Source organism: Maylandia zebra, linkage group LG1, assembly GCF_041146795.1.
Source record: "Maylandia zebra isolate NMK-2024a linkage group LG1, Mzebra_GT3a, whole genome shotgun sequence".
NCBI classification, from domain to species: Eukaryota; Metazoa; Chordata; class Actinopteri; order Cichliformes; family Cichlidae; genus Maylandia; species Maylandia zebra.
The window spans coordinates 44,509,051-44,581,139 of record NC_135167.1 but is presented as its reverse complement, the minus strand read 5'-3'; the positions used below and the strand labels follow the sequence as shown (position 1 = coordinate 44,581,139).

The following is a 72,089-nucleotide window of genomic DNA, read 5'->3' as shown; positions in this document are numbered from 1 at the left end:
CAGAGGTACAGGAAACTGTTGAAACACTACCTCGATTGAGAATTAATTCTCAGGTCATGAGAGTAAAATTGAAGAGACGCTTGTCTTACAAAGGTCATCAGCTGTTTCAGACTGTAAGCTGGTCTAAACTTGTGCAAGCACTGCATAAACTCAAGCAGATTCACCCACAGTATAAGGATGTGAGCATCAGAGATGATGCTGAGCTGTGTGATCCAACTCTTCCTGATGAAGATGATGAGGATGATGATGATGAAAACATGAATGAGGACGATTATGATGAGGCTGATTTAATGGAAATTGACAGCTGTGAGAAAAATGCACTGAGTGAAGCACAAAATATAAATGAACAGGACATTGACATGTTACCCTGTGATGGTGAACAATCGCATGAACAGATGAGAGATGATTCAGAGCAAGCAGATGGACTGACTAATGGTGGTTTTGCACTCGAGTCCTGTTTGCAGCCCCCTGATGTGGCTGAGGAGATATTATGTTTCAGTGAAGGAATCTACTCTGTTGCTCCTGCAGAGAGAAACAATCCAATAAGTTTTTTCAAAACACCTAAACTGGAGGCCATGGCCTTCCCTGTGCAGTTTCCTACAGGCCAAAACACACTTGATGAAAGAAGGCTGATCAAAGTATCCCCCAGTGGGTATTTCAAATCAAGACTTTTCTGCATTGATGATCGTTTTGCCAAAGACACAAACTATTTATTCTTTGCACAGTTTGTGACTGAAATACACTTGGCTACATCCAGCATGACAGTACAGTTAAGGAGGGCAAAGCCTCTGACCAGAGATGGTAGAAAAATAACCTCAGGCATGTTACAAGATAAACATGAGGTGGAGAAACTGGTGCGAAATAAAGATGCAGTGAGATTCATGCAGCCTCTGAGAGGAACCCCAGCCTATTGGGAGAAAACAACAAGAGATCTTTTTGCCATGATCAGACAGTTGGGAACTCCCACGTTCTTTTGCACATTTTCAGCTGCTGAAATGCGCTGGCCTGAAGTGATCGAGGCAATAACAAGGCAGCAAGGTGAACAAGTGAATTTTGAAGGACTCGACTGGTCAGCAAAGTGTGACATCCTGAGAAGCAATCCTGTCACAACAATGCGCATGTTTGACAAGAGAGTTGAAGCATTATTCAGAGATTTACTCTTATCTCCCGCAGAGCCACTTGGCAAAGTCATTGACTACTTTTACAGAGTTGAGTTTCAGCACAGAGGAAGCCCACACATACACTGCCTCCTGTGGGTAGAAGGTGCTCCTGTGTTTGAGGAGGATGATGAGCAAACTGTTCTTGATTTTATAAACAAATACATCACAGCTCAGCTGCCTGATCCACATAAACAACCTGAACTGTACAAAAAAGTAACAGAAGTGCAAAAACACAGTAAGAACCACACAAAGACGTGCTTTAGGAGTTTAAGCTCCGGGTGCCGTTTTGGTTTTCCCAAACCACCCTGCAATGAGACAATGATCACAAGACCCAGTGAGGATGATGCACTGGAAGTAGAAACGGCAAAGAACAAGCTCAGACCACTGAACCAGCTGCTGAATGAACCTGAAACTGCTTCCATGAGTTTAGAGCAGCTCTTGGAAAGATGCAAGTTGACACATGCAGAATATGAGAGATACCTGAATAAAATGAACATGAGGAGTACGATCATACTAAAGCGTGATCCAAAAGACTCTTGGATAAACGGCTATAATCCACATCTGCTTGAAGCCTGGAACAGTAATATCGACATAAGCTTTGTTTTAGATGCTTTTGGTGCTGCAAATTATTTAATGAAATATATATCAAAAAAAGAGGGCGGGCTATCTGAGTACCTGAAAACTGTCATTGAGAACTCCCATAAGGACAGTGTAAATGAGTGCGATGAAATGAGAGCCGTCATGCAGGCATATTCAAAGAAGCGAGAGATCAGTGCACAGGAGTGTGTTGCTCGTGCATGTGGTCTTCACATGAAGCAATGCTCACGTGCTGTAATATTCATTCCAACTGATGATAATCCTGTGAAAATGAGTCGTCCCCTGTCAGTTCTGGACAACACAACACCTGAGTCTTCCAATGTTTGGATGACATCTTTGAATGACAAATACAAAGCCAGACCTGAAACACCAGAGTATGAGGAGATGTGCATGGCAGACTTTGCTGCTACTTGCAGGATTGTCTATGGCCAACAGAAAAAAGGTAAAGATGTTTTGCCCCTTCTCAATGAGATGGGGTTTGTGCAAAGGCGCAAAAACAATAAGCCTGCTATCATCAGATTTCACCGCTGCTCACAAGAAAAACATCCAGAGCAATATTACGGAAGACTGCTTAAACTGTACCTTCCTCATCGTTCAGACCACGAACTGAAAACACCATCGTTGCCAACCTATCAGGCTTTCTATGGTGCTGGCTGTGTACAGCTACCAGGTACTGACCATCTTGAGTACGTGCAACACATTGTCAAAAGAAACAGAGAAAAATATGAGAAAAACAGTGAGGAGATCGAGAGCGCTGTTGAGGAATATGAGCAGAACAGAGGTGTGACTGACGAATGGTGTAATCTGGCACCTGAATCAGATCTCGTAAGGTTGCCACTTGTTGAACAAGAAAGAGAGCGAGACAATGAAAATGAACAGGAAGATGTGCCCGACTACAGCCGTCAGGCTGATGCTTCAACAGAAGTCAGAGCCATCAGGGAACCCCCTGCTATTGATCCCACATTGTTACGTCAGATGTTTCAGAATCTGAACAAGAAGCAAGCCTGCATATTTTATGCAGTTAGAGACTGGTGCATTAAAAGAGTCTGTGCTCTAAATCCAGAGCAGTTTTTCTTTTATATTAATGGTGGTGCTGGAACAGGAAAATCACATCTTATCAAATGCATCTACTCAGAAGCATCTAAGATACTGAGCAAAGTGCCCAGATATGCAGACGACGTTGACATATCAAAACCCACTGTCCTGTTAACTGCTTTCACTGGGACTGCAGCTTTTAACATTTCTGGAACAACACTGCATTCTCTTCTCAAGCTGCCTAGAAGCTTAAAACCTCCCATTCAGGGACTTGGCAATCAGCTGGATGAAGTCAGATCAGAACTTTTGAATGCTGAAATAATCGTCATTGACGAAGTGTCTATGGTGTCAAGACATCTGTTTGCATATGTAGATGCAAGACTCAAACAGATCAAAGGGACTCGGAGACCCTTTGGAGGCATGTCAGTCATTGCTGTCGGAGACTTCTATCAGCTACCCCCAGTGCGACAGTCTAAACCTCTCTGTGTGCACGACCCGTCTGAGATCGACCTGTGGCGGGAGCATTTTCAGATGATCACTCTGACTGAGATTATGCGTCAGAAAGATGATGTTGTCTTTGCAGAGATGCTGAACAGAATTCGTGTGAAAGGAAAGTTGGATGAGCTTTGCGAAGCAGATAGAAATTTGTTGTCACAGGCCATAACTGAACCAGCCCTTTGTCCAACTGATGCGTTGCACATTTTTGCAACTAATAAAGAAGTGGATGCACACAACTCTGCAACACTGGCTCTGCTCCACACTCATATCATTGACATCCATGCAGATGATTATAGAAAAGATCCTAGAACTGGCAGAATGGCACTTCAAGACAGACCATTGAAAGGAGGTAAAAACGAGTTACCAGACACACTGAAAGTTGCAGAAGGAGCTCGTGTCATGCTCACCAGAAACATTGACATACAAAATGGTTTGGTTAATGGAGCTTTTGGAATACTACTTAGAGTAGTTCACTCTGAAAACGACCAACACATCATCAAGCTTGGACTTAAAATGGATAATGAGACATCTGGAAAGAATAACCGCACACCAGCAGACGACATGGTGTACATTGAGAGAGCAGAGGAGAATCTGAAGCAGAAAGGAGTGGTACGAAGACAGTTCCCAGTGAAGCTGGCCTTTGCATGTACAATACATAAGGTACAGGGTATGACAACTACATCAGCTGTTGTCTCTCTTAAGAGCATTTTTGAGCCCGGCATGGCCTACGTAGCTGTCAGTAGAGTGACGTCTCTCAGTGGACTGTATCTTCTTGATATGGAAGAGAAAAAAATATTCACCAACCCAGAAATCACTGCAGCGCTTGAGAACATGAGACAAGCCAACCTTGATGACATGATGCCTCTTCTACACGTGAGGCAAACACTGAGCAGGTCAGAGGTTTTCACCATTGTTCATCATAATACAGAGGGACTGCCAGCTCACATTAATGACATCAAAAGTCACCATGAATTGTGTCTAGCAGATGTTTTGTGCCTAACAGAAACACACCTGCGGGGCTCTTTTGTCGCAGAGAGTCTCCACTTGGAAAATTACAATTTGTTCAAACGCAACAGACACCTGTCCTACACAAACTTTCCCCAGATGGCAAACAGAAGTGGTGGTGGAGTTGCTGTTTATGTGAAAAGTGACATTCAAGTGCATGAAAAACAGTACATCCATAATGTAACTGACCTTGAATTTCTGGCTTTAAAGGTTGAAGCACCAGTCAGTGCTCTGATTGCAGTTGTATACAGACCTCCAGACTACACTCTGAGGCCATTCCTGAAAAACCTGGTAAGCCTATTAGACTCATTGGAGATCATGGACTGTCATCCCATCATAGTTTGTGGTGATTTTAATGAGAATGTTTTATCCAGTGCAAACAAACCAATCCTGGAGCTGTTTGAGTCTAGGGGATACGCACAGGTCATCACTGCCCCTACCACAGAGAAGAACACACTGCTTGACCTAATTTTCATTTCTCAGTCAGATCGATGTCTCCATTCTGGAGTCATGAAGACATACCATAGTTACCATGACCCAGTATACTGTGTATTGTCCTGTGATGATTCATGATCTAGATCTTTGAATACAGTAAGTAATATCTATATTTTTGAATGACTTAAGAAAGTAGAGCGATGCTTGAACTCCAGAAAGAAGTCCAGACGCTTTTCTTTGCAAGCTCCTTTGACTACGATGACCTGGATGACTGAGAACCTTCACAGACATAAAGTAGAGCGATATTTAAAAGTTGACGCCCTGCATTGCAGTATAATGTTTGAATTGTTTACATAAAATACAATTACATGAATTAAGTAATGATATCAGTAAAAGATGACAATTTTATTTATTACAGAAAATCTAAAATTCACTAACAGTAACCTATAAATGTCAGAAAAATCAAATATAGCAGTTTAAAACGAACAGTGTAGGCATATCCTCTCCGCAGCCAGGCTTCAACATCCTGCCAGGCTGCCCCAGTCTCACTGTGGCTGGGAGGGAGGGAGGGTGGACCAGAGGATTGCCTACACAACACATAAATGTTCAACAGCTTCTTCATTGTTTCTGAGAGAACAATAATGACTAAAGGTTGCTTTTTAAAAAAACAAACAAACAAACAAACAAACCTAATTACAGCAATAATGACAGTTAAGCCACTTTATGTGTGCCTCTATTTTGAAATACTATTTACAAAAATGTTATTATTTTGGTTTGTTATAAACTTTAAACTTTTTCAAAAGTATACGATTATATTTTTGGACCAATTTTACTATGAAACATAAATTTTTATGAGCTTTTATCATGTTTCTGGCCAGTGCAATCATCAGGGTGGGTCTGGGTTGATAACTGCACATTTCTGGCCAGAAATGTTTCAGCAGTGTTACATATGTAGTGCATATGTTACACTTGCTTTCTGTTACCAGCTGATACCCTACATTTGTATAGACATTGGATGGTGTGAGGTTGGGGAGTTGAGTGGGAGGGGGAGGGTACGGTGGGAGTTGAGGGGGGGGGGGGGGGGTTTCCTTTCCTGTTAGGTTTCCTTTTTTTTTCTTTTTTTTTTTTTAAGCAAGACACAGTCCTCCTGTGTCTTCTCCAAGCTTCACATGTAAAATCCAACAATGTGAAGCACATAGCAGCCAGAAACTGTAATGCCACAGATCAGAGAAACTTCATCATCACCATCTTCATCGCCATACAATCAGAGCGTGAGACTTCACATCTGGAGCACAGGAGAGATTCTGTGATAAGTCCTCCTTCTAGCTTGTCCCACAAGCAGCCGGTGAGATTTACTCACAACAAAAAGGGTTAATGACATAATTTCCATGAAAACATGTGTTCATTCTTTGTGAAGTGTTTAAATTGTGTTTTCACTTGACCTTAGGAGTGTTAGAGTGTATTGTAATGTCTGTACTCAGGTGTTTCCCTCTGTGATCCATCCCCTTCAGAGCTGAGACACTCAGGACTGAACAGACGGCACAGTTTCTGTGACTGAGCCTCCAAAACACCTTCTTTGAAACCACTCATGATAGAAGGGCTTCATATTTGCAGCAGCACTACTACAGGTATTCAGTTTATTACAGGATGTGTTTGTTTCTTAGGACCAGCTCTGAGTGCACACTACCTAACATATACACCTTTCTGTTCATTACAAACCCACTACTCTGGATCATATGGCCAGTTGGCAGGAATGTTGCTGCAGGAAAACATCCCTGGAGATCACCATCATTGTCAGACTGACTGTGCCTCCTCTGTGCAGTGTCAAGATCCTCCCTAAATGAGTGTGTAAGTTAACATTTTCATTATTTTATTCCCTTTGACAAGACAAGTATCACTGATATTTACATTTACAACTACATATTCCTGTTTTCTGCTCTTCTTTTAAAGTCCTCAGCTATCCTGCTTCTGTGCTGCTTGCCACACATCAAACACTGGCCGGATGACAGGGAGGATCCACTCTGAAGTCACTGGACATGATGAGGATCATATGGGACTTTATAGTTTCACAGAAACGATGTGCTCTGTGATTACAGGTTTTAAATGGACATAATGACTGCCTCTCTCTGATCAACAGGCTAAAGGATTGTTGTCATTGTTAGTGCTCTGTACAATGTATGCTTATTTAGTATTTCATCACAGAGCAAACCTTTTTTTCTTTAACATATTTTTATTTTTTTATTTGTGGGGATAGGTTAATTGATTAATCCAAATTGTCACTAGGTGTGAATGTGCGAGTGAATGTGAGTGTGAATGGTTGTCTGTCCCTGTGTGTTGGCCCTGTGACAGACTGGCGACCTGTCCAGGGTGTACCCCGCCTTTCGCCCTATGACAGCTGGGATAGGCTCCAGCGCCCCCCGCGACCCTGGAAAGGATAAGCGGAAGCGAATGGATGGATGGATGGATGGATATTTTTATTTTGTTCTAATGTTGAATTAACTGTGGGGATTTTTTTTAAGTGGGCACTCGGGATGTCATATGACCAGAAATGTGGTAACTGGAATTCAACAGTATGGAAGAAAAAATCTGCTAAGAACAAAACACACACAAAACCCCCCAAGAAAATTCAAATTCATTCCATGTAATCCAATCTAAAACATTTTAAACTGCTGAACAGCAACACAAACAGCGTTAAAAAACAGTGTTAACAGAATGATTATGATGATTTTGTACCAAAGTTTCAGGTCACATGGCACACCTAGTGTGTAGTGTGGGGTATCAGCTGGTAAGTATAGGTTTTTTTTTCATATTTGTGTCCTTAGAGTTCAGATAGATAAAGCCTTGTGTATAATAATTAGTCATAACCACAACTCAAAGTCAGGGACTAACTAATTTTGGGACTTTGTGTCTGAGCCCAGGTTAAAACAATGTGTAAAAAAGCATTTAGTGGCATGGCTGAACAATGCTGTATTGATACTTATTTATCCATGTTCACAAAAAGGACTAATGTGTTTATTTGATTATTTGCATGTGTTAAACTGTGTCACCACCTTACGCTTTCATTTGACTTTACTCAAAAATCTCTATACAGTTCTCTTTTACCACTGTGTGGACTCTGTTTACATTAAAACATAAAGAAGAATGAGTAATAAAAAGATGTGTAGACAGATTAAGTAGGACGATAGAAACAGCTGTTCAGCCATGTTCTAAGAAACCAACACAATTTAAAGGTTCAGGATTGTGGTTTTAAAAGTTGAATTTTCATGTATTTCATATCTTGCTTATTATTTTTATTTACTTATTTAATTTAGTTATTTTTATTTATTCTACTAGTCCTTTTCAGAAAGAAGCTGTAAAATATGACTTAAGATTTTTATGTTATTTTCTATGACATACAAAACAAATTGATGTATGTAATACTATTAAACATGATATACACATGTGTATATGTCTGAAAAACATTATGCTGTATATTAAAGTTTGTATTTTCTCCAGAATTTTTGTTCATCTTTTAAGTTCATTTCAATTAGAAGAATTTGAACTTTTAATATTCATTCAGAGGTTTTCTGACTCTAAATTTTCTTTTGTCATTACTCATCTTTTTATTATTTACATTTTAAACATGTTTAGCTTTTTTCCAACTTCTTCTGTGTGAACATCAGCTTTCAAAAGTTCTGCACTTTTGTTTTCAGGTGAAAATTTCTGTATTTTCCAGCTCATTCAGAATTTTTAACTTAACATTCAGCAATTAATTCATTTCAGTGCATACATTCAGATTCAAGCATTCACACTGCAGTTTCTTCAGAAAATGCACTTTCTAGTTAGTGTGAATGCTTGAAAAGCATTCACAGTATTGTTCTTCTAATCTTTATTATTCTATTTTATTATTATCTATTCCGTACGTTTTTTGAAAGCCTACTCCTTCAAAACCGTTCAACTTAGAAAAACCATTCAAACACCATTAGATTCCTATTCTTTTGGACACTGTTGCTTGTATTTTTCTCATTTTTAACATTTATATTTTTAATTTTATTCAACTTTATTCAACAAAAATTTCCCATGTATTTCAATGGGGAGACCCTTCAAATTCTCATTCAACTTACTCATTTTTAAACTCTTACTACTTCAACATACGTTGACATAGAGCCACCATTCAAACTTTAAAACGAAGACAAGACATTCAACTATTCAACTTGTATTTATCTTTTCAATATCTATTATACTTTTTCTTCAGTTCCAGTTTAAGTTTCATGATGTTTTTTCACCCGTTTCAGAGTTTATAATGGGTGTGTATGGGACGGAATGTTGGGGCTAGAGTGAGGCAGCTCAACTGCTAGAGTGAGAGGAGCAAAAAAAATAATCTTAAAATCTTTTTTAAAACTGCTGCTGTGTCCGCAGCGTTTGCTCTACAGGTATGATTTTACCCTCAAAACGTAGCCATGGCTGTCCTCTTTCATCCAATGTGTTTACTATTGTACTAGGTGTTATGGTTCTTTCGTAAATGTCACCAATGCACAGCCTCCTCCCTCCAACTCTTCCATAGACTCTAATGTTAAAATGGCTCAGAAGGTTCGTTTGAAAATCAGAAGAGCATGGTGTCTTTCCACTGTCACCACGTCCATATAATAAACTCCACAGACATGAAAACTGAGAATTCAGTAGACTAGACATTGCTGTCGCTCACGGTGAAAGAATTTTGTCAATACGACTTTTACTTTTCATTTGGGAACGATTTGTTTCGGCCTGACTTTTCTGTTCATTTTAAGCAGCAAAAGTGAGGCGCATGTCTGTGTACGTGTGTATGGAGCCATTGGGTGCGGTCACTATAGCAACCAGGCTCACACCTGCCTGCTTAACGAGCTCTGCCTGCCACTGTACCAAGATTCATCTTAAGCACTTCTCTTTCAACTGCTGCTGTGTCCACAGTGTTACAGCCATCATTTTACCCTCAAATTGTCGCCATTATTGTTCTCTTTCCAACACCGTGTCTTTCAAAGCTCAGGCATTAAAACTTTTTAAACTGTGTGGATCAAAGTGGAGGGATCACATTTGAGTCATTCAGTGATTCAAAGAATATGACCTTTTAAAATTCATTCAGATGTTTTCTGACTCTAAATGTTCTTTTCTCATTTCTTAGGGTTTTCTAATTTACATTTAAAACATTTTCAGTTTTTTTCCAACTTCTTCTTCTGTGTAACCTTCAGCTTTTAGCAGTTCAGCACTTTTGTTTTCAGGTTAAATTCGGACTTTCTTTTTTATCTCATTCAAAATTTTTAACTCAAAATTCAGCAATTAATTCATTTCAGTGCATACATTCAGATTCAAGCATTCACACTGCAGTTTCTTCAGAAAATGCACTTTCTAGTTATTATATTTTATCTATTCCGTACGTTTTTTGAAAGCCTACTCCTTCAAAACCGTTCAACTTAGAAAAACCATTCAAACACCATTAGATTCCTATTCTTTTGGACACTGTTGCTTGTATTTTTCTCATTTTTAACATTTATATTTTTAATTTTATTCAACTTTATTCAACAAAAATTTCCCATGTATTTCAATGGGGAGACCCTTCAAATTCTCATTCAACTTACTCATTTTTAAACTCTTACTACTTCCACATACATTGACATAGAGCCACCATTCAAACTTTAAAACGAAGACAAGACATTCAACTATTCAACTTGTATTTATCTTTTCAATATCTATTATACTTTTTCTTCAGTTCCAGTTTAAGTTTCATGATGTTTTTTCACCCGTTTCAGAGTTTATAATGGGTGTGTATGGGACGGAATGTTGGGGCTAGAGTGAGGCAGCTCAACTGCTAGAGTGAGAGGAGCAAAAAAAATAATCTTAAAATCTTTTTTAAAACTGCTGCTGTGTCCGCAGCGTTTGCTCTACAGGTATGATTTTACCCTCAAAACGTAGCCATGGCTGTCCTCTTTCATCCAATGTGTTTACTATTGTACTAGGTGTTATGGTTCTTTCATAAATGTCACCAATGCACAGCCTCCTCCCTCAAACTCTTCCATAGACTCTAATGTTAAAATGGCTCAGAAGGTTCGTTTGAAAATCAGAAGAGCATGGTGTCTTTCCACTGTCACCACGTGCATATAATAAACTCCACAGACATGAAAACTGAGAATTTGGTAGACTAGACATTGCTGTCGCTCACAGTGAAAGAATTTTGTCAATACGACTTTTACTTTTCATTTGGGAACGATTTGTTTCGGCCTGACTTTTCTGTTCATTTTAAGCAGCAAAAGTGAGGTGCATGTCTGTGTGCGTGTGTATGGAGCCATTGGGTGCGGTCACTATAGCAACCAGGCCCACACCTGCCTGCTTAACGAGCTCTCTCTCTCACTCTGCCAAGATTCATCTTAAACACTTCTCTTTCAACTGCTGCTGTGTCCACAGTGTTAAAGCCATCATTTTACCCTCAAAACGTCGCCATCGTTGTTCTTTTTCCAACATCTTGTCTTTCAAAGCTCAGAGATGTAAACTTTTTAAACTGTGTGGGTCCAAGTGGAGGGATCACATTTGAGTCATTCAGTGATTCAAAGAATATGACCTTTTAATATTCTTTCAGATGTTTTCTGACTCTAAATGTTCTTTTCTCATTTCTTAGGTTTTTCTAATTTACAATTAAAACATTTTCAGCTTTTTTCCAACTTCTTCTTCTGTGTAACCTTCAGCTTTTAGCAGTTCAGCACTTTTGTTTTCAGGTTAAATTCGGGTTGTTTTTTTTTATCTCATTCAAAATTTTTAACTTAAATTCAGTAATTATTTCATTTCAATGCATACATTCAGATTCAAGCATTCACACTGCAGTTTCTTCAGAAAATGCACTTTCTAGTTATTATATTTTATTTTTCCGTACGTTTTTTGTAAGCCTACTCCTTCAAAACCGTTCAACTTAGAAAAACCATTCAAACACCGTTAGATTCCTATTCTTTTGGACAACACTGCTTCTATTTTTCATATTTTTAACATTTATATTTTTAATTTTATTCAACTTTATTCAACAAAAATTTATAATGTATTTCAATGGGGAGACCCTTCAAATCCTCATTCAACTTACTCATTTTTAAACTCTTACTACTTCCACATACATTGACATAGAGCCACCATTCAAACTTTAAAACGAAGACAAGACATTCAACTATTCAACTTGTATTTATCTTTTCAATATCTATTATACTTTTTCTTCAGTTCCAGTTTAAGTTTCATGATGTTTTTTCACCCGTTTCAGAGTTTATAATGGGTGTGTATGGGACGGAATGTTGGGGCTAGAGTGAGGCAGCTCAACTGCTAGAGTGAGAGGAGCAAAAAAATTAATCTTAAAATCTTTTTTAAAACTGCTGCTGTGTCCGCAGCGTTTGCTCTACAGGTATGATTTTACCCTCAAAACGTAGCCATGGCTGTCCTCTTTCATCCAATGTGTTTACTATTGTACTAGGTGTTATGGTTCTTTCATAAATGTCACCAATGCACAGCCTCCTCCCTCCAACTCTTCCATAGACTCTAATGTTAAAATGGCTCAGAAGGTTCGTTTGAAAATCAGAAGAGCATGGTGTCTTTCCACTGTCACCACGTCCATATAATAAGCTCCACAGGCATGAAAACTGAGAATTAGGTAGACTAGACATTGCTGTCGCTCACGGTGAAAGAATTTTGTCAATACGACTTTTACTTTTCATTTGGGAGCGATTTGTTTCGGCCTGACTTTTCTGTTCATTTTAAGCAGCAAAAGTGAGGCGCATGTCTGTGTACGTGTGTATGGAGCCATTGGGTGCGGTCACTATAGCAACCAGGCTCACACCTGCCTGCTTAACGAGCTCTGCCTGCCACTGTACCAAGATTCATCTTAAGCACTTCTCTTTCAACTGCTGCTGTGTCCACAGTGTTACAGCCATCATTTTACCCTCAAATTGTCGCCATTATTGTTCTCTTTCCAACACCGTATCTTTCAAAGCTCAGGCATTTAAACTTTTTAAACTGTGTGGATCAAAGTGGAGGGATCACATTTTAGTCATTCAGTGATTCAAAGAATATGACCTTTTAATATTCATTCAGATGTTTTCTGACTCTAAATGTTCTTTTCTCATTTCTTAGGGTTTTCTAATTTACATTTAAAACATTTTCAGTTTTTTTCCAACTTCTTCTTCTGTGTAACCTTCAGCTTTTAGCAGTTCAGCACCTTTGTTTTCAGGTTAAATTCGGTTGTTTTTTTGTTTTTTGTTTTTTATCTCATTCAATATTTTTAACTCAAAATTCAGCAATTAATTCATTTCAGTGCATACATTCAGATTCAAGCATTCACACTGCAGTTTCTTCAGAAAATGCACTTTCTAGTTATTATTCTGTATTCCGTACGTTTTTTGTAATCTATCTCCTTCAAAACCGTTCAACTTAGAAAAACCATTCAAACACCGTTAGATTCCTATTCTTTTGGACAACACTGCTTCTATTTTTCTCATTTTTAACATTTATATTTTTTATTTTATTCAACTTTATTCAACAAATATTTATAATGTATTTCAATGGGGAGACCCTTCAAATTCTCATTCAAATTCCTCCTCTTTAAACTGTATCTACTTCCACATACATTGACATAGAGCCACCATTCCAACTTTAAAACGAAGACAAGACATTCAACTATTCAACTTGTATTTATCTTTTCAATATCTATTATACTTTTTCTTCAGTTCCAGTTTAAGTTTCATGATGTTTTTTCACCCGTTTCAGAGTTTATAATGGGTGTGTATGGGACGGAATGTTGGGGCTAGAGTGAGAGAGCTCAACTGCTAGAGTGAGAGGAGCAAAAAAATTAATCTTAAAATCTTTTTTAAAACTGCTGCTGTGTCCGCAGCGTTTGCTCTACAGCCGCCATTTTACCCTCAAAACGTAGCCATGGCTGTCCTCTTTCATCCAATGTGTTTACTATTGTCCTAGGTGTTATGGTTCTTTCATAAATGTCACCAATGCACAGCCTCCTCCCTCCAACTCTTCCATAGACTCTAATGTTAAAATGGCTCAGAAGGTTCGTTTGAAAATCAGAAGAGCATGGTGTCTTTCCACTGTCACCACGTCCATATAATAAGCTCCACAGGCATGAAAACTGAGAATTAGGTAGACTAGACATTGCTGTCGCTCACGGTGAAAGAATTTTGTCAATACGACTTTTACTTTTCATTTGGGAGCGATTTGTTTCGGCCTGACTTTTCTGTTCATTTTAAGCAGCAAAAGTGAGGTGCATGTCTGTGTACGTGTGTATGGAGCCATTGGGTGCAGTCACTATAGCAACCAGGCTCACACCTGCCTGCTTAACGAGCTCTCTCTCTCACTCTGCCAAGATTCATCTTAAGCACTTCTCTTTCAACTGCTGCTGTGTCCACAGTGTTACAGCCATCATTTTACCCTCAAATTGTCGCCATTATTGTTCTCTTTCCAACACCGTGTCTTTCAAAGCTCAGGCATTTAAACTTTTTAAACTGTGTGGATCAAAGTGGAGGGATCACATTTGAGTCATTCAGTGATTCAAAGAATATGACCTTTTGATATTCATTCAGATGTTTTCTGACTCTAAATGTTCTTTTCTCATTTCTTAGGGTTTTCTAATTTACATTTAAAACATTTTCAGTTTTTTTCCAACTCCTTCTTCTGTGTAACCTTCAGCTTTTAGCAGTTCAGCACCTTTGTTTTCAGGTTAAATTCGGTTTTTTTTTGTTTTTTTTTAATCTCATTCAATATTTTTAACTCAAAATTCAGCAATTAATTCATTTCAGTGCATACATTCAGATTCAAGCATTCACACTGCAGTTTCTTCAGAAAATGCACTTTCTAGTTATTATTGTGTGGATGCTTTAAGCATCCACACTATTGAGTTCCTGTTTCTCTTTATTCTTTATTATTGGGTGGATGCCGTAGGCATCCACACTATTGAGATCCTGTTTCTCTTTATTCTTTATCCTTTATTATTCTAGTTGCTCCGTTTCTTTGCCGCTTAACTACTCCCTCAGTTTTCAGCCGATTTTTACCATTCAAACTCTAAACTGTTCTGCTATTTCTGCTTTCGACTGCTATATCTTTTGGTACTTATTACTATTATACTTTTTAAAATATTACACTTTTTTCCTTTAATTTGTCCCATTGAAATGAATGGGAAACTTCTACAATTCTGCTAAAACTTGCTTGTCTTTGAAACTTAACTACTTCCTCATACTTTCACCTAGAAACTCCATTCAAACTTTAAAACGTTCTCAGATGATTGGGCTATTCCTGTGTGATTCAGCTTTTTCATATCTGTTACCGTTTTCATGTAATGACTCTTTAAGTTTTCAGTTACAACTTTGTGATTTTTCAGAAAATACATGTGTTGCTATGGTTGCTATGCAATTAACTCCCACTGCACACTCGTCCGTTCTGAATTTTCTCTTCATGTCTGAACAACTCCTTGCTACTCGCTCAATTTCCACTCAACTTCCACAAATTATACATCAAAACGTAGGTATTTTTGCTGGCTTTAAGACAGTGTCACTATAATTATTGTGAGAGTTACGTTTTTTTCACAATTTGCCTCGAAGTGACACATGGTCTAAAAACTCCCCATTCAAAGTCTATGGGGAGGTTGTGAAACTCAGAGCTGAAATACTGAAACTGAAGGCATTTTCAAATCGTCATATCTCCTTAACGAAGCAAAGTTAAGACATGAGGCTTGTCCCTGTATATCTTCAGACACTCCTGACACTCACAATTCAAGAATTATTTTCTCACCTATTACCGTTCTGAGATGAGTTAGACTTGTTTGAGGGGTGGAAATCTGTCCTCCTCTCATTTTTCAAATTCCGAAAATGAAGCCGTTTCTTCTCTCGTCATATCTCCGCGACGGAGATACAAAGAGCTATGTAAATCGCAGTCAAAGTACACCAAAGTCCGCTGATTCACCCAGTGCAAGAATTATGCTTCTATCCCACCTAGTTTTTGAGTTACACGACGTTTTGTAACTCCAAAAAACGGCGTTTTTCGCGTCTCACCGCGATCTAATTCTGACTCCTCATCACCCTTTTTTTCAAAGCGCCCGCCCCCTTAGAGGTGGCGCGATTGGTAATGACACCGCTCTTCAGACCAGAGGTCGTGGGTTCGATTCCACCTTGGCCCACATGTTTTTTTTTTAACTACAAATTTATACACTATCACAGACCGGTAATTCATATTGATAATTTATTACAATTCTGCAAAGTTTAATGATTTTAGCAGCTTTTCTAATATGGACCTCAGATTCTGGTTAACAGTCTATGGCAGAAATACATACAAGTACACAGCCTGATGAAGCAGACAGAAGCAGTACCTCTGATTGGTTCCGCAGTTTCACCTCTTATCAGCACAAATCTCACCCTCTTCTGCTGTTTTCACCTCTTTTCTGCTAATTTGAGCTTCTGTTCCACAGTGCACTCAGCCTCTTCTGCTGTTTTCATTAGAATTTTAAGCTTTTCCACCTTTTTTCAGTTACGTGAGAACCAGTTTGGCTCAATGAGTAGCTGAAAAATATCAGCCTCTTCTGCTGTTTTAGCAGGATTTCAGAGTTCAGCTTTTTCACTTGTTTTAAGCACAAATTTCAGTTTCTTTACCTCATTTCACAACAAAGTTCTTCCTCTTCACCTCTTTTCTGCTAATTTGAGCTGCTGCTCCACAGTGCACATTTTCCCTCTCATCATATCTTTGCTTGTGACCAGAACTCATTTGGCTCAGAGGGTAGGGCATCTGTCGTGAGACCCGGTGGCAGAGGTTCGAATCCTACCTGTGACAGCTGCTACACATGTTCACTGCTTGCATGCGCTCTGCTTTCTTGACACTCTCCAGTGTGTCATTACACATACAGCCATCTTCAGCAAGCACTTCTGCTTCTACACTTCTTTTCAACTCGGCTTTTTGCTTCTTTACCTCTTTTCAGCAGAAATTATTCCTCTTCACCTCTTTTCTGCTAATTAGAGCTCCTGCTCCACAGTGCACTTAGCCTCTTCTGCTGTTTTCATTAGAATTTTAAGCTTTTCCACCTTTTTTCAGTTACGTGAGAACCAGTTTGGCTCAGTGAGTAGCTGAAAAATATCAGCCTCTACTACTGTTTTAGCAGGATTTCAGAGTTCAGCTTTTTCACTTGTTTTAAGCACAAATTTCAGTTTCTTTACCTCATTTCACAACAAAGTTCTTCCTCTTCACCTCTTTTCTGCTAATTTGAGCTTCTGCTCCACAGTGCACATTTTCTCTCTCATCATATATTTGCTTGAGACCAGAACTCATTTGGCTCAGAGGGTAGGGCAGCTGCCGTGAGACCCGGGGGCAGAGTTTCGAATCCTACCTGTGACAGTTGCTACACATGTTCCCTGCTTGCATGCGCTCTGCTTTCTTGACACTCTCCAGTGTGTCATTACACATACAGCCATCTTCAGCAAGCACTTCTACACCTCTTTTCAACTCATCTTTTTGCTTCTTTACCTCTTTTCAGCAGAACTTCTTCTGATTCACCTCTTTTCTGCTAAATGTTTAGCCTTTTCACCTCTTATTAGCACAATACTAAGCAGCTTCTGCTAATTTCACCAGAATTGTCAGTCTCTCCACCTCTTCTTTGTAAGAATCAGTTTGGTCCAGTAAGGTGAGACGCCGCCTATAGATCAGAAAGGCCAGGTTCGAATCTCGCTCAGGGCAATGTTTTTTGTTTTTTCAACTTTTTCTGCTTTTTTCAGCAGAAATCTTCAGCGTAAGGCATCCACACAGCATTTTCGCAGGAAATGCAATTTTTTCTAGTTATTATTGTGTGGATGCCTTAATAGGCATCCACACTATTGAGTTCCTGTTTCTCTTTATTCTTTATTATTCCGGGTGTTTCCGTACACTTTTTGCCGTGGATCTACTTCCACAATTTTTGTGCTATTTTCACCGTTCAAACTCTAAACTGTTCTGCTCTTTCTGCTAATGCCGGCTATGACTTTTGGTGTTTATTACTATTATACTTTTTAAAATATTACACTTTTTTCCTTTAATTTGTCCCATTGAAATGAATGGGAAACTTCCACAATTCTGCTAAAACTTTCTTGTCTTTGAAACTTAACTACTGCCTCATACTTTCACCTAGAAACTTCATTCAAACTTTAAAATGTTCTCAAATGATTTGGCTATTCCTGTATGATTCAGCTTTTTCAGATCTTCTACCGTTTTAATCTTATCCCTCTTTGAGTTTTCAGTTGCAAAATTGTGATTTTTCAGAAAATACATGCGTTGCTATGGTTGCTATGCAATTAACTCAGAGGGGACAGTGAAACTGTTTGAATTTTCTCTTCATGTCCAAACAACTTCTTGCTACTCGCTCAATTTCCACTCAAGCCCCACAAATTATACACCAAAACGTAGGTATTTTTGCTGGCTTTCAGAAAATGTCACTATCATTGTTGTGGGACTCATAGATATTTTGCAAATCTCCTCAGAGTAACACAAAGTCAGAAAACTCTCCATATAAACTCAATGGAGAGTTTGTTCAAAATCACCGCTGGATTTCTCTAATGAGAGGCATTTTCAAATTGTCATATCTCCTTAACGAAGCGAAGTTAAGACATGAGGCTTGTCCCCGTATATGTTCAGACACTCCTGACGCTCACAATTCAAGAATTTCTTTCTCACCTATTACCGTTCTGAAATGAGTTGGACTTGTTTGAGGGTAGGAAATTTGTCCCTCGCTCAGATTTCATCAGATTTCAATCTCTGGAAATGAACCACTTTTTTCTCTCGTCATATCTTTTTGATGGATTTCCACAGAGCCCTGAAAATTTCCATGACTGTTCACCAAAGCCTGCTGTTTCTTACGGTGAAAGAATGATTTTGATGCTCCATATAGATTTAGAGTTACCAAAGGTTGTTTGAGCGCAAGTCAAGGCAGTTTTTGCTTCGCCTCTACTCAGTTACAGTGTATTACAAGTCATATATCTTTAAGAATTTATGTTTTATCTCTGAATTATGAAGACCTGAAGATTCCCCCATCTCTTCTGAATAAAACGATGCCTGAATGACCGTTCTAGCCTCTACGGTTAGGAAATTATGGCCATTTGTTCGAGGGGAATCCTGAATGTCAGAAATACACTGAAGAAAACTCACACCTCTCTCTGTGTCTGTGTGTGTAAGGGCTGACTACAGCAGGTGCAGCTAATTTAACTGACCTACATATACCAAGCCCAGACTCTCCACAGCTCCTGTTCCCTTTACTGTCTGTGTATGTGTGTCTGTGTATCAATATTTCTCCTATGTTTAGGTATTACTCCTCAATCATAGTATTTCTGCTAAAGCAAAGTACTTCTACTACATCTAAGTACTTTTGCCAAATCATAGTATTTCTGCTAAATCATAGTATTTCTGCCAATTCATAGTATTTTTGCAAAATCATGGTATTTGTGCAAAATCATGGTTTTGGGGCCAAATATTTCTGTTATTTTATAATATATGTGCTGAATATATTATATGTGCCAAATCATAGTATTTATCCCAAATTATAGTATTTATGCCAAATTACAGTATTTCTGCTAAAACGCAGAAATAGTACCTTTTAGCAGGAATTTCTACCAAAAGATAGTACTTCTGCTAAATCAGAGTATTTCTGCTAAACCAGAGAATTCCTGCCAAATCATAGTATTTGTACTGAAACATGGTACTTCTGCCCAATCATAGTATTTATACCCAATCATAGTATTTCTGCTAAATCATAGCATTTGTGCCAAATCATGGTATTTGTGCAAAAACATAGTATGTCTGCAAAACCATAGTATATCTCTTATGTTATAGTATTACTACTAAGGCATAGTATTTCTGCCAAATCATAGTATGTGTGCCAAATCGCAGTATTTATACCAAATCACAGTATTTGTGGTAAAACATAGTATTTCTGCCATATTGTGGTATTTGTGCAAGAACATTGAACTGTTATGTTATAGTATTACTACTAAGTCATAGTATTTCTGCATTGTTATAGTATTTGTACTAAAACGTAGTATCTCTGCCAAGTCATAGAATTACTGCAATTTCATAGTTTTTTTTTAGGAAATCTGTTATGTTATAGTATTACTACTAAGTCATAGTATTTCTGCCAAATCACAGTATTTGTGCCAAAGCATCGTATTTGTATGGAGTCATAGTATTTCTTCTAAATCATAGTATTTCAATCAAATCTCAGTAGTTGTTGTTAAAACGCAGTATTATTGCCAAATCATAGTATTTGTACCCAATCATAGTATTTCTGCTAAATCATAGCATTTGTGCCAAATCATGGTATTTGTGCAAAATCATAGTATGTCTGCAAAACCATAGTATATCTTTTATGTCATAGTATTACTACTAAGGCATAGTATTTCTGCCAAATCATAGTATTTGTACTAAATCATAGTACTTGTGCCAAATCATAATATTTGTTGAACATCATAGTATTGGAACCAAAACATAGTATTTGTCCCAAAGAATCGTATTTGTATGGAGTAATAGTATTTCTTCTAAATCATAGTATTTCAATCAAATCTCAGTAGTTGTGTTAAAATGCAGTATTATTGCCAAATCATAGTATTTGTACCCAATCATAGTATTTTTGCCAAATCGTGGTATTTGTGCCCAATTAATAATTCTGTTATGTTATAGTATTACTACTAAGTCGTAGAATATCTGTTATGTTATAGTGTATCTGCGGAATATAGTATGTGTGCCAAATCGTAGTATTTACACCAAATCACAGTATTTTTGCTAAAACATAGTATTTCTGCCATATTGTGGTATTTGTGCAAGAACATTGAACTGTTATGTTATAGTATTACTACTAAGTCATAGTATTTCTGCGTTGTTATAGTATTTGTGCTAAAACGTAGTATCTCTGCCAAGTCATAGAATTAATGCAATTTCATAGTTTTTTTTTAGGAAATCTGTTATGTTATAGTATTACTACTAAGTCATAGTATTTCTGCCAAATCATAGTATTTGTACTAAATCATAGTACTTGTGCCAAATCATAGTATTTGTTGCCCATCATAGTATTAGAACCAAAACATAGTATTTGTCCCAAAGTATCGTATTTGTATGGAGTAATAGTATTTCTTCTAAATCATAGTATTTCAATTAAATCTCAGTAGTTGTGTTAAAATGCAGTATTATTGCCAAATCATAGTATTTGTACCCAATCATAGTATTTTTGCCAAATCGTGGTATTTGTGCCCAAATAATAATTCTGTTATGTTATAGTATTACTACTAAGTTGTAGCATATCTGTTATGTTATAGTGTATCTGCGGAATATAGTATGTGTGCCAAATCATAGTATTTATACCAAATCACAGTATTTGTGCTAAAACATAGTATTTCTGCCATATTGTGGTATTTGTGCAAGAACATTGAACTGTTATGTTATAGTATTACAACTAAGTCATAGTATTTCTGCGTTGTTATAGTATTTGTGCTAAAACGTAGTATCTCTGCCAAGTCATAGAATTACTGCAATTTAATAGTTTTTTTTAGGAAATCTGTTATGTTATAGTATTACTACTCAGTCATAGTATTTCTGCCAAATCATAGTATTCGTGTGAATTTGTATACTGTAATATCACTGTATTATGTAGTGGCTAAGTAGGGGCTGTTTACTAAGTGCATCAGTGTAAATAGGTCATCTCTTGTGTTGGAGTGCCCTCTTGTGGCGCCTTTTGGGTAGTGCCTTAGTAAACGGGAACCCTGTAAAAAGTGGCATCAGACTGATTTGTAGTGGAGGAATTTGTTACCAGTTTTCTTAATCTTTAATCTGTATGCATGTTGTAATGCATACCCTGTTCTTAATCATAGAAACCACACCATATCACCTCTCCACATCCTCCTACTGTATGCCATACCTCCCTGTACCATCCATCTGACCGCAATAAACTCCACCTGTGGTAATCTAATCCCTGGATGTCAGCCTCTCCTTCTGACCGAGGATAGTTATAGTATTTGAGCCAAATCATAGTATTTGTGCTAAAACATAGTATTTCTTCCAAATCATAGTATTTGTGCCAAAGTATAGTATTTCTTCCAAATCATAGTATAACTGCACAATAAAGGTTCTTGAGCCACATCAGTGTTTGTGCCAAATCTTAGTATTTCTTCTAAATCCTAGTAATTCTGCTCAATGATAGAATTTCTGCTATGCTTTAGTACTTTTTTCCTAGATTGTAGTACTTCTGCTAAGTCAAAGTATTTCATGTAAATCATAGTATTTCTACCAAGTCCCAATGTTTCTGCTAAATCATAAATAATGTTTTAGTACAAATTGTATGATTTGGTGGAACTTTCTGTGTTCCAGCACAAATGCTATGATTTGGCAGGAAAAAAATATTATTTAGTATAAATACTAAGTTTTAGCAGAAATGCTATGTTTAAACTTTAAAAAATTCTGCTATTTCTGCTGATGTGTGTTATGACTTTTGACCATTGAAATGAATGGAACACATTATCAATGTGGTCACTGATTTTGCATGATGGGCTGAGCTGTGCTTTACCTCAGTGAGATAAGCATCCGTTCTCAGACTGGGAGGCCTGGGTTCAAATCCAGCTTATGGCAACATTTCTTTCACTTAACAGTTAAACTTTTTTTAAACTCTTTTCAACACAAATTTCATTTTATTCACCACTTTTCAGCAAAATTTTCAGTTTTTTTAACCCCTTTTCAGCACAAATCCAAACTTTATCAGCTCTTTTTCAGCAAAAACCTCTTTTCAGCAGAATTCTGCTCATTCAACTCTTTTCAGCAAAATTTTCAGTTTTTTCTGCTGTTTTCAGAAAAAAACTCTTTTCAGCAGAATTCTGCTCATTCACCTCTTTTCAGCAGAAATTCTGCTGATGGAACTCTTTTCAGCAGAATTTTCACCCCTTTTTTTTTGCCCAAATTCTGCTAGCACAATTGTCAATCTCTCCACCTTTTCTTTGTGAGAAAGTGTTTGGCTCAGTGAGCTAAATAGCTGCCCTTTGATCAGGAGGGCCAGGTTCGAATCCTGCTCAGGGCATCTTTTTTTTTTTTTTGTTTCAACTTTTTCAGCTTTTTTCAGCAGATATCTTCAGCCGTTAAGGCATCCACACTGCATTTTCGCAGGAAATGCAAATTTTTCTAGTTCTAGTTGCTTCCGTACACTTTTCGCCGTTTAACTACTTCCACAATTTTTGTGCTATTTTCACCGTTCAAACTTTAAACTATTCAGCTATTTTTGCTAATTCCTGCTACGATTTTTGCTATTTTTAACTATTATACTTTTTAAAATATTAAGCTTTTTTCCTTTAATTTGTCCCATTGAAATGAATGGGAAACTTCTGCAATTCTGCTAAATTTTGCCTGTTTTTGAAACTTAACTACTTCCTCATATTTTCACCTAGAACAACCATTCAAATTTTAAAATGTTCACAAATTATTTGGCTATTCAGGTATGATTCAGCTTTTTCAAATCTTCTACTGTTTTACTTTTATGCCTCTTAAAGTTTTGAGTTGCAAAATTGTGATTTTTCACAAAATACATGTGTTGTTATGGTTGCTATGCTCTTGGCTTCCAGTGTGCCACTGAAGGTTTTGCAATTTTCACTTCATGACCGAAAAACTTCCTGCTACTTGCTCAATTTTCACTCAACTTCCACAAATTATACATCAAAACGTAGGTATTTTTGCTGGCTTTCAGAAAATGTCACCATCATTGTTGTGGGATTTATAGAATTTTTGCAAATCTCCTCAGACTAACACAAGGTCAGAAAACTCTCCATATAAAGTGAATGGAGAGCTTGTTCAAAATCACCGCTGGATTTCTGTAATGAGAGGCATATTCGAATCGTCATATCTCCTTAACGAAGCAAAGTTAAGACATGAGGCTTGTCCCCGAATATCTTCAGACACCCCTGACGCTCACAATTCAAGAATTTCTTTCTCACCTATTACCGTTCTGAAATGAGTTGGACTTGTTTGAGGGTAGGAAATTCGTCCTTCGCTCAGATTTCTTCAGATTTCAAACTGTGGAAATGAACCACTTTTTTCTCTCGTCATAACTTTTTGTTGGATTTCCACAGAGACCTGAAAATTTCCATGATTGTTCACCAAAGCCTGCTGTCTCTTACGGTGAAAGAATGATATCGATACTCCAAATAGATTTCGAGTTAGAAAGCGTTGTTTGAGGGCAAGTCAAGGCAGTTTTTGCTTCGCTCTACTCAGTTATGGTGCATTACAAGTCAAATATCTTTAATAATTCATATTTTAATGATAAATTGTAAACACTGGAAGATTCCCCCATCTCTTCTGAACAAAACGGTGTAAGAATGACCGCTCTAGCCCCTACGGTTTGGAAATTATGGTCATTTGTTTGAGGGGAGTCCTCACTATGAGAAATAGGCTGCAATAATCCTGTGCCTCTCTGTGCTGCGTGTGTAAAAAGAGGCACATGTTTTGGCGGGAAAAAGTACACAGGCTCTCTGATTGGTGGATTCAAATTCAGCAGCTCCCAGGCTGACCTAGAAACTTACTTCTCTCTCCCTGTGCATTTTTTTTGCTGATTTTTTCATTTAACAAGTATATTTGAGGGACCCTCAGCATGTTCAGCATTTTTTCAGCTGTCCATTTTGCTTTTCCAATTTTTCTGTTTAACTTATTACTATTGTGCTAAATAATACTATTTCTGCTATTTTATAAGATTTGTGCCTAATATAGTATTTCTGCTAAATTACAATATTTCTGCTTTTTATACTATTTGTGCTAAAACATAGTATTTCTACTAAATGTAGTATTTATGCTTAATCATACTATTTCTGCTTTTTATGGGATTTGTGCCTAATATAGTATTTCTGCTTTTTATAGGATTTTTGCTCAAACATAGTATTTCTACTAAATGTAGTGTTTATGCTTAATCATCCTATTTCTGCTTTTTATAGGATTTGTGCTTAATATAGTATTTCTGCTAAATTATAGTATTTCTGCTTTTTATAGTATTTGTGCTAAAACATAGTATTTTTACTAAATGTAGTATTTATGCTTAATCATAGTATTTCTATATATTTCTGCCAGGTCCCCAGGCAGCCAATCCTCTGTGAGGACTGAGAAATTCAAATTTTCAAATCAGGGCCTGCACGGCTTCCCAGCCAATCATATATGTGTCCTGAGGCATTCAAATTTGCATATTGGGGCCTTCATGGCTTCTAAGCCAGCCAATCATATCTGAGGGCTGAGGAATTCAAATCCACAAATCAGGGCCTGCACGGCTTCCCAGCCAGCCAATCATATATGTGGTCTCAGGCATTCATATTTGCATATTGGGGAATTCGTGGCTTCTAAGTCAACAAGTCATCCATGTCATATATCTCTAAAAATTCACATTTTAATGATAAATTGTTAACACTGGAAGATTCCCCCATCTCTTCTGAACAAAACAGTGTAAGAATGACCGCTCTAGCCCCTACGGTTAGGAAATTATGGTCATTTGTTTGAGGGGAGTCCTCACTATGAGAAATAGACTGCAATAATCCTGTGCCTCTCTGTGCTGCTGCGTGTGTAAAAAGATGCACCTGTTTTGGCGGGAAAACGTAAACAGCCACTCTGATTGGTGGATTTAAATTCGGCAGCTCTCTCCCTCTGTGTGTGTGTGTGTGTGTGTGTGTGTGTGTGTGTGTGTGTGTGTGTGTGTGTGTGTGTGTGTGTGTTTAGTGGGAGAGAGAGGACCCTGCCCTTATTTGGCAGCATGTCATTGTAGGATTTAAATTGAATATAGTTAGACTGGTTGACTGGATTAGAGCCTGTGTTTGTGTGTCCCTCTGTGCATTTCTGTTTCAATATGCCTCCATATTTGTAATTTTGTAAGTTATTACTATTCTGCTAAATCATAGTATTTCTGCTTTTCATAAGATTTGTGCCTAATATAGTATTTCTGCTAAATTATAGTATTTATTATTTTTATAGGATTTGTGCCAAACATAGTATTTCTGCTAAATTATAGTATTTCTGCTTTTTATACTATTTGTGCCTAATATAGTATTTCTGCTTTTTATAGGATTTGTACCTAATATAGTATTTCTGCTTTTTATAGGATTTGTGCTTAATATAGTATTTCTGCTAAATTATAGTTTTTCTTCTTTTTATAATATTTGTGCTAAAACATAGTATTTCTACTAAATGTAGTATTTATGGTTAATAATAGTATTTCTATATATTTCTGCCAGGTCCCCAGGCAGCCAATCCTCTGTTCGGACTGAGACATTCAAATTTTCAAATCAGGGCCTGCACAGTTTCCCAGCCAATCAAATAAGTGTCCTGAGGCATTCAAATTTGCATATTGGGGCCTTCGTGGCTTCTAAGCCAGCCAATCATATCTGAGGGCTGAGGAATTCAAATCCACAAATCAGGGCCTGCACGGCTTCCCAGCCAGCCAATCACATATGTGGTCTCAGGCATTCAAATTTGCATATTGGGGAATTCGTGGCTTCTAAGTCAACAAGTCATCCATGTCATATATCTCTAAAAATTCATATTTTAATGATAAATTGTCAACACTTGAAGATTCCCCCATCTCTTCTGAACAAAACGGTGTAAGAATGACTGTTCTAGCTCCTACGGTTAGGAAATTATGGTCATTTGTTTGAGGGGAGTCGTCATTATGAGAAATAGACTGCAATGATCCTGTGTCTCTCTGTGCTGCGTGTGTAACAAGGATGCACCTGTTTTGGAGGGAAAGAGTGCACAGGCTCTCTGATTGGTGGATTCAAATTCAGCAGCTCCCAGGCTGACCTAGAAACTCACTTTTCTCTCCCTGTCTGTGTGTGTGTGTGTGTGTGTGTGTGTGACAGAGAGAGAGAGAGAGAGAGAGAGAGAGAGAAAGGCTTTTAATGGGATGATCTCATTCTAAGATTCAAATTCAATATATTTAGACTGGTTGACTGAATTGGATCTTGTGTGTGTGTCTCTCTGTGCATGTGTGTTTTCTTATGTGTACATATTTGTGATTGTGTGGCTGTTATAGATTTTTTTGCTGATTTTTTTCATTTAACAAGTATAGTTGAGGGACCTTCAGCATGTTCATCATTTTTTCTGTTTAAGTTATTACTATTGTGCTAAATCATACTATTTCTGCTATTTTATAAGATTTGTGCCAAATACCGTATTTCTGCCAAATATAGTATTTCTGATTAATTATAGTTTTTTCTACCAAATCATAGTACAGTATTTCTGCTTTTTATAGGGTTTGTGCTTAATATAGTATTTCTGCTAAATTATAGTATTTCTGCTTTTTATAGTATTTGTGCTAAATTATAGTATTTCTGCCAAATTATAATATTTGTGCTAAAACATAGTCTTAATTTAAAATTACAATATTCATAGTTCATCACAGTGTCTCTGGTAAATCACAATATTTCTGCTCTGTTGTACTATTTTTCTAAATCATAGTGTTTCTGTAATGTTTAAGTATTTTTGGCTAAATATATTCTTTCTGTTATCTTATACTATTTCTCCTAAATTCTTGTATTTTTGAGAAGTTATCATGTTTCTGGTAAGTTACAATATTTCTGCTAAATTCTGCTATGCTATTGTATCTCTGCCAAGTATTATGTTTCCTCTAAGATATTGCAGTTCTGCTAAGTTATTCCATTTTAGCAAACTTCTTTTGCTTCTGCAAAGTTTTTACAATTTCTGCAACTTTTCAGCTTTTTCAGCTACTTTTTGCATACAGCTTCAGCTTTAAGCATCCACACTGCATTTTCGCAGGAAATGCAAATTTTTCTAGTTATTAGTGTGAATGCTTGAAAAGCATTCACAGTATTGTTATTCGAATCTTTATTAGTGTGAATGCTTGAAAAGCATTCACAGTATTGTTATTCAAATCTTTATTATTATTATTATTATTATATTTTATCTATTCCGTACGTTTTTTGTAATCCTATGTTAACTGACAAAAATAATATTCCTGTGATATTTCTTGCCGGTCAGTGAGACAAAAGTAAGAAATTAGCTTTATTATTGCCATTGTGGCTCAGTTTTAACAGTAAGAGTGCTAGCGCTAGCAGCATTGCTAGCGCTAGCAGCATTGCTAACGCTAGCTGCAATGCTAACGCTAGCTGCAATGCTAACGCTAGCTGCAATGCTAACACTAACTGAAGTGCTAATGCTAGCCGGAATGCTAGCGCTAGCAGCAATGCTAAGGCTAGTAACAGTCTAACAGTAGCCTTACATAAGTGGCAATACTTCAGTTAACTAGTTTGAATTGTAAAATGACTGCTGTATCAGTTGGTGTGCTATATTACTCTATAATTACCCTGCTGACTAGAAGTTCAGTGTATCATGTCGTGTGGGCTTTGTATTTCTGTTAGTCTGATAACACTGTACAGACAACTAACGTATTATTTCTCGTTTCTTTCAGGAACCTGACTGACACTGTGCTTTGCCTGGTAGGTGTGCACATACTGTAAGAGAAGTAGACCAAAATAAAAAAATTATATGACTAATATAAGCTGTAAAGTGATGGGTTCAAACTTTGTGCTAGACCTTTTAAACACAATTTTATAATAAATACACATAAGTGCAGCTTAACAATTGGGCTAAAATATTTTTTTCGTACATTTTTGTAGTCACACTACATGTGATTAATTAATGATTCACTCAATCATATTTGTATTTAAAAATATTATTGCTGAATTTAATTAAATATTTATTCTTTTAAAAAGTGCCCAATTATGCAACTTTTTGCACATGGCAGCCGACAACAGTTTAGCTTGAATATTTGTTTTGTCCTTTTGCAGTAGTCACATTTAGTTCATACAATTACCATGTGATATAATTTTAATAAAATTATTTTTTTTTCTTGTTTTTTGTTCAGAGTGTGTAGAAGAAGAAGAACAAGGACCAGATCTCCAGTCTTCTCTCTCACATCCCAACCCCCCAACCCCTCTATCCTCTGTCCTGCTCCACCTATTGTCTCTGCCTTCTTTCCATCTGTATTTCACTCTGTGGTTTGTGAGAAATTTTGCCAAACCAACAATCCTTTTGCGGTTTGATTTAAAGCCGTGTCTTTCCTGCTCTGTCTGTTCTCTCTGCTAAATTTTCTCTCTACCTGTTTTTCACTCTTGGCTTGCTGCTGAAAAACGCCAAGCCAACAAAGCAATAAAGAGTGCATATTTTGCCTCAACCTATGAACAAACTGAACAAACAAAGAAAAATCTGCGGTTTGATTTAAAGCCGTGTCTCTCCTGCTCTGTCTGTTCTCACTGCTAAATTTTCTCTCTACCTGTTTTTCACTCTTGGCTTGCTGCTGAAAAACGCCAAGCCATTAAAGCAATAAAGAGTGCATATATTGCCTCTACCTGAGAACAAACTGAACAAAGAAAACTAATTCACGGTTTGATTGTGATTTCCCAGCCGTGTCTCTCCTGCTCTGCCTGTTCTCTCTTCTAAATTTTCTCTCTACCTGTTTTTCACTCTTGGCTTGCTGCTGAAAAATGCCAAGCCAATAAAGAGAGTGCATAATATTCTCTCAACTGAAGAACAAACTGTCAAACGAAAGACAACTGTTTAAGACAAATAAAAACTGAAATATAAAAACAAAGACAACATCTCCTGGTGTGTGCCACTCTTATCTTGTGAACATATTTTCTAAAGACTAAGAAACACTTGCAGGTGTGTGAAAATGCCAAGGAAGCAGAAAAAGTCACAAGCTGCAAAACAACGCTGGAAAAAGTTTCATGAGTTTCACAAAGTACCAACATGTGAACAAGCTGAGTTTGATTTTCCTCAGAGCTCTGCAGAAGACAGTGTGTCTACAAAGACCAATTCTGACAGTGTCAAACAGGCAGGTCAACATGTTCCTGCACATGTACAACAGGTATCTTATGCTGATGCTGTAAAGAGTGGACTGCAGCATAAAGTTAATGAACAACATGAGGTGTCAAGTGCCCCACAGGTGGGTTATGCTGACTTTTTGAAAAGAGGCTGTCACAGTGATGTGGCAGGACCATCTCATGCAGAAAGAGTGAACCTTGAAAACCAGCCCTCTGTTATACATGTCTGTGCATCTCGCAGCCAGGCTCATCCTAAATATGGAGACTCCAGAAACAAGCAGTGCACATGTAACTCACTCACATTTCTTGCTTTCCTTCATGAGAATGAAAACATGACTACAGCTGACCTTAATCTGGTCTTGGATAAAGGTGATGTGATGTACAAAGAGGCCAAGAAAAGATTTCCTAAAAATATTCATTTGGCAACCGATGAGCTGCCAGACAAAGTTGATGCTCGCTGGTCTATGTATGATGTCGACATGACACAGCCTTCCCGGTATGGGACATTTGAAGAACCTCCAGAGGAAGCAGTAGATACCTTTCTCAGCTTAGAAGCAGGACTGAGCTGCCTGTTGTCAGATGTGCAGTATGCCTTATTGATTATGAGTGGATTGTGTATCGCAGTGTTCAGATCCACATCAGGCAAATATGGTTTCTTTGATCCACACTCCAGAACACCCAGTGGTCTTCCTCTATTACTACAGTCACGTAATCGTGGTACAGCTGTGATGCTGAAATTCACACTCCTCAGTGACATGATTAAGAGGATCCAAGATTCTTATGAAATGATGGAGATATCACCCTCTTGTAACTATGAACTGAAGCCTGTGCAGTTCTACAGTATGAGCACAGTCAACCTGAGTGATACTATCACAGACACAGTCTGCAGACCAACAGCTGCCACTGCTGTGGCATCTACTCACTCTGATACAACTGTTGATGAAGCAAACTCCTCTACTCCAAGGAGAAACACAACGACTGATCTGACTGAGAACATCTTTTGTCAAATGTCCATTTGTACGCCACCGGTGAAACAAAAAGAAGTTCACGTGACTCAGTTCACATCATATGAAGATCAGAATGAACCTCCTAATATACCAACTGAAGAACTATGCAGTGAATTAAGTTTCCTTCCATCAAGTGATGCTTTTTCATGTCAATCAAATGCTGCCATAACAAATGTTGCTGCCTGTGACCTTTCTGATATAGTTTTACAAAAACTGAAAAAAGTTAATAAACAACAAAGGCACAAAATGAAAAGAAGATTAATGGCATCAGAGAAACCCAGAAATCAGAGAAAAGAAAACCAAAAAAGGAGAGAACAACAAAAGTATGCTTCAAATAAAGATTACAAAGAAAAGAAAAAATCTTGCGCAAGCGAGGCATATAAAAACAATCCTGAAGTTAAACAAAAACAACAACAGTATATGAAAAGACGTTACTGTGAAAATGATGAATTCAGAAAGAAACAAAAACAATATGTTAAAAAACGTTTTTCTGAGAATGCTACAGTTAGAAAGAAACAACAACAATATATTAAAAGACGCTACTGTGAGAACGATGAATTCAGAAAGAAACAACAACAATATATTAAAAGACGCTACTGTGAGAACGATGAATTCAGAAAGAAACAACAACAATATATTAAAAGACGCTACTGTGAGAACGATGAATTCAGAAAGAAACAACAACAATATATTAAAAGACGCTACTGTGAGAACGATGAATTCAGAAAGAAACAACAACAATATATTAAAAGACGCTACTGTGACAATGCTGACTTTAGACAAAAACAAAAAAACTATATAACTAAAAGGTATCAAGAAAACCCTGAATTCAGAGAGAGACAGAGATCTCGAGTGACTCAGCGTTATGCACGTGACAATGCATTCAGAGTAAGACACAGACAACTAATGAAACAACTAATGCGAGACAGGTATCAAAGTAATCTTGCATTCAGGATTATGCACAACATGAGATGTGCAATGAAAATAAAAAGGAAATACAGATGGGTGAACAGACAAACCCAAGAGAGTGACAACAGTGTGATCAACGAGGCCATATCTGTGTTCAAATCACAAATCAAAGCTGGACCATCATACCCATGTACTGTATGCTTCAAGGCTTCATTTCCAAACCAAGTGCGACCCTGCACAAGGTCAAAGTATGTCAAAAACCCACATGTAGTTGCAACATGTTTGACAGGAAAGTTTGTTCATGTTTGTGATGAAAACTGCAGAAATGAGCAGTGCAAAGTGCCTGATGAGAGAAAGAGAGAGTGGATATGTCACACCTGCCACGATCATCTTAAAAATGGATCCATGCCAGCACTTGCTGTTGCCAATAAGTTGGATCTTGCTGATATTCCAGCTGAACTTTCTGATCTCAACATACTGGAGAGACATCTCATAGCCAAGTGCATACCATTTGCCAAGATCATTCCTCTTCCCAAAGGCAGACAAAGAGCAATTAGAGGAAATGTGGTCTGTGTCCCATCAGAGGTACAGGAAACTGTTGAAACACTACCTCGACTGAGAATTAATTCTCAGGTGATCAGAGTAAAATTGAAGAGACGCTTGTCTTACAAAGGTCATCAGCTGTTTCAGACTGTAAGCTGGTCTAAACTTGTGCAAGCACTGCATAAACTCAAGCAGATTCATCCACAGTATAAGGATGTGAGCATCAGAGATGATGCTGAGCTGTGTGATCCAACTCTTCCTGATGAAGATGATGAGGATGATGATGATGAAAACATGAATGAGGACGATTATGATGAGGCTGATTTAATGGAAATTGACAGCTGTGAGAAAAATGCACTGAGTGAAGCACAAAATATAAATGAACAGGACATTGACATGTTACCCTGTGATGGTGAACAATCGCATGAACAGATGAGAGATGATTCAGAGCAAGCAGATGGACTGACTAATGGTGGTTTTGCACTCGAGTCCTGTTTGCAGCCCCCTGATGTGGCTGAGGAGATATTATGTTTCAGTGAAGGAATCTACTCTGTTGCTCCTGCAGAGAGAAACAATCCAATAAGTTTTTTCAAAACACCTAAACTGGAGGCCATGGCCTTCCCTGTGCAGTTTCCTACAGGCCAAAACACACTTGATGAAAGAAGGCTGATCAAAGTATCCCCCAGTGGGTATTTCAAATCAAGACTTTTCTGCATTGATGATCGTTTTGCCAAAGACACAAACTATTTATTCTTTGCACAGTTTGTGACTGAAATACACTTGGCTACATCCAGCATGACAGTACAGTTAAGGAAGGCAAAGCCTCTGACCAGAGATGGTAGAAAAATAACCTCAGGCATGTTACAAGATAAACATGAGGTGGAGAAACTGGTGCGAAATAAAGATGCAGTGAGATTCATGCAGCCTCTGAGAGGAACCCCAGCCTATTGGGAGAAAACAACAAGAGATCTTTTTGCCATGATCAGACAGTTGGGAACTCCCACGTTCTTTTGCACATTTTCAGCTGCTGAAATGCGCTGGCCTGAAGTGATCGAGGCAATAACAAGGCAGCAAGGTGAACAAGTGAATTTTGAAGGACTCGACTGGTCAGCAAAGTGTGACATCCTGAGAAGCAATCCTGTCACAACAATGCGCATGTTTGACAAGAGAGTTGAAGCATTATTCAGAGATTTACTCTTATCTCCTGCAGAGCCACTTGGCAAAGTCATTGACTACTTTTACAGAGTTGAGTTTCAGCACAGAGGAAGCCCACACATACACTGCCTCCTGTGGGTAGAAGGTGCTCCTGTGTTTGAGGAGGATGATGAGCAAACTGTTCTTGATTTTATAAACAAATACATCACAGCTCAGCTGCCTGATCCACATAAACAACCTGAACTGTACAAAAAAGTAACAGAAGTGCAAAAACACAGTAAGAACCACACAAAGACGTGCTTTAGGAGTTTAAGCTCCGGGTGCCGTTTTGGTTTTCCCAAACCACCCTGCAATGAGACAATGATCACAAGACCCAGTGAGGATGATGCACTGGAAGTAGAAACGGCAAAGAACAAGCTCAGACCACTGAACCAGCTGCTGAATGAACCTGAAACTGCTTCCATGAGTTTAGAGCAGCTCTTGGAAAGATGCAAGTTGACACATGCAGAATATGAGAGATACCTGAATAAAATGAACATGAGGAGTACGATCATACTAAAGCGTGATCCAAAAGACTCTTGGATAAACGGCTATAATCCACATCTGCTTGAAGCCTGGAACAGTAATATCGACATAAGCTTTGTTTTAGATGCTTTTGGTGCTGCAAATTATTTAATGAAATATATATCAAAAAAAGAGGGCGGGCTATCTGAGTACCTGAAAACTGTCATTGAGAACTCCCATAAGGACAGTGTAAATGAGTGCGATGAAATGAGAGCCGTCATGCAGGCATATTCAAAGAAGCGAGAGATCAGTGCACAGGAGTGTGTTGCTCGTGCATGTGGTCTTCACATGAAGCAATGTTCACGTGCTGTAATATTCATTCCAACTGATGATAATCCTGTGAAAATGAGTCGTCCCCTGTCAGTTCTGGACAACACAACACCTGAGTCTTCCAATGTTTGGATGACATCTTTGAATGACAAATACAAAGCCAGACCTGAAACACCAGAGTATGAGGAGATGTGCATGGCAGACTTTGCTGCTACTTGCAGGATTGTCTATGGCCAACAGAAAAAAGGTAAAGATGTTTTGCCCCTTCTCAATGAGATGGGGTTTGTGCAAAGGCGCAAAAACAATAAGCCTGCTATCATCAGATTTCACCGCTGCTCACAAGAAAAACATCCAGAGCAATATTACGGAAGACTGCTTAAACTGTACCTTCCTCATCGTTCAGACCACGAACTGAAAACACCATCGTTGCCAACCTATCAGGCTTTCTATGGTGCTGGCTGTGTACAGCTACCAGGTACTGACCATCTTGAGTACGTGCAACACATTGTCAAAAGAAACAGAGAAAAATATGAGAAAAACAGTGAGGAGATCGAGAGCGCTGTTGAGGAATATGAGCAGAACAGAGGTGTGACTGACGAATGGTGTAATCTGGCACCTGAATCAGATCTCGTAAGGTTGCCACTTGTCGAACAAGAAAGAGAGCGAGACAATGAAAATGAACAGGAAGATGTGCCCGACTACAGCCGTCAGGCTGATGCTTCAACAGAAGTCAGAGCCATCAGGGAACCCCCTGCTATTGATCCCACATTGTTACGTCAGATGTTTCAGAATCTGAACAAGAAGCAAGCCTGCATATTTTATGCAGTTAGAGACTGGTGCATTAAAAGAGTCTGTGCTCTAAATCCAGAGCAGTTTTTCTTTTATATTAATGGTGGTGCTGGAACAGGAAAATCACATCTTATCAAATGCATCTACTCAGAAGCATCTAAGATACTGAGCAAAGTGCCCAGATATGCAGACGACGTTGACATATCAAAACCCACCGTCCTGTTAACTGCTTTCACTGGGACTGCAGCTTTTAACATTTCTGGAACAACACTGCATTCTCTTCTCAAGCTGCCTAGAAGCTTAAAACCTCCCATTCAGGGACTTGGCAATCAGCTGGATGAAGTCAGATCAGAACTTTTGAATGCTGAAATAATCGTCATTGACGAAGTGTCTATGGTGTCAAGACATCTGTTTGCATATGTAGATGCAAGACTCAAACAGATCAAAGGGACTCGGAGACCCTTTGGAGGCATGTCAGTCATTGCTGTCGGAGACTTCTATCAGCTACCCCCAGTGCGACAGTCTAAACCTCTCTGTGTGCACGACCCGTCTGAGATCGACCTGTGGCGGGAGCATTTTCAGATGATCACTCTGACTGAGATTATGCGTCAGAAAGATGATGTTGTCTTTGCTGAGATGCTGAACAGAATTCGTGTAAAAGGAAAGTTGGATGAGCTTTGCGAAGCAGATAGAAATTTGTTGTTACAGGCCATAACTGAACCAGCCCATTGTCCGACTGATGCATTGCACATTTTTGCAACTAATAAAGAAGTGGATGCACACAACTCTTCAACACTGGCTCTGCTCCACACTCATATCATTGACATCCATGCAGATGATTATAGAAAAGATCCTAGAACTGGCAGAATGGCACTTCAAGACAGACCATTGAAAGGAGGTAAAAACGAGTTACCAGACACACTGAAAGTTGCAGAAGGAGCTCGTGTCATGCTCACCAGAAACATTGACATACAAAATGGTTTGGTTAATGGAGCTTTTGGAATACTACTTAGAGTAGTTTACTCTGAAAATGACCAACACATCATCAAGCTTGGACTTAAAATGGATAATGAGACATCTGGAAAGAATAACCGCACACCAGCAGACGATATGGTGTACATTGAGAGAGCAGAGGAGAATCTGAAGCAGAAAGGAGTGGTACGAAGACAGTTCCCAGTGAAGCTGGCCTTTGCATGTACAATACATAAGGTACAGGGTATGACAACTACATCAGCTGTTGTCTCTCTTAAGAGCATTTTTGAGCCCGGCATGGCCTACGTAGCTGTCAGTAGAGTGACGTCTCTCAGTGGACTGTATCTTCTTGATATGGAGGAGAAAAAAATATTCACCAACCCAGAAATCACTGCAGCGCTTGAGAACATGAGACAAGCCAACCTTGATGACATGATGCCTCTTCTACACGTGAGGCAAACACTGAGCAGGTCAGAGGTTTTCACCATTGTTCATCATAATACAGAGGGACTGCCAGCTCACATTAATGACATCAAAAGTCACCATGAATTGTGTCTAGCAGATGTTTTGTGCCTAACAGAAACACACCTGCGGGGCTCTTTTGTCGCAGAGAGTCTCCACTTGGAAAATTACAATTTGTTCAAACGCAACAGACACCTGTCCTACACAAACTTTCCCCAGATGGCAAACAGAAGTGGTGGTGGAGTTGCTGTTTATGTGAAAAGTGACATTCAAGTGCATGAAAAACAGTACATCCATAATGTAACTGACCTTGAATTTCTGGCTTTAAAGGTTGAAGCACCAGTCAGTGCTCTGATTGCAGTTGTATACAGACCTCCAGACTACACTCTGAGGCCATTCCTGAAAAACCTGGTAAGCCTATTAGACTCATTGGAGATCATGGACTGTCATCCCATCATAGTTTGTGGTGATTTTAATGAGAATGTTTTATCCAGTGCAAACAAACTAATCCTGGAGCTGTTTGAGTCTAGGGGATACGCACAGGTCATCACTGCCCCTACCACAGAGAAGAACACACTGCTTGACCTAATTTTCATTTCTCAGTCAGATCGATGTCTCCATTCTGGAGTCATGAAGACATACCATAGTTACCATGACCCAGTATACTGTGTATTGTCCTGTGATGATTCATGATCTAGATCTTTGAATACAGTAAGTAATATCTATATTTTTGAATGACTTAAGAAAGTAGAGCGATATTTAAAAGTTGACGCCCTGCATTGCAGTATAATGTTTGAATTGTTTACATAAAATACAATTACATGAATTAAGTAATGATATCAGTAAAAGATGACAATTTTATTTATTACAGAAAATCTAAAATTCACTAACAGTAACCTATAAATGTCAGAAAAATCAAATATAGCAGTTTAAAATGAATAGTGTAGGCATATCCTCTCTGCAGCCAGGCTTCAACATCCTGCCAGGCTGCCCCAGTCTCACTGTGGCTGGGAGGGAGGGAGGGTGGACCAGAGGATTGCCTACACAACACATAAATGTTCAACAGCTTCTTCATTGTTTCTGAGAGAACAATAATGACTAAAGGTTGCTTTTTAAAAAAACAAACAAACAAACAAACAAACCTAATTACAGCAATAATGACAGTTAAGCCACTTTATGTGTGCCTCTATTTTGAAATACTATTTACAAAAATATTATTATTTTGGTTTGTTATAAACTTTAAACTTTTTCAAAAGTACACAATTATATTTTTGGACAAATTTTTCTATGAAACATAAATTTTTATGAGCTTTTATCATGTTTCTGGCCAGCGCAATCATCAGGGTGGGTCTGGGTTGATAACTGCACATTTCTGGCCAGAAATGTTTCAGCAGTGTTACATATGTAGTGCATATGTTACACTTGCTTTCTGTTACCAGCTGATACCCTACATTTGTATAGACATTTGATGGTGTGAGGTTAGGGAGTTGAGTGGGGGGGGGGGGGGGGGGGGGGGGGGGGGGTACGGTGGGAGTTGAGGGGGGGGGGTTTTCTTTCCTGTTAGGTTTCCTTTGTTTTTCTTTTTTTTTCTTTTTAAGAGAGACACAGTCCTCCTGTGTCTTCTCCAATCTTCACATGTAAAATCCAACAATGTGAAGCACATAGCAGCCAGAAACTGTAATGCCACAGATCAGAGAAACTTCATCATCACCATCTTCATCGCCATACGATCAGAGCGTGAGACTTCACATCTGGAGCACAGGAGAGATTCTGTGATAAGTCTTCCTTCTAGCTTGTCCCACAAGCAGTCGGTGAGATTTACTAACAACAAAAAGGGTTAATGACATTATTTCCATGAAAACATGTATTCATTCTTTGTGAAGTGTTTAAATTGTGTTTTCACTTGACCTTAGGAGTGTTAGAGTGTATTGTAATGTCTGTACTCAGGTGTTTCCCTCTGTGATCCATCCCCTTCAGAGCCGAGACACTCAGGACTGAACAGACTGCACAGTTTCTGTGACTGAGCCTTCTTTGAAACCACTCATGATAGAAGGGCTTCATATTTGCAGCAGCACTACTACAGGTATTCAGTTTATTACAGGATGTGTTTGTTTCTTAGGACCAGCTCTGAGTGCACACTACCTAACATATACACCTTTCTGTTTATTACAAACCAACTACTCTGGATCATACGGCCAGTTGGCAGGAATGTTGCTGCAGGAAAACATCCCTGGAGATCACCATCATTGTCAGACTGACTGTGCCTCCTCTGTGCAGTGTCAAGATCCTCCCTAAATGAGTGTGTAAGTTGACATTTTCATTATTTTATTCCCTTTGACAAGACAAGTATCACTGATATTTACATTTACAACTACATATTCCTGTTTTCTGCTCTTCTTTTAAAGTCCTCAGCTATCCTGCTTCTGTGCTGCTTGCCACACATCAAACACTGGCCGGATGACAGGGAGGATCCACTCTGAAGTCACTGGACATGATGAGGATCATATGGGACTTCATAGTTTCACAGAAACGTTGTGCTCTGTGATTACAGGTTTTAAATGGACATAATGACTGCCTCTCTCTGATCAACAGGCTAAAGGATTGTTGTCATTGTTAGTGCTCTGTACAATGTATGCTTATTTAGTATTTCATCACAGAGCAAACCTTTATTTATTTAACATATTTTTATTTTGTTTTAATGTTGAATTAACTGTGGGGATTTTTTTAAGTGGGCACTCGGGATGTCATATGACCAGAAATGTGGTAACTGGAATTCAACGTTATGGAAGAAAAAATCTGCTAAGAACAAAACACACACAAAACCCCCCAAGAAAATTCAAATTCATTCCATGTAATCCAATCTAAAACATTTTAAACTGCTGAACAGCAACACAAACAGTGTTAAAAAACAGTGTTAACAGAAGGATTATGATGATTTTGTACCAAAGTTTCAGGTCACATGGCACACCTAGTGTGTAGTGTGGGGTATCAGCTGGTAAGTATAGGGTTTTTTTCATATTTGTGTACTTAGAGTTTAGATAGATAAAGCCTTGTGTATAATAATTAGTCATAACCACAACTCAAAGTCAGGGACTAACTAATTTTGGGACTTTGTGTCTGAGCCCAGGTTAAAACACTGTGTAAAAAAGCATTTAGTGGCATGGCTGAACAATGCTGTATTGATACTTATTTATCCATGTTCACAAAAAGGACTAATGTGTTTATTTGATTATTTGCACGTGTTAAACTGTTTCACCACCTTAGGCTTTCATTTGAGTTTACTCAAAAATCTCTATACAGTTCTCTTTTACCACTGTGTGGACTCTGTTTACATTAAAACATAAAGAAGAATGAGTAATAAAAAGATGTGTAGACAGATTAAGTAGACCGATAGAAACAGCTGTTCAGCCATGTTCTAAGAAACCAACACAATTTAAAGGTTCAGGATTGTGGTTTTAAAAGTTGAATTTTCATGTATTTCATATCTTGCTTATTATTTTTTATTTAGTTATTTAATTTAGTTATTTTTATTTATTCTACTAGTCCTTTTCAGAAAGAAGCTGTAAAATATGACTTAAGAATTTTTTTTTATTTTCTATGACATACAAAACAAATTGATGTATGTAATACTATTAAACATGATATACACATGTGTATATGTCTGAAAAACATTATGCTGTATATTAAAGTTTGCATTTTCTCCAGAATTTTTGTTCATCTTTTAAGTTCATTTCAGTTAGAAGAATTTGAACTTTTAATATTCATTCAGAGATTTTCTGACTCTAAATTTTCTTTTGTCATTACTCATTTTTTTATTATTTACATTTTAAACATGTTTAGCTTTTTTCCAACTTCTTCTGTGTGAACATCAGCTTTCAAAAGTTCTGCACTTTTGTTTTCACTTTAAAAATTCTGTATTTTCCAGCTCATTCAGAATTTTTAACTTAACATTCAGTAATTAATTCATTTCAGTGCATACATTCAGATTCAAGCATTCACACTGCAGTTTCTTCAGAAAATGCACTTTCTAGTTAGTGTGAATGCTTGAAAAGCATTCACAGTATTGTTATTCGAATCTTTATTAGTGTGAATGCTTGAAAAGCATTCACAGTATTGTTATTCGAATCTTTATTATTAGTGTGAATGCTTGAAAAGCATTCACAGTATTGTTATTCGAATCTTTATTATTAGTGTGAATGCTTGAAAAGCATTCACAGTATTGTTCTTCTAATCTTTATTATTAGTGTGAATGCTTGAAAAGCATTCACAGTATTGTTCTTCTAATCTTTATTATTATTATTATATTTTATTCTGTATTCCGTACGTTTTTTGTAATCCTACTCCTTCAAAACCGTTCAACTTAGAAAAACCATTCAAACACCGTTAGATTCCTATTCTTTTGGACAACACTGCTTCTATTTTTCATATTTTTAACATTTATATTTTTAATTTTATTCAACTTTATTCAACAAAAATTTATAATGTATTTCAATGGGGAGACCCTTCAAATCCTCATTCAACTTACTCATTTTTAAACTCTTACTACTTCCACATACATTGACATAGAGCCACCATTCAAACTTTAAAACGAAGACAAGACATTCAACTATTCAACTTGTATTTATCTTTTCAATATCTATTATACTTTTTCTTCAGTTCCAGTTTAAGTTTCATGATGTTTTTTCACCCGTTTCAGAGTTTATAATGGGTGTGTATGGGACGGAATGTTGGGGCTAGAGTGAGACAGCTCAACTGCTAGAGTGAGAGGAGCAAAAAAATTAATCTTAAAATCTTTTTTAAAACTGCTGCTGTGTCCACAGCGTTTGCTCTACAGGTATGATTTTACCCTCAAAACGTAGCCATGGCTGTCCTCTTTCATCCAATGTGTTTACTATTGTACTAGGTGTTATGGTTCTTTCATAAATGCCACCAATGCACAGCCTCCTCCCTCCAACTCTTCCATAGACTCTAATGTTAAAATGGCTCAGAAGGTTCGTTTGAAAATCAGAAGAGCATGGTGTCTTTCCACTGTCACCACGTCCATATAATAAGCTCCACAGGCATGAAAACTGAGAATTAGGTAGACTAGACATTGCTGTCGCTCACGGTGAAAAAATTTTGTCAATACAACTTTTACTTTTCATTTGGGAGCGATTTGTTTCGGCCTGACTTTTCTGTTCATTTTAAGCAGCAAAAGTGAGGTGCATGTCTGTGTGCGTGTGTATGGAGCCCTTGGGTGCGGTCACTATAGCAACCAGGCTCACACCTGCCTGCTTAACGAGCTCTCTCTCTCACTCTGCCAAAATTCATCTTAAACACTTCTCTTTCAACTGCTGCTGTGTCCACAGTGTTAAAGCCATCATTTTACCCTCAAAACGTCGCCATCGTTGTTCTTTTTCCAACATCTTGTCTTTCAAAGCTCAGAGATGTAAACTTTTTAAACTGTGTGGGTCCAAGTGGAGGGATCACATTTTAGTCATTCAGTGATTCAAAGAATATGACCTTTTAATATTCTTTCAGATGTTTTCTGACTCTAAATGTTCTTTTCTCATTTCTTAGGTTTTTCTAATTTACAATTAAAACATTTTCAGCTTTTTTCCAACTTCTTCTTCTGTGTAACCTTCAGCTTTTAGCAGTTCAGCACTTTTGTTTTCAGGTTAAATTCGGGTTTTTTTTTTTTTATCTCATTAAAAAAGTTTTAACTCAAAATTCAGCAATTAATTCATTTCAGTGCATACATTCAGATTCAAGCATTCACACTGCAGTTTCTTCAGAAAATGCACTTTCTAGTTATTATTATATTTTATTTTTCCGTACGTTTTTTGTAAGCCTACTCCTTCAAAACCGTTCAACTTAGAAAAACCATTCAAACACCGTTAGATTCCTATTATTTTGGACAACACTGCTTCTATTTTTCATATTTTTAACATTTATATTTTTAATTTTATTCAACTTTATTCAACAAAAATTTATAATGTATTTCAATGGGGAGACCCTTCAAATCCTCATTCAACTTACTCATTTTTAAACTCTTACTACTTCCACATACATTGACATAGAGCCACCATTCAAACTTTAAAACGAAGACAAGACATTCAACTATTCAACTTGTATTTATCTTTTCAATATCTATTATACTTTTTCTTCAGTTCCAGTTTAAGTTTCATGATGTTTTTTCACCCGTTTCAGAGTTTATAATGGGTGTGTATGGGACGGAATGTTGGGGCTAGAGTGAGGCAGCTCAACTGCTAGAGTGAGAGGAGCAAAAAAATTAATCTTAAAATCTTTTTTAAAACTGCTGCTGTGTCCGCAGCGTTTGCTCTACAGGTATGATTTTACCCTCAAAACGTAGCCATCGCTGTCCTCTTTCATCCAATGTGTTTACTATTGTCCTAGGTGTTATGGTTCTTTCGTAAATGTCACCAATGCACAGCCTCCTCCCTCCAACTCTTCCATAGACTCTAATGTTAAAATGGCTCAGAAGGTTCGTTTGAAAATCAGAAGAGCATGGTGTCTTTCCACTGTCACCACGTCCATATAATAAACTCCACAGGCATGAAAACTGAGAATTCAGTAGACTAGACATTGCTGTCACTCACGGTGAAAGAATTTTGTCAATACGACCTATACTTTTCATTTGGGAACGATTTGTTTCGGCCTGACTTTTCTGTTCATTTTAAGCAGCAAAAGTGAGGCGCATGTCTGTGTCCGTGTGTATGGAGCCATTGGGTGCGGTCACTATAGCAACCAGGCTCACACCTGCCTGCTTAACGAGCTCTGCCTGCCACTGTACCAAGATTCATCTTAAGCACTTCTCTTTCAACTGCTGCTGTGTCCACAGTGTTACAGCCATCATTTTACCCTCAAATTGTCGCCATTATTGTTCTCTTTCCAACACCGTGTCTTTCAAAGCTCAGGCATTTAAACTTTTTAAACTGTGTGGATCAAAGTGGAGGGATCACATTTGAGTCATTCAGTGATTCAAAGAATATGACCTTTTAATATTCATTCAGATGTTTTCTGACTCTAAATGTTCTTTTCTCATTTCTTAGGGTTTTCTAATTTACATTTAAAACATTTTCAGCTTTTTTCCAACTCCTTCTTCTGTGTAACCTTCAGCTTTTAGCAGTTCAGCACCTTTGTTTTCAGGTTAAATTCGTTTTTTTTTTTTGTTTTTTTTAATCTCATTCAATATTTTTAACTCAAAATTCAGCAATTAATTCATTTCAGTGCATACATTCAGATTCAAGCATTCACACTGCAGTTTCTTCAGAAAATGCACTTTCTAGTTATTATTATTATTATATTTTATTTTTCCGTACGTTTTTTCAAAGCCTACTCCTTCAAAACCGTTCAACTTAGAAAAACCATTCAAACACCGTTAGATTCCTATTCTTTTGGACAACACTGCTTCTATTTTTCATATTTTTAACATTTATATTTTTAATTTTATTCAACTTTATTCAACAAAAATTTATAATGTATTTCAATGGGGAGACCCTTCAAATCCTCATTCAACTTACTCATTTTTAAACTCTTACTACTTCCACATACATTGACATAGAGCCACCATTCAAACTTTAAAACGAAGACAAGACATTCAACTATTCAACTTGTATTTATCTTTTCAATATCTATTATACTTTTTCTTCAGTTCCAGTTTAAGTTTCATGATGTTTTTTCACCCGTTTCAGAGTTTATAATGGGTGTGTATGGGACGGAATGTTGGGGCTAGAGTGAGGCAGCTCAACTGCTAGAGTGAGAGGAGCAAAAAAATTAATCTTAAAATCTTTTTTAAAACTGCTGCTGTGTCCGCAGCGTTTGCTCTACAGGTATGATTTTACCCTCAAAACGTAGCCATCGCTGTCCTCTTTCATCCAATGTGTTTACTATTGTCCTAGGTGTTATGGTTCTTTCGTAAATGTCACCAATGCACAGCCTCCTCCCTCCAACTCTTCCATAGACTCTAATGTTAAAATGGCTCAGAAGGTTCGTTTGAAAATCAGAAGAGCATGGTGTCTTTCCACTGTCACCACGTCCATATAATAAACTCCACAGGCATGAAAACTGAGAATTCAGTAGACTAGACATTGCTGTCACTCACGGTGAAAGAATTTTGTCAATACGACCTATACTTTTCATTTGGGAACGATTTGTTTCGGCCTGACTTTTCTGTTCATTTTAAGCAGCAAAAGTGAGGCGCATGTCTGTGTCCGTGTGTATGGAGCCATTGGGTGCGGTCACTATAGCAACCAGGCTCACACCTGCCTGCTTAACGAGCTCTGCCTGCCACTCTGCCAAGATTCATCTTAAGCACTTCTCTTTCAACTGCTGCTGTGTCCACAGTGTTACATCCATCATTTTACCCTCAAATTGTCGCCATTATTGTTCTCTTTCCAACACTGTATCTTTCAAAGCTCAGGCATTTAAACTTTTTAAACTGTGTGGATCAAAGTGGAGGGATCACATTTGAGTCATTCAGTGATTCAAAGAATATGACCTTTTAATATTCATTCAGATGTTTTCTGACTCTAAATGTTCTTTTCTCATTTCTTAGGGTTTTCTAATTTACATTTAAAACATTTTCAGCTTTTTACCAACTCCTTCTTCTGTGTAACCTTCAGCTTTTAGCAGTTCAGCACCTTTGTTTTCAGGTTAAATTTGTTTTTTTTTTGTTTGTTTTTTAATCTCATTCAATATTTTTAACTCAAAATTCAGCAATTAATTCATTTCAGTGCATACATTCAGATTCAAGCATTCACACTGCAGTTTCTTCAGAAAATGCATTTTCTAGTTATTATTAGTGTGAATGCTTGAAAAGCATTCACAGTATTGTTATTCTAATCTTTATTATTATTCTATTTTATTATTATTATCTATTCCGTACGTTTTTTGAAAGCCTACTCCTTCAAAACCGTTCAACTTAGAAAAACCATTCAAACACCGTTAGATTCCTATTCTTTTGGACAACACTGCTTCTATTTTTCATATTTTTAACATTTATATTTTTAATTTTATTCAACTTTATTCAACAAAAATTTATAATGTATTTCAATGGGGAGACCCTTCAAATCCTCATTCAACTTACTCATTTTTAAACTCTTACTACTTCCACATACATTGACATAGAGCCACCATTCAAACTTTAAAACGAAGACAAGACATTCAACTATTCAACTTGTATTTATCTTTTCAATATCTATTATACTTTTTCTTCAGTTCCAGTTTAAGTTTCATGATGTTTTTTCACCCGTTTCAGAGTTTATAATGGGTGTGTATGGGACGGAATGTTGGGGCTAGAGTGAGAGAGCTCAACTGCTAGAGTGAGAGGAGCAAAAAAATTAATCTTAAAATATTTTTTAAAACTGCTGCTGTGTCCACAGCGTTTGCTCTACAGCCACCATTTTACCCTCAAAACGTAGCCATCGCTGTCCTCTTTCATCCAATGTGTTTACTATTGTCCTAGGTGTTATGGTTCTTTCATAAATGTCACCAATGCACAGCCTCCTCCCTCCAACTCTTCCATAGACTCTAATGTTAAAATGGCTCAGAAGGTTCTTTTGAAAATCAGAAGAGCATGGTGTCTTTCCACTGTCACCACGTCCATATAATAAGCTCCACAGGCATGAAAACTGAGAATTCAGTAGACTAGACATTGCTGTCGCTCACGGTGAAAGAATTTTGTCAATACGACTTGTACTTTTCATATGGGAACGATTTGTTTCGGCCTGACTTTTCTGTTCATTTTAAGCAGCAAAAGTGAGGCGCATGTCTGTGTACGTGTGTATGGAGCCCTTGGGTGCGGTCACTATAGCAACCAGGCTCACACCTGCCTGCTTAACGAGCTCTCTCTCTCTCTCTGCCAAGATTCATCTTAAACACTTCTCTTTCAACTGCTGCTGTGTCCACAGTGTTAAAGCCATCATTTTACCCTCAAAACGTCGCCATCGTTGTTCTTTTTCCAACATCTTGTCTTTCAAAGCTCAGAGATGTAAACTTTTTAAACTGTGTGGGTCCAAGTGGAGGGATCACATTTTAGTCATTCAGTGATTCAAAGAATATGACCTTTTAATATTCATTCAGATGTTTTCTGACTCTAAATGTTCTTTTCTCATTTCTTAGGGTTTTCTAATTTACATTTAAAACATTTTCAGTTTTTTTCCAACTCCTTCTTCTGTGTAACCTTCAGCTTTTAGCAGTTCAGCACCTTTGTTTTCAGGTTAAATACGTGTTTTTTTTTTGTTTTTTTTTTAATCTCATTCAATATTTTTAACTCAAAATTCAGCAATTAATTCATTTCAGTGCATACATTCAGATTCAAGCATTCACACTGCAGTTTCTTCAGAAAATGCACTTTCTAGTTATTATTATATTTTATCTATTCCGTACGTTTTTTGTAATCCTACTCCTTCAAAACCGTTCAACTTAGAAAAACCATTCAAACACCGTTAGATTCCTATTCTTTTGGACAACACTGCTTCTATTTTTCATATTTTTAACATTTATATTTTTAATTTTATTCAACTTTATTCAACAAAAATTTCCCAAAATTTCCCATGTATTTCAATGGGGAGAACCTTCAAATTCTCATTCAACTTATTCATTTTTAAACTCTTACTACTTCCACATACATTGACATAGAGCCACCATTCAAACTTTAAAACGAAGACAAGACATTCAACTATTCAACTTGTATTTATCTTTTCAATATCTATTATACTTTTTCTTCAGTTCCAGTTTAAGTTTCATGATGTTTTTTCACCCGTTTCAGAGTTTATAATGGGTGTGTATGGGACGGAATGTTGGGGCTAGAGTGAGGCAGCTCAACTGCTAGAGTGAGAGGAGCAAAAAAATTAATCTTAAAATCTTTTTTAAAACTGCTGCTGTGTCCGCAGCGTTTGCTCTACAGGTATGATTTTACCCTCAAAACGTAGCCATCGCTGTCCTCTTTCATCCAATGTGTTTACTATTGTCCTAGGTGTTATGGTTCTTTCGTAAATGTCACCAATGCACAGCCTCCTCCCTCCAACTCTTCCATAGACTCTAATGTTAAAATGGCTCAGAAGGTCCGTTTGAAAATCAGAAGAGCATGGTGTCTTTACACTGTCACCACGTCCATATAATAAACTCCACAGACATGAAAACTGAGAATTAGGTAGACTAGAAGCTGCTGTCGCTCACGGTGAAAGAATTTTGTCAATACGACTTTTACTTTTCATTTGGGAACGATTTGTTTCGGCCTGACTTTTCTGTTCATTTTAAGCAGCAAAAGTGAGGCGCATGTCTGTGTACGTGTGTATGGAGCCATTGGGTGCAGTCACTATAGCAACCAGGCTCACACCTGCCTGCTTAACGAGCTCTGCCTGCCACTGTGCCAAGATTCATCTTAAGCACTTCTCTTTCAACTGCTGCTGTGTCCACAGTGTTACAGCCATCATTTTACCCTCAAATTGTCGCCATTATTGTTCTCTTTCCAACACCGTATCTTTCAAAGCTCAGGCATTTAAACTTTTTAAACTGTGTGGATCAAAGTGGAGGGATCACATTTGAGTCATTCAGTGATTCAAAGAATATGACCTTTTAATATTCATTCAGATGTTTTCTGACTCTAAATGTTCTTTTCTCATTTCTTAGGGTTTTCTAATTTACATTTAAAACATTTTCAGTTTTTTTCCAACTCCTTCTTCTGTGTAACTTTCAGCTTTTAGCAGTTCAGCACCTTTGTTTTCAGGTTAAATTCGTTTTTTTTTTTGTTTTTTTTTAATCTCATTCAAGATTTTTAACTCAAAATTCAGCAATTAATTCATTTCAGTGCATACATTCAGATTCAAGCATTCACACTGCAGTTTCTTCAGAAAATGCACTTTCTAGTTAGTGTGAATGCTTGAAAAGCATTCACAGTATTGTTATTCGAATCTTTATTATTATTATTATTATTATTATTATTATATTTTATTTTTCCGTACGTTTTTTCAAAGCCTACTCCTTCAAAACCGTTCAACTTAGAAAAACCATTCAAACATCGTTAGATTCCTATTATTTTGGACATGACTGCTTCTAATTTTCTCATTTTTAACATTTATATTTTTAATTTTATTCAACTTTATTCAACAAAAATTTCCCATGTATTTCAATGGGGAGACCCTTCAAATTCTCATTCAACTTACTCATTTTTAAACTCTTACTACTTCCACATACATTGACATAGAGCCACCATTCAAACTTTAAAACGAAGACAAGACATTCAACTATTCAACTTGTATTTATCTTTTCAATATCTATTATACTTTTTCTTCAGTTCCAGTTTAAGTTTCATGATGTTTTTTCACCCGTTTCAAAATTTATAATTGGTGTGTATGGGACGGAATGTTGGGGCTAGAGTGAGACAGCTCAACTGCTAGAGTGAGAGGAGCAAAAAAATTAATCTTAAAATCTTTTTTAAAACTGCTGCTGTGTCCGCAGCGTTTGCTCTACAGGTATGATTTTACCCTCAAAACGTAGCCATCGCTGTCCTCTTTCATCCAATGTGTTTACTATTGTCCTAGGTGTTATGGTTCTTTCATAATTGTCACCAATGCACAGCCTCCTCCCTCCAACTCTTCCATAGACTCTAATGTTAAAATGGCTCAGAAGGTTCGTTTGAAAATCAGAAGAGCATGGTGTCTTTCCACTGTCACCACGTCCATATAATAAGCTCCACAGGCATGAAAACTGAGAATTAGGTAGACTAGACATTGCTGTCGCTCACGGTGAAAGAATTTCGTCAATACGACTTTTACTTTTCATTTGGGAACGATTTGTTTCGGCCTGACTTTTCTGTTCATTTTAAGCAGCAAAAGTGAGGCGCATGTCTGTGTACGTGTGTATGGAGCCATTGGGTGCGGTCACTATAGCAACCAGGCTCACACCTGCCTGCTTAATGAGCTCTGCCTGCCACTGTACCAAGATTCATCTTAAGCACTTCTCTTTCAACTGCTGCTGTGTCCACAGTGTTACAGCCATCATTTTACCCTCAAATTGTCGCCATTATTGTTCTCTTTCCAACACCGTATCTTTCAAAGCTCAGGCATTTAAACTTTTTAAACTGTGTGGATCAAAGTGGAGGGATCACATTTGAGTCATTCAGTGATTCAAAGAATATGACCTTTTAATATTCATTCAGATGTTTTCTGACTCTAAATGTTCTTTTCTCATTTCTTAGGGTTTTCTAATTTACATTTAAAACATTTTCAGTTTTTTTCCAACTCCTTCTTCTGTGTAACCTTCAGCTTTTAGCAGTTCAGCACCTTTGTTTTCAGGTTAAATTCGGTTTTTTTTTTTGGTTTTTTTTTAATCTCATTCAATATTTTTAACTCAAAATTCAGCAATTAATTCATTTCAGTGCATACATTCAGATTCAAGCATTCACACTGCAGTTTCTTCAGAAAATGCACTTTCTAGTTAGTGTGAATGCTTGAAAAGCATTCACAGTATTGTTCTTCTAATCTTTATTCTTATATTTTATTATCTATTCCGTACGTTTTTTGAAAGCCTACTCCTTCAAAACCGTTCAACTTAGAAAAACCATTCAAACACCATTAGATTCCTATTCTTTTGGACATGATTGCTTGTATTTTTCTCATTTTTAACATTTATATTTTTAATTTTATTCAACTTTATTCAACAAAAATTTCCCATGTATTTCAATGGGGAGACCCTTCAAATTCTCATTCAACTTACTCATTTTTAAACTCTTACTACTTCAACATACGTTCACATAGAGCCACCATTCAAACTTTAAAACGAAGACAAGACATTCAACTATTCAACTTGTATTTATCTTTTCAATATCTATTATACTTTTTCTTCAGTTCCAGTTTAAGTTTCATGATGTTTTTTCACCCGTTTCAGAGTTTATAATGGGTGTGTATGGGACGGAATGTTGGGGCTAGAGTGAGGCAGCTCAACTGCTAGAGTGAGAGGAGCAAAAAAAATAATCTTAAAATCTTTTTTAAAACTGCTGCTGTGTCCGCAGCGTTTGCTCTACAGGTATGATTTTACCCTCAAAACGTAGCCATGGCTGTCCTCTTTCATCCAATGTGTTTACTATTGTACTAGGTGTTATGGTTCTTTCATAAATGTCACCAATGCACAGCCTCCTCCCTCCAACTCTTCCATAGACTCTAATGTTAAAATGGCTCAGAAGGTTCGTTTGAAAATCAGAAGAGCATGGTGTCTTTCCACTGTCACCACGTCCATATAATAAACTCCACAGGCATGAAAACTGAGAATTCAGTAGACTAGACATTGCTGTCACTCACGGTGAAAGAATTTTGTCAATACGACTTTTACTTTTCATTTGGGAACGATTTGTTTCGGCCTGACTTTTCTGTTCATTTTAAGCAGCAAAAGTGAGGCGCATGTCTGTGTACGTGTGTATGGAGCCATTGGGTGCGGTCACTATAGCAACCAGGCTCACACCTGCCTGCTTAACGAGCTCTGCCTGCCACTGTACCAAGATTCATCTTAAGCACTTCTCTTTCAACTGCTGCTGTGTCCACAGTGTTACAGCCATCATTTTACCCTCAAATTGTCGCCATTATTGTTCTCTTTCCAACACCGTATCTTTCAAAGCTCAGGCATTTAAACTTTTTAAACTGTGTGGATCAAAGTGGAGGGATCACATTTGAGTCATTCAGTGATTCAAAGAATATGACCTTTTAATATTCATTCAGATGTTTTCTGACTCTAAATGTTCTTTTCTCATTTCTTAGGGTTTTCTAATTTACATTTAAAACATTTTCAGTTTTTTTCCAACTCCTTCTTCTGTGTAACCTTCAGCTTTTAGCAGTTCAGCACCTTTGTTTTCAGGTTAAATTCGTTTTTTGTTTTTTTTTTTAATCTCATTCAATATTTTTAACTCAAAGTTCAGCAATTAATTCATTTCAGTGCATACATTCAGATTCAAGCATTCACACTGCAGTTTCTTCAGAAAATGCACTTTCTAGTTAGTGTGAATGCTTGAAAAGCATTCACAGTATTGTTCTTCTAATCTTTATTATTATATTTTATTCTGTATTCCGTACGTTTTTTGAAAGCCTACTCCTTCAAAACCGTTCAACTTAGAAAAACCATTCAAACATCGTTAGATTCCTATTATTTTGGACAACATTGCTTCTATTTTTCTCATTTTTAACATTTATATTTTTAATTTTATTCAACTTTATTCAACAAAAATTTCCCATGTATTTCAATGGGGAGACCCTTCAAATTCTCATTCAACTTACTCATTTTTAAACTCTTACTACTTCAACATACGTTCACATAGAGCCACCATTCAAACTTTAAAACGAAGACAAGACATTCAACTATTCAACTTGTATTTATCTTTTCAATATCTATTATACTTTTTCTTCAGTTCCAGTTTAAGTTTCATGATGTTTTTTCACCCGTTTCAGAGTTTATAATGGGTGTGTATGGGACGGAATGTTGGGGCTAGAGTGAGGCAGCTCAACTGCTAGAGTGAGAGGAGCAAAAAAATTAATCTTAAAATCTTTTTTAAAACTGCTGCTGTGTCCGCAGCGTTTGCTCTACAGGTATGATTTTACCCTCAAAACGTAGCCATGGCTGTCCTCTTTCATCCAATGTGTTTACTATTGTACTAGGTGTTATGGTTCTTTCATAAATGTCACCAATGCACAGCCTCCTCCCTCCAACTCTTCCATAGACTCTAATGTTAAAATGGCTCAGAAGGTTCGTTTGAAAATCAGAAGAGCATGGTGTCTTTCCACTGTCACCACGTCCATATAATAAACTCCACAGGCATGAAAACTGAGAATTCAGTAGACTAGAAGCTGCTGTCGCTCACGGTGAAAGAATTTTGTCAATACGACTTTTACTTTTCATTTGGGAACGATTTGTTTCGGCCTGACTTTTCTGTTCATTTTAAGTAGCAAAAGTGAGGCGCATGTCTGTGTACGTGTGTATGGAGCCATTGGGTGCGGTCACTATAGCAACCAGGCTCACACCTGCCTGCTTAACGAGCTCTGCCTGCCACTGTACCAAGATTCATCTTAAGCACTTCTCTTTCAACTGCTGCTGTGTCCACAGTGTTACAGCCATCATTTTACCCTCAAATTGTCGCCATTATTGTTCTCTTTCCAACACCGTATCTTTCAAAGCTCAGGCATTTAAACTTTTTAAACTGTGTGGATCAAAGTGGAGGGATCACATTTGAGTCATTCAGTGATTCAAAGAATATGACCTTTTAATATTCATTCAGATGTTTTCTGACTCTAAATGTTCTTTTCTCATTTCTTAGGGTTTTCTAATTTACATTTAAAACATTTTCAGTTTTTTTCGGACTCCTTCTTCTGTGTAACCTTCAGCTTTTAGCAGTTCAGCACCTTTGTTTTCAGGTTAAATTCGTTTTTTTTTTTTTTTTTTTTTTAATCTCATTCAATATTTTTCACTCAAAATTCAGCAATTAATTCATTTCAGTGCATACATTCAGATTCAAGCATTCACACTGCAGTTTCTTCAGAAAATGCACTTTCTAGTTATTATTATTATTATATTTTATTTTTCCGTACGTTTTTTGTAAGCCTACTCCTTCAAAACCGTTCAACTTAGAAAAACCATTCAAACACCGTTAGATTCCTATTATTTTGGACAACACTGCTTCTATTTTTCATATTTTTAACATTTATATTTTTAATTTTATTCAACTTTATTCAACAAAAATTTATAATGTATTTCAATGGGGAGACCCTTCAAATCCTCATTCAACTTACTCATTTTTAAACTCTTACTACTTCCACATACATTGACATAGAGCCACCATTCAAACTTTAAAACGAAGACAAGACATTCAACTATTCAACTTGTATTTATCTTTTCAATATCTATTATACTTTTTCTTCAGTTCCAGTTTAAGTTTCATGATGTTTTTTCACCCGTTTCAGAGTTTATAATGGGTGTGTATGGGACGGAATGTTGGGGCTAGAGTGAGGCAGCTCAACTGCTAGAGTGAGAGGAGCAAAAAAATTAATCTTAAAATCTTTTTTAAAACTGCTGCTGTGTCCGCAGCGTTTGCTCTACAGGTATGATTTTACCCTCAAAACGTAGCCATCGCTGTCCTCTTTCATCCAATGTGTTTACTATTGTACTAGGTGTTATGGTTCTTTCATAAATGTCACCAATGCACAGCCTCCTCCCTCCAACTCTTCCATAGACTCTAATGTTAAAATGGCTCAGAAGGTTCGTTTGAAAATCAGAAGAGCATGGTGTCTTTCCACTGTCACCACGTCCATATAATAAGCTCCACAGGCATGAAAACTGAGAATTAGGTAGACTAGACATTGCTGTCGCTCACGGTGAAAGAATTTTGTCAATACGACTTTTACTTTTCATTTGGGAGCGATTTGTTTCGGCCTGACTTTTCTGTTCATTTTAAGCAGCAAAAGTGAGGCGCATGTCTGTGTACGTGTGTATGGAGCCATTGGGTGCGGTCACTATAGCAACCAGGCTCACACCTGCCTGCTTAACGAGCTCTGCCTGCCACTGTACCAAGATTCATCTTAAGCACTTCTCTTTCAACTGCTGCTGTGTCCACAGTGTTACAGCCATCATTTTACCCTCAAATTGTCGCCATTATTGTTCTCTTTCCAACACCGTATCTTTCAAAGCTCAGGCATTTAAACTTTTTAAACTGTGTGGATCAAAGTGGAGGGATCACATTTTAGTCATTCAGTGATTCAAAGAATATGACCTTTTAATATTCATTCAGATGTTTTCTGACTCTAAATGTTCTTTTCTCATTTCTTAGGGTTTTCTAATTTACATTTAAAACATTTTCAGTTTTTTTCCAACTTCTTCTTCTGTGTAACCTTCAGCTTTTAGCAGTTCAGCACCTTTGTTTTCAGGTTAAATTCGGGGGGTTTTTTTTGTTTTGTTTTTTATCTCATTCAATATTTTTAACTCAAAATTCAGCAATTAATTCATTTCAGTGCATACATTCAGATTCAAGCATTCACACTGCAGTTTCTTCAGAAAATGCACTTTCTAGTTATTATTAGTGTGAATGCTTGAAAAGCATTCACAGTATTGTTGTTGTAATCTTTATTATTATTATTATTATTATTATTATTATATTTTATTCTGTATTCCGTACGTTTTTTGTAATCCTACTCCTTCAAAACCGTTCAACTTAGAAAAACCATTCCAACACCGTTAGATTCCTATTCTTTTGGACAACACTGCTTCCATTTTTCATATTTTTAACATTTATATTTTTAATTTTATTCAACTTTATTCAACAAAAATTTATAATGTATTTCAATGGGGAGACCCTTCAAATCCTCATTCAACTTACTCATTTTTAAACTCTTACTACTTCCACATACATTGACATAGAGCCACCATTCAAACTTTAAAACGAAGACAAGACATTCAACTATTCAACTTGCATTTATCTTTTCAATATCTATTATACTTTTTCTTCAGTTCCAGTTTAAGTTTCATGATGTTTTTTCACCCGTTTCAGAGTTTATAATGGGTGTGTATGGGACGGAATGTTGGGGCTAGAGTGAGACAGCTCAACTGCTAGAGTGAGAGGAGCAAAAAAATTAATCTTAAAATCTTTTTTAAAACTGCTGCTGTGTCCACAGCGTTTGCTCTACAGGTATGATTTTACCCTCAAAACGTAGCCATGGCGGTCCTCTTTCATCCAATGTGTTTACTATTGTACTAGGTGTTATGGTTCTTTCATAAATGTCACCAATGCACAGCCTCCTCCCTCCAACTCTTCCATAGACTCTAATGTTAAAATGGCTCAGAAGGTTCGTTTGAAAATCAGAAGAGCATGGTGTCTTTCCACTGTCACCACGTCCATATAATAAACTCCACAGGCATGAAAACTGAGAATTCGGTAGACTAGAAGCTGCTGTCGCTCACGGTGAAAGAATTTTGTCAATACGACTTGTACTTTTAATTTGGGAACGATTTGTTTCGGCCTGACTTTTCTGTTCATTTTAAGCAGCAAAAGTGAGGTGCATGTCTGTGTGCGTGTGTATGGAGCCATTGGGTGCAGTCACTATAGCAACCAGGCTCACACCTGCCTGCTTAACGAGCTCTGCCTGCCACTGTGCCAAGGTTCATCTTAAGCACTTCTCTTTCAACTGCTGCTGTGTCCACAGTGTCACAGCCATCATTTTACCCTCAAAACGTCGCCATCGTTGTTCTTTTTCCAACATCTTGTCTTTCAAAGCTCAGAGATGTAAACTTTTTAAACTGTGTGGATCAAAGTGGAGGGATCACATTTGAGTCATTCAGTGATTCAAAGAATATGACCTTTTAATATTCTTTCAGATGTTTTCTGACTCTAAATGTTCTTTTCTCATTTCTTAGGTTTTTCTAATTTACAATTAAAACATTTTCAGTTTTTTTCCAACTCCTTCTTCTGTGTAACCTTCAGCTTTTAGCAGTTCAGCACCTTTGTTTTCAGGTTAAATTCGTTTTTTTTTTTTTGTTTTTTTTTAATCTCATTCAATATTTTTAACTCAAAATTCAGCAATTAATTCATTTCAGTGCATACATTCAGATTCAAGCATTCACACTGCAGTTTCTTCAGAAAATGCACTTTCTAGTTATTATTAGTGTGAATGCTTGAAAAGCATTCACAGTATTGTTCTTCTAATCTTTATTATTATTATTATATTTTATCTATTCCGTACGTTTTTTGTAATCCTACTCCTTCAAAACCGTTCAACTTAGAAAAACCATTCAAACACCGTTAGATTCCTATTCTTTTGGACAACACTGCTTCTATTTTTCTCATTTTTAACATTTATATTTTTAATTTTATTCAACTTTATTCAACAAAAATTTATAATGTATTTCAATGGGGAGACCCTTCAAATCCTCATTCAACTTACTCATTTTTAAACTCTTACTACTTCCACATACATTGACATAGAGCCACCATTCAAACTTTAAAACGAAGACAAGACATTCAACTATTCAACTTGTATTTATCTTTTCAATATCTATTATACTTTTTCTTCAGTTCCAGTTTAAGTTTCATGATGTTTTTTCACCCGTTTCAGAGTTTATAATGGGTGTGTATGGGACGGAATGTTGGGGCTAGAGTGAGAGAGCTCAACTGCTAGAGTGAGAGGAGCAAAAAAATTAATCTTAAAATATTTTTTAAAACTGCTGCTGTGTCCACAGCGTTTGCTCTACAGCCACCATTTTACCCTCAAAACGTAGCCATGGCTGTCCTCTTTCATCCAATGTGTTTACTATTGTCCTAGGTGTTATGGTTCTTTCATAAATGTCACCAATGCACAGCCTCCTCCCTCCAACTCTTCCATAGACTCTAATGTTAAAATGGCTCAGAAGGTTCTTTTGAAAATCAGAAGAGCATGGTGTCTTTCCACTGTCACCACGTCCATATAATAAACTCCACAGGCATGAAAACTGAGAATTCAGTAGACTAGACATTGCTGTCGCTCACGGTGAAAGAATTTCGTCAATACGACTTGTACTTTTCATATGGGAATGATTTGTTTCGGCCTGACTTTTCTGTTCATTTTAAGCAGCAAAAGTGAGGTGCATGTCTGTGTCGTGTGTATGGAGCCATTGTCACTATAGCAACCAGGCTCACATCTGCCTGCTTAACGAGCTCTCTCTCACTCTGCCAAGGTTAAACCTAAAAATGTTAGATTGTAGTAAGATTAACTTTTTCAAAAGTACAATAAGACAGATTTGACAGGGTTTTGCCACAGATTAATAGTTTGTCACTAGTTAGTATATGCCAACTAAGTAGAGCATTGTGATTGGCACAAAGGTTTTTCAGATCTGGGCAGTTGGAGTCAGTTGATGACTTCAAAATCATCCTTTCTGACTGGATAATTAAAGCTCTCAGCATCTATCGGTCTGTAGTTAATTTCCCCACCTTTTAACTAACGTTTAACTAACCTAATCTCATTTAATGTCTCTGTTTATAGTCTGTATAGTTTATCTCCCCACGAATACACTCAAAGTAGTCTTAAAATAAAACCCACAAAACAGTTCAAGATTTAATACTTTTTATTTGCTCATTTAATGCCAGTTGCCCTGTTTTTCTGTATGTCACTCATTCGCTTATACTTGGGCAAAAAGGACCAATTTTTACACTAGTATAGTGTATTTTTTCCCTCTATCTCTCTATGTCTGTCACACACAGAGACCAACACACAGACATGTATATGCTCATTATTGCTGTTCAAACTGATGGTCAAATTTCCAAGCACCACCTGAACGCCTCATCTGTTTTTAACCTATCACTGGACCAACTGTCGTCATTCCGCTTTGCTCTCTGCTGTGGTAAGTACAGTACACTCAGTACTGCAGTGTTTTATTTTTATGATGGAAAAAATACATGTTTGACATTTAAACTCACATATCAAGTCCAACAGAGTTAAAAACAATTCAAAGAAGAAAGAAAGAAAAAAGAATAACCTTCGCTATCATTTATATACGTTTATTACGTTTTGCTGTTAGCAGCAGTGCTAATGCTAGCTTCAATGCTAATGCTAGCAACAATGCTAACGCTAGCTATAGTGCTAACACTAGCCTTAGCAGTTGTTAACTGACAAAAATAATATTCCTGTGATATTTCTTGCCGGTCAGTGAGACAAAAGTAAGAAATTAGCTTTATTATTGCCATTGTGGCTCAGTTTTAACAGTAAGAGTGCTAGCGCTAGCAGCATTGCTAGCGCTAGCAGCATTGCTAACGCTAGCTGCAATGCTAACGCTAGCTGCAATGCTAACGCTAGCTGCAATGCTAACACTAACTGAAGTGCTAATGCTAGCCGGAATGCTAGCGCTAGCAGCAATGCTAAGGCTAGTAACAGTCTAACAGTAGCCTTACATAAGTGGCAATACTTCAGTTAACTAGTTTGAATTGTAAAATGACTGCTGTATCAGTTGGTGTGCTATATTACTCTATAATTACCCTGCTGACTAGAAGTTCAGTGTATCATGTCGTGTGGGCTTTGTATTTCTGTTAGTCTGATAACACTGTACAGACAACTAACGTATTATTTCTCGTTTCTTTCAGGAACCTGACTGACACTGTGCTTTGCCTGGTAGGTGTGCACATACTGTAAGAGAAGTAGACCAAAATAAAAAAATTATATGACTAATATAAGCTGTAAAGTGATGGGTTCAAACTTTGTGCTAGACCTTTTAAACACAATTTTATAATAAATACACATAAGTGCAGCTTAACAATTGGGCTAAAATATTTTTTTCGTACATTTTTGTAGTCACACTACATGTGATTAATTAATGATTCACTCAATCATATTTGTATTTAAAAATATTATTGCTGAATTTAATTAAATATTTATTCTTTTAAAAAGTGCCCAATTATGCAACTTTTTGCACATGGCAGCCGACAACAGTTTAGCTTGAATATTTGTTTTGTCCTTTTGCAGTAGTCACATTTAGTTCATACAATTACCATGTGATATAATTTTAATAAAATTATTTTTTTTTTCTTGTTTTTTGTTCAGAGTGTGTAGAAGAAGAAGAACAAGGACCAGATCTCCAGTCTTCTCTCTCACATCCCAACCCCCCAACCCCTCTATCCTCTGTCCTGCTCCACCTATTGTCTCTGCCTTCTTTCCATCTGTATTTCACTCTGTGGTTTGTGAGAAATTTTGCCAAACCAACAATCCTTTTGCGGTTTGATTTAAAGCCGTGTCTCTCCTGCTCTGTCTGTTCTCTCTGCTAAATTTTCTCTCTACCTGTTTTTCACTCTTGGCTTGCTGCTGAAAAACGCCAAGCCAACAAAGCAATAAAGAGTGCATATTTTGCCTCAACCTATGAACAAACTGAACAAACAAAGAAAAATCTGCGGTTTGATTTAAAGCCGTGTCTCTCCTGCTCTGCCTGTTCTCACTGCTAAATTTTCTCTCTACCTGTTTTTCACTCTTGGCTTGCTGCTGAAAAACGCCAAGCCATTAAAGCAATAAAGAGTGCATATATTGCCTCTACCTGAGAACAAACTGAACAAAGAAAACTAATTCACGGTTTGATTGTGATTTCCCAGCCGTGTCTCTCCTGCTCTGCCTGTTCTCTCTTCTAAATTTTCTCTCTACCTGTTTTTCACTCTTGGCTTGCTGCTGAAAAATGCCAAGCCAATAAAGAGAGTGCATAATATTCTCTCAACTGAAGAACAAACTGTCAAACGAAAGACAACTGTTTAAGACAAATAAAAACTGAAATATAAAAACAAAGACAACATCTCCTGGTGTGTGCCACTCTTATCTTGTGAACATATTTTCTAAAGACTAAGAAACACTTGCAGGTGTGTGAAAATGCCAAGGAAGCAGAAAAAGTCACAAGCTGCAAAACAACGCTGGAAAAAGTTTCATGAGTTTCACAAAGTACCAACATGTGAACAAGCTGAGTTTGATTTTCCTCAGAGCTCTGCAGAAGACAGTGTGTCTACAAAGACCAATTCTGACAGTGTCAAACAGGCAGGTCAACATGTTCCTGCACATGTACAACAGGTATCTTATGCTGATGCTGTAAAGAGTGGACTGCAGCATAAAGTTAATGAACAACATGAGGTGTCAAGTGCCCCACAGGTGGGTTATGCTGACTTTTTGAAAAGAGGCTGTCACAGTGATGTGGCAGGACCATCTCATGCAGAAAGAGTGAACCTTGAAAACCAGCCCTCTATTACACTTGTCTGTGCATCTCACAGCCAGGCACATCCTAAATATGGAGACTCCAGAAACAAGCAGTGCACATGCAACTCACTCACATTTCTTGCATTCCTTCATGAGAATGAAAACATGACTACAGCTGACCTTAATCTGGTCTTGGATAAAGGTGATGTGATGTACAAAGAGGCCAAGAAAAGATTTCCTAAAAATATTCATTTGGCTACCGATGAGCTGCCAGACAAAGTTGATGCTCGCTGGTCTATGTATGATGTCGACATGACACAGCCTTCCCGGTATGGGACATTTGAAGAACCTCCAGAGGAAGCAGTAGATACCTTTCTCAGCTTAGAAGCAGGACTGAGCTGCCTGTTGTCAGATGTGCAGTATGCCTTATTGATTATGAGTGGATTGTGTATCGCAGTGTTCAGATCCACATCAGGCAAATATGGTTTCTTTGATCCACACTCCAGAACACCCAGTGGTCTTCCTCTATTACTACAGTCACGTAATCGTGGTACAGCAGTGATGCTGAAATTCACACTCCTCAGTGACATGATTAAGAGGATCCAAGATTCTTATGAAATGATGGAGATATCACCCTCTTGTAACTATGAACTGAAGCCTGTGCAGTTCTACATTATGAGCACAGTCAACCTGAGTGATACTATCACAGACACAGTCTGCAGACCAACAGCTGCCACTGCTGTGGCATCTACTCACTCTGATACAACTGTTGATGAAGCAAACTCCTCTACTCCAAGGAGAAACACAACGACTGATCTGACTGAGAACATCTTTTGTCAAATGTCCATTTGTACGCCACCGGTGAAACAAAAAGAAGTCCACGTGACTCAGTTCACATCATATGAAGATCAGAATGAACCTCCTAATATACCAACTGAAGAACTATGCAGTGAATTAAGTTTCCTTCCATCAAGTGATGCTTTTTCATGTCAATCAAATGCTGCCATAACAAATGTTGCTGCCTGTGACCTTTCTGATATAGTTTTACAAAAACTGAAAAAAGTTAATAAACAACAAAGGCACAAAATGAAAAGAAGATTAATGGCATCAGAGAAACCCAGAAATCAGAGAAAAGAAAACCAAAAAAGGAGAGAACAACAAAAGTATGCTTCAAATAAAGATTACAAAGAAAAGAAAAAATCTTGCACAAGCGAGACATATAAAAACAATCCTGAAGTTAGACAAAAACAACAACAGTATATGAAAAGACGTTACTGTGAAAATGATGAATTCAGAAAGAAACAAAAACAATATGTTAAAAAACGTTTTTCTGAGAATGCTACAGTTAGAAAGAAACAACAACAATATATTAAAAGACGCTACTGTGAGAACGATGAATTCAGAAAGAAACAACAACAATATATTAAAAGACGCTACTGTGAGAACGATGAATTCAGAAAGAAACAACAACAATATATTAAAAGACGCTACTGTGACAATGCTGAATTTAGACAAAAACAAAAAAACTATATAACTAAAAGGTATCAAGAAAACCCTGAATTCAGAGAGAGACAGAGATCTCGAGTGACTCAGCGTTATGCACGTGACAATGCATTCAGAGTAAGACACAGACAACTAATGAAACAACTAATGCGAGACAGGTATCAAAGTAATCTTGCATTCAGGATTATGCACAACATGAGATGTGCAATGAAAATAAAAAGGAAATACAGATGGGTGAACAGACAAACCCAAGAGAGTGACAACAGTGTGATCAACGAGGCCATATCTGTGTTCAAATCACAAATCAAAGCTGGACCATCATACCCATGTACTGTATGCTTCAAGGCTTCATTTCCAAACCAAGTGCGACCCTGCACAAGGTCAAAGTATGTCAAAAACCCACAAGTAGTTGCAACATGTTTGACAGGAAAGTTTGTTCATGTTTGTGATGAAAACTGCAGAAATGAGCAGTGCAAAGTGCCTGATGAGAGAAAGAGAGAGTGGATATGTCACACCTGCCACGATCATCTTAAAAATGGATCCATGCCAGCACTTGCTGTTGCCAATAAGTTGGATCTTGCTGATATTCCAGCTGAACTTTCTGATCTCAACATACTGGAGAGACATCTCATAGCCAAGTGCATACCATTTGCCAAGATCATTCCTCTTCCCAAAGGCAGACAAAGAGCAATTAGAGGAAATGTGGTCTGTGTCCCATCAGAGGTACAGGAAACTGTTGAAACACTACCTCGATTGAGAATTAATTCTCAGGTCATGAGAATAAAACTGAAGAGACGCTTGTCTTACAAAGGTCATCAGCTGTTTCAGACTGTAAGCTGGTCTAAACTTGTGCAAGCACTGCATAAACTCAAGCAGATTCATCCACAGTATAAGGATGTGAGCATCAGAGATGATGCTGAGCTGTGTGATCCAACTCTTCCTGATGAAGATGATGAGGATGATGATGATGAAAACATGAATGAGGACGATTATGATGAGGCTGATTTAATGGAAATTGACAGCTGTGAGAAAAATGCACTGAGTGAAGCACAAAATATAAATGAACAGGACATTGACATGTTACCCTGTGATGGTGAACAATCGCATGAACAGATGAGAGATGATTCAGAGCAAGCAGATGGACTGACTAATGGTGGTTTTGCACTCGAGTCCTGTTTGCAGCCCCCTGATGTGGCTGAGGAGATATTATGTTTCAGTGAAGGAATCTACTCTGTTGCTCCTGCAGAGAGAAACAATCCAATAAGTTTTTTCAAAACACCTAAACTGGAGGCCATGGCCTTCCCTGTGCAGTTTCCTACAGGCCAAAACACACTTGATGAAAGAAGGCTGATCAAAGTATCCCCCAGTGGGTATTTCAAATCAAGACTTTTCTGCATTGATGATCGTTTTGCCAAAGACACAAACTATTTATTCTTTGCACAGTTTGTGACTGAAATACACTTGGCTACATCCAGCATGACAGTACAGTTAAGGAAGGCAAAGCCTCTGACCAGAGATGGTAGAAAAATAACCTCAGGCATGTTACAAGATAAACATGAGGTGGAGAAACTGGTGCGAAATAAAGATGCAGTGAGATTCATGCAGCCTCTGAGAGGAACCCCAGCCTATTGGGAGAAAACAACAAGAGATCTTTTTGCCATGATCAGACAGTTGGGAACTCCCACGTTCTTTTGCACATTTTCAGCTGCTGAAATGCGCTGGCCTGAAGTGATCGAGGCAATAACAAGGCAGCAAGGTGAACAAGTGAATTTTGAAGGACTCGACTGGTCAGCAAAGTGTGACATCCTGAGAAGCAATCCTGTCACAACAATGCGCATGTTTGACAAGAGAGTTGAAGCATTATTCAGAGATTTACTCTTATCTCCCGCAGAGCCACTTGGCAAAGTCATTGACTACTTTTACAGAGTTGAGTTTCAGCACAGAGGAAGCCCACACATACACTGCCTCCTGTGGGTAGAAGGTGCTCCTGTGTTTGAGGAGGATGATGAGCAAACTGTTCTTGATTTTATAAACAAATACATCACAGCTCAGCTGCCTGATCCACATAAACAACCTGAACTGTACAAAAAAGTAACAGAAGTGCAAAAACACAGTAAGAACCACACAAAGACGTGCTTTAGGAGTTTAAGCTCCGGGTGCCGTTTTGGTTTTCCCAAACCACCCTGCAATGAGACAATGATCACAAGACCCAGTGAGGATGATGCACTGGAAGTAGAAACGGCAAAGAACAAGCTCAGACCACTGAACCAGCTGCTGAATGAACCTGAAACTGCTTCCATGAGTTTAGAGCAGCTCTTGGAAAGATGCAAGTTGACACATGCAGAATATGAGAGATACCTGAATAAAATGAACATGAGGAGTACGATCATACTAAAGCGTGATCCAAAAGACTCTTGGATAAACGGCTATAATCCACATCTGCTTGAAGCCTGGAACAGTAATATCGACATAAGCTTTGTTTTAGATGCTTTTGGTGCTGCAAATTATTTAATGAAATATATATCAAAAAAAGAGGGCGGGCTATCTGAGTACCTGAAAACTGTCATTGAGAACTCCCATAAAGACAGTGTAAATGAGTGCGATGAAATGAGAGCCGTCATGCAGGCATATTCAAAGAAGCGAGAGATCAGTGCACAGGAGTGTGTTGCTCGTGCATGTGGTCTTCACATGAAGCAATGCTCACGTGCTGTAATATTCATTCCAACTGATGATAATCCTGTGAAAATGAGTCGTCCCCTGTCAGTTCTGGACAACACAACACCTGAGTCTTCCAATGTTTGGATGACATCTTTGAATGACAAATACAAAGCCAGACCTGAAACACCAGAGTATGAGGAGATGTGCATGGCAGACTTTGCTGCTACTTGCAGGATTGTCTATGGCCAACAGAAAAAAGGTAAAGATGTTTTGCCCCTTCTCAATGAGATGGGGTTTGTGCAAAGGCGCAAAAACAATAAGCCTGCTATCATCAGATTTCACCGCTGCTCACAAGAAAAACATCCAGAGCAATATTACGGAAGACTGCTTAAACTGTACCTTCCTCATCGTTCAGACCACGAACTGAAAACACCATCGTTGCCAACCTATCAGGCTTTCTATGGTGCTGGCTGTGTACAGCTACCAGGTACTGACCATCTTGAGTACGTGCAACACATTGTCAAAAGAAACAGAGAAAAATATGAGAAAAACAGTGAGGAGATCGAGAGCGCTGTTGAGGAATATGAGCAGAACAGAGGTGTGACTGACGAATGGTGTAATCTGGCACCTGAATCAGATCTCGTAAGGTTGCCACTTGTCGAACAAGAAAGAGAGCGAGACAATGAAAATGAACAGGAAGATGTGCCCGACTACAGCCGTCAGGCTGATGCTTCAACAGAAGTCAGAGCCATCAGGGAACCCCCTGCTATTGATCCCACATTGTTACGTCAGATGTTTCAGAATCTGAACAAGAAGCAAGCCTGCATATTTTATGCAGTTAGAGACTGGTGCATTAAAAGAGTCTGTGCTCTAAATCCAGAGCAGTTTTTCTTTTATATTAATGGTGGTGCTGGAACAGGAAAATCACATCTTATCAAATGCATCTACTCAGAAGCATCTAAGATACTGAGCAAAGTGCCCAGATATGCAGACGACGTTGACATATCAAAACCCACTGTCCTGTTAACTGCTTTCACTGGGACTGCAGCTTTTAACATTTCTGGAACAACACTGCATTCTCTTCTCAAGCTGCCTAGAAGCTTAAAACCTCCCATTCAGGGACTTGGCAATCAGCTGGATGAAGTCAGATCAGAACTTTTGAATGCTGAAATAATCGTCATTGACGAAGTGTCTATGGTGTCAAGACATCTGTTTGCATATGTAGATGCAAGACTCAAACAGATCAAAGGGACTCGGAGACCCTTTGGAGGCATGTCAGTCATTGCTGTCGGAGACTTCTATCAGCTACCCCCAGTGCGACAGTCTAAACCTCTCTGTGTGCACGACCCGTCTGAGATCGACCTGTGGCGGGAGCATTTTCAGATGATCACTCTGACTGAGATTATGCGTCAGAAAGATGATGTTGTCTTTGCAGAGATGCTGAACAGAATTCGTGTGAAAGGAAAGTTGGATGAGCTTTGCGAAGCAGATAGAAATTTGTTGTTACAGGCCATAACTGAACCAGCCCTTTGTCCAACTGATGCGTTGCACATTTTTGCAACTAATAAAGAAGTGGATGCACACAACTCTGCAACACTGGCTCTGCTCCACACTCATATCATTGACATCCATGCAGATGATTATAGAAAAGATCCTAGAACTGGCAGAATGGCACTTCAAGACAGACCATTGAAAGGAGGTAAAAACGAGTTACCAGACACACTGAAAGTTGCAGAAGGAGCTCGTGTCATGCTCACCAGAAACATTGACATACAAAATGGTTTGGTTAATGGAGCTTTTGGAATACTACTTAGAGTAGTTCACTCTGAAAACGACCAACACATCATCAAGCTTGGACTTAAAATGGATAATGAGACATCTGGAAAGAATAACCGCACACCAGCAGACGACATGGTGTACATTGAGAGAGCAGAGGAGAATCTGAAGCAGAAAGGAGTGGTACGAAGACAGTTCCCAGTGAAGCTGGCCTTTGCATGTACAATACATAAGGTACAGGGTATGACAACTACATCAGCTGTTGTCTCTCTTAAGAGCATTTTTGAGCCCGGCATGGCCTACGTAGCTGTCAGTAGAGTGACGTCTCTCAGTGGACTGTATCTTCTTGATATGGAGGAGAAAAAAATATTCACCAACCCAGAAATCACTGCAGCGCTTGAGAACATGAGACAAGCCAACCTTGATGACATGATGCCTCTTCTACACGTGAGGCAAACACTGAGCAGGTCAGAGGTTTTCACCATTGTTCATCATAATACAGAGGGACTGCCAGCTCACATTAATGACATCAAAAGTCACCATGAATTGTGTCTAGCAGATGTTTTGTGCCTAACAGAAACACACCTGCGGGGCTCTTTTGTCGCAGAGAGTCTCCACTTGGAAAATTACAATTTGTTCAAACGCAACAGACACCTGTCCTACACAAACTTTCCCCAGATGGCAAACAGAAGTGGTGGTGGAGTTGCTGTTTATGTGAAAAGTGACATTCAAGTGCATGAAAAACAGTACATCCATAATGTAACTGACCTTGAATTTCTGGCTTTAAAGGTTGAAGCACCAGTCAGTGCTCTGATTGCAGTTGTATACAGACCTCCAGACTACACTCTGAGGCCATTCCTGAAAAACCTGGTAAGCCTATTAGACTCATTGGAGATCATGGACTGTCATCCCATCATAGTTTGTGGTGATTTTAATGAGAATGTTTTATCCAGTGCAAACAAACCAATCCTGGAGCTGTTTGAGTCTAGGGGATACGCACAGGTCATCACTGCCCCTACCACAGAGAAGAACACACTGCTTGACCTAATTTTCATTTCTCAGTCAGATCGATGTCTCCATTCTGGAGTTATGAAGACCTACCATAGTTACCATGACCCAGTATACTGTGTATTGTCCTGTGATGATTCATGAGCTAGATCTTTGAATACAGTAAGTAATATCTATATTTTTGAATGACTTAAGAAAGTAGAGCGATATTTAAAAGTTGACGCTCTGCATTGCAGTATAATGGTTGAATTGTTTACATAAAATACAATTACATGAATTAAGTAATGATATCAGTAAAAGATGACAATTTTATTTATCACAGAAAATCTAAAATTCACTAACAGTAACCTATAAATGTCAGAAAAATCAAATATAGCAGTTTAAAATGAATAGTGTAGGCATATCCTCTCTGCAGCCAGGCTTCAACATCCTGCCAGGCTGCCCCAGTCTCACCGTGGCTGGGAGGGAGGGAGGGTGGACCAGAGGATTGCCTACACAACACATAAATGTTCAACAGCTTCTTCATTGTTTCTGAGAGAACAATAATGACTAAAGGTTGCTTTTTAAAAAAACAAACAAACAAACAAACAAACAAACAAACAAACCTAATTACAGCAATAATGACAGTTAAGCCACTTTATGTGTGCCTCTATTTTGAAATACTATTTACAAAAATGTTATTATTTTGGTTTGTTATAAACTTTAAACTTTTTCAAAAGTATACGATTATATTTTTGGACAAATCTTTCGATGAAACATACATTTTTATGAGCTTTTATCATGTTTCGGCCAGTGCAATCATCAGGGTGGGTCTGGGTTGATAACTGCACATTTCTGGCCAGAAATGTTTCAGCAGTGTTACATAAGTAGTACATATGTAACACTTGCTTTCTGTTACCAGCTGATACCCTACATTTGTATAGACATTGGATGGTGTGAGGTTGGGGAGTTGAGTGGGGGGGGGGGGGGGGGGGGGGGGTTACGGTGGGAGCTGAGGGGGGGGGGTGTTAGGTTTCCCTTTTTCTTTTTTAAGAGAGACACAGTCCTCCTGTGTCTTCTCCAAGCTTCACATGTAAGATCCAACAGTGTGAAGCACATAGCAGCTAGAAACTGTAATGCCACAGATCAGAGAGGCTTCATCATCACCATCTTCATCGCCGTACGATCAGAGCGTGAGACTTCACATCTGGAGCACAGGAGACATTCTGTGATAAGTCCTCCTTCTAGCTTGTCCCACAAGCAGTCGGTGAGATTTACTCACAACAAAAAGGGTTAATGACATAATTTCCATGAAAACATGTATTCATTCTTTGTAAAGTGTTTAAATTGTGTTTTCACTTGACCTTAGGAGTGTTAGAGTGTATTGTAATGTCTGTACTCAGGTGTTTCCCTCTGTGATCCATCCCCATCAGAGCTGAGACACTCAGGACTGAACAGACTGCACAGTTTCTGTGACCGAGCCTCCAAAACACCTTCTTTGAAACCACTCATGATAGAAGGGCTTCATATTTGCAGCAGCACTACTACAGGTATTCAGTTTATTACAGGATGTGTTTGTTTCTTAGGACCAGCTCTGAGTGCACACTACCTAACATATACACCTTTCTGTTCATTACAAACCAACTACTCTGGATCACACGGCCAGTTGGCAGGAATGTTGCTGCAGGAAAACATCCCTGGAGATCACCATCATTGTCAGACTGACTGTGCCTCCTCTGTGCAGTGTCAAGATCCTCCCTAAATGAGTGTGTAAGTTAACATTTTCATTATTTTATTCCCTTTGACAAGACAAGTATCACTGATATTTACATTTACAACTACATATGTTCCCGTTTTCTGCTCTTCTTTTAAAGTCCTCAGCTATCCTGCTTCTGTGCTGCTTGCCACACATCAAACACTGGCCGGATGACAGGGAGGATCCACTCTGAAGTCACTGGACGTGATGAGGATCATATGGGACTTCATAGTTTCACAGAAACATTGTGCTCTGTGATTACAGGTTTTAAATGGACATAATGACTGCCTCTCTCTGATCAACAGGCTAAAGGATTGTTTTCATTGTTAGTGCTCTGTACAATGTATGCTTATTTAATATTTCATCACAGAGCAAACCTTTATTTATTTAACATTTTTTTATTTTGTTTTAATGTTGAATTAACTGTGGGGATTTTTTTAAGTGGGCACTTGGGATGTCATATGACCAGAAATGTGGTAACTGGAATTCAACAGTATGGAAGAAAAAATCTGCTGAGAACGAAACACATACAAAAACCCCCAAGAAAATTCAAATTCATTCCATGTAATCCAATCTAAAACATTTTAAACTGCTGAACAGCAACACAAACAGTGTTAAAAAACAGTGTTAACAGAATGATTATGATGATTTTGTACCAAAGTTTCAGGTCACATGGCACACCTAGTGTGTAGTGTGGGGTATCAGCTGGTAAGTATAGGTTTTTTCATATTTGTGTCCTTAGAGTTCAGATAGATAAAGACTTGTGTATAATAATTAGTCATAACCACAACTCAAAGTCAGGGACTAACTAAATTTGGGACTTTGTGTCTGAGCCCAGGTTAAAACAATGTGTAAAAAAGCATTTAGTGGCATGGCTGAACAATGCTGTATTGATACTTATTTATCCATGTTCACAAAAAGGACTAATGTGTTTATTTGATTATTTGCATGTGTTAAACTGTGTCACCACCTTAGGCTTTCATTTGAGTTTACTCACAAATCTCTATACAGTTCTCTTTTACCACTGTGTGGACTCTGTTTACATTAAAACATAAAGAAGAATGAGTAATAAAAAGATGTGTAGACAGATCAGAAGATTAAGTAGACCGATAGAAACAGCTGTTCAGCCATGTTCTAAGAAACCAACACAATTTAAAGGTTCAGGATTGTGGTTTTAAAAGTTGAATTTTCATGTATTTCATATGTTGCTCATTATTTTTTATTTAGTTATTTAATTTAGTTATTTTTCTTTATTCTACCAGTCCTTTTCAGAAAGAAGCTGTAAAATATGACTTAAGATTTTTATGTTATTTTCTATGACATACAAAACAAATTGATGTATGTAATACTATTAAACATGATATACACATGTGTATATGTCTGAAAAACATCATGCTGTATATTAAAGTTTGTATTTTCTGCAGAATGTTTGTTCTTCTTTTAAGTTCATTTCAATTAGAAGAATATGAACTTTTAATATTCATTCAGAGGTTTTCTGACTCTAAATGTTCTTTTCTCATTTCTTAGGGTTTTCTAATTTACATTTAAAACATTTTCAGCTTTTTTCCAACTTCTGCTTCTGTGTAACCTTCAGCTTTTAGCAGTTCAGCACCTTTGTTTTCAGGTTAAATTCGTTTTTTGTTTTTTTTTTTAATCTCATTCAATATTTTTAACTCAAAATTCAGCAATTAATTCATTTCAGTGCATACATTCAGATTCAAGCATTCACACTGCAGTTTCTTCAGAAAATGCACTTTCTAGTTATATTTTATTTTTCCGTACGTTTTTTGTAAGCCTACTCCTTCAAAACCGTTCAACTTAGAAAAACCATTCAAACACCGTTAGATTCCTATTCTTTTGGACAACACTGCTTCTATTTTTCATATTTTTAACATTTATATTTTTAATTTTATTCAACTTTATTCAACAAAAATTTATAATGTATTTCAATGGGGAGACCCTTCAAATCCTCATTCAACTTACTCATTTTTAAACTCTTACTACTTCCACATACATTGACATAGAGCCACCATTCAAACTTTAAAACGAAGACAAGACATTCAACTATTCAACTTGTATTTATCTTTTCAATATCTTTTATACTTTTTCTTCAGTTCCAGTTTAAGTTTCATGATGTTTTTTCACCCGTTTCAGAGTTTATAATGGGTGTGTATGGGACGGAATGTTGGGGCTAGAGTGAGGCAGCTTAACTGCTAGAGTGAGAGGAGCAAAAAAATTAATCTTAAAATCTTTTTTAAAACTGCTGCTGTGTCCGCAGCGTTTGCTCTACAGGTATGATTTTACCCTCAAAACGTAGCCATGGCTGTCCTCTTTCATCCAATGTGTTTACTATTGTACTAGGTGTTATGGTTCTTTCATAAATGTCACCAATGCACAGCCTCCTCCCTCCAACTCTTCCATAGACTCTAATGTTAAAATGGCTCAGAAGGTTCGTTTGAAAATCAGAAGAGCATGGTGTCTTTCCACTGTCACCACGTCCATATAATAAGCTCCACAGGCATGAAAACTGAGAATTAGGTAGACTAGACATTGCTGTCGCTCACGGTGAAAGAATTTTGTCAATACGACTTTTACTTTTCATTTGGGAGCGATTTGTTTCGGCCTGACTTTTCTGTTCATTTTAAGCAGCAAAAGTGAGGCGCATGTCTGTGTACGTGTGTATGGAGCCATTGGGTGCGGTCACTATAGCAACCAGGCTCACACCTGCCTGCTTAACGAGCTCTGCCTGCCACTGTACCAAGATTCATCTTAAGCACTTCTCTTTCAACTGCTGCTGTGTCCACAGTGTTACAGCCATCATTTTACCCTCAAAACGTCGCCATCGTTGTTCTCTTTCCAACACCGTGTCTTTCAAAGCTCAGACTTTTAAATTTTTTAAACTGTGTGGATCCAAGTGGAGGGATCACATTTGAGTCATTCAGTGATTCAAAGAATATGAACTTTTAATATTCATTCAGATGTTTTCTGACTCTAAATTTTCTTTTCTCATTACTTAGGTTTTTCTAATTTACATTTAAAACATTTTCAGCTATTTTCCAACTTCTTCTGTGTGGATATCAGCTTTTAGCAGTTCAGCACTTTTGTTTTCAGGTGAAAATTTCTGTATTTTTCATCTCATTCAAAATTTATAACTTAAATTCAGCAATTAATTCATTTCAGTGCATACATTCAGATTCAAGCATTCACACTGCAGTTTCTTCAGAAAATGCACTTTCTAGTTCTTTAAGTGTTATTTTTTCCTTGGTATTCTAATTTCACCGAAGTTTACTAAACTCAACAAACTTAATATTACTTACCGGGACATTTATTCTGTCCTCATTTTCTTTCACCGAAAATAGTTTCCTGCAGTGCCGTCTTTCTGCTTGGCTCTCCTACCTTTGCTAACGTGATAGCGCAGAAGCCGATGCTGCATTCACTTACACTCGGATATCTGAGCTTCACCGTGAAACCATAATCGTACATTTGATATTTGATTGAATTTTATTGTTTTGCCT

The 72,089-nt window shown here is 37.7% G+C and overlaps 2 protein-coding genes and 2 long non-coding RNA genes across 4 annotated transcripts; all 4 read left to right on the top strand.

Moving 5' to 3' along the window:
* Positions 1–5,836: 5,836 nt before the first annotated feature.
* On the top strand, positions 5,837–8,031 carry LOC143419783 (uncharacterized). The gene is made up of 3 exons (XR_013099782.1): positions 5,837–6,358; positions 6,475–6,578; positions 6,681–8,031. It is a non-coding gene; the product is annotated as an uncharacterized LOC143419783 (long non-coding RNA).
* A 19,668-nt stretch (positions 8,032–27,699) lies between these two features.
* LOC143419878 (uncharacterized) lies at positions 27,700–31,934 on the top strand. The gene is made up of 3 exons (XM_076887646.1): positions 27,700–28,174; positions 28,603–30,890; positions 31,931–31,934. Exons 2-3 carry the CDS (start codon positions 29,410–29,412, stop codon positions 31,932–31,934), a joined length of 1,485 nt encoding a protein of 494 aa, XP_076743761.1. The 5' UTR covers positions 27,700–28,174; positions 28,603–29,409.
* A 1,187-nt stretch (positions 31,935–33,121) lies between these two features.
* Positions 33,122–36,631, top strand: LOC143419782 (uncharacterized). Its single transcript, XM_076887240.1, has 2 exons — positions 33,122–36,239; positions 36,562–36,631. The coding sequence occupies exons 1-2, from the start codon at positions 33,169–33,171 to the stop codon at positions 36,584–36,586; spliced, it is 3,096 nt and encodes a 1,031-aa protein (XP_076743355.1). The 5' UTR covers positions 33,122–33,168; the 3' UTR covers positions 36,587–36,631.
* Positions 36,632–56,610: 19,979 nt separating this feature from the next.
* On the top strand, positions 56,611–59,406 carry LOC112433170 (uncharacterized). Its single transcript, XR_013099780.1, has 2 exons — positions 56,611–58,340; positions 58,770–59,406. It is a non-coding gene; the product is annotated as an uncharacterized LOC112433170 (long non-coding RNA).
* Positions 59,407–72,089: the final 12,683 nt, after the last annotated feature.

Bases quoted from the DNA above. Each gene is read 5' to 3' on its own strand.
- LOC143419782 (XM_076887240.1), top strand. From the start codon at position 33,169: ATGCGCATGTTTGACAAGAGAGTTGAAGCATTATTCAGAGATTTACTC. The intron at 36,240-36,561 runs GTCAGAGGTTTT...CTGGCTTTAAAG, and splicing joins GTGAGGCAAACACTGAGCAG to GTTGAAGCACCAGTCAGTGC.
- LOC143419878 (XM_076887646.1), top strand. From the start codon at position 29,410: ATGCCAAGGAAGCAGAAAAAGTCACAAGCTGCAAAACAACGCTGGAAA.